Consider the following 72,089-nt stretch of genomic DNA (forward strand, 5'->3'; position numbering starts at 1 on the left):
TGGGATCTTATTTTGTACATGCACCAGCGCTCTCCTGTTTTGAAAAAGCTGACTCCCTCCTCCATGCAATGGACCTCACTGCTCCATCCCCTAAACCCGCGCTATAGCAAAAATGTGCAAAGCAACTCCCGCATGTAGCATGTGGTCCAGTCACAGCCCAAAAAGGCCAAACACGCTCCATTCATGTACTTCGTTTGCCAAAACAAGACCACCAATCCAACCGTGCGTGGCGCCACTTGTCGCCTATCCGAGGGCTGGCTCACCCCTATGGGGTAGCTACCCCCATTCTAGAAATTCCACACTAATATATATATATATATATATATATATATATATATATATATATATATATATATATATATATATATATATATACGCGCGCGCGCGCGCGCGCGCACACATACACGCGCGCGAACGTGCACCGAAATAATGCCCTCTGCGATTGACCTGGTCGTCCGATATTCATCTCATCGTCTGTCCTTTTTCTTTCCATGTGGTATTACTAGTTCTTTTTGTGATATAGATAGATGCGACGAACGAGACCGGAAGTACTATCAGATAGTCGATCGGGACCAATGGTGGTTATCATTCAGCACACGGTACTGTCGTTATTACTAGTTCTTCTTTTTGTGATGCTGATAGTGGTATATGGAGCGAGAGAGGCAAACTTTGACGACGCATGCACACGCGCTCGCTCTGTCCACGTCAACTGGTACAGTGCCCAAAGCCCCTCCTTTTGTTTCTACTCGCGAAAGTACCACGATAGTCACATAGATAATATGACCACTTGGGGATTGTATTACACGGTGCGTACGTACGTTTGACGGAGACTGGATCATAATAAACTTTTACAAATAAATTACAATTGTCGTCAGTTTGGCTATCTAGCTACCCTTAGTCCAACGTTAGGTGTAACACAACTACACAAAGGTGCACTTTTACAGAAGCAGGATGCACAGAAAAAACGATGCATCATACATTCAAGGAAACTACTACTAAATCTTTTTTTCAGAATTATAGGGATTAAACCCCAGTCTTAGAATAAGTACTACTAAATCTGAATATGAAAAAAAGAGAGAGGACCTGTAGACCATCAAAAACCAACCACTAACCACAAAAAAATGACTCCTTTCCTCGATCCAGGGATCAATCGATCGGATCTGCACCAGTCAGCAGTCACCAAGCTTAGCTAGCACCTCACCTCGATCGGATCTGACATGCATGCACTAGAGGCAAAGCAATCCTAGCTAGCATATATAACCTAGCTAGCTTTTCTTGCCGACCGAGATTTCCTGGTTCTCGCCTCGTTGCGTGCGAGGAACATGCATGGCTCCTTTTCCAATTCCATCGATCGCGCGTACGTGACGACGAACTGGGATGGTTGCTCGTTCCACCTTTGAGCCCGGTCCGGTCCTAACCCAAACCTAGTAATACTTTATTTAATGGTAGTTGTTGCACATTGCCTTATACTAAGTATACCAACTAACACACACTACGTCAGACTCTCACACTAGGAATGAGGACATTTTTACTGTAGGGGCGGTTAGTGATTGAGCCGCTCCTACAAATCTAATATAGGGGTGGCGGTCGGTAGTGGAGCCACTCCTATAAAAAAGTTCCATTGCTAAAAATTATTTTTGTAGTAGTGACGTATGCGTACTAACTTATGGTCTTGAACGTATAAAAATTGCTAGATGTTCAAGCTTCAAATCCTACGCACTGTTCGCTTGACTTATAAGCCGTACTTTTTCAGCCAACGAACAATATTTTTTTCTCACAATAAATCAGCAACGGTACTTTCAGCCATGACTTATCAGCCAATCGAACAGAGCATAGAATATCTAATGAACCATACATCTGATTTATTATTTGTTTTCATCATAATATTTCATGTAATTTTTTCTACAAAATAAGATCTCACATGATCATATTTTCTGGAAACAAATAATAACATATAAAATATTACTAAAATTTGGCTTGGCACATTAGCAGTAGCAGCCATCGCTTTCGAGCTGACATATAGCAGCAGACAACGCCTCCCCTCTCATATTTCTATCATCTCTCTCCTGACGTCACTTTCAGCAGTCAATAAAGCACTGCATGCGTACAAAAATTAGTGAGTTAAAATCAACCTACTCTAAATTCAATTCAGGTGCTGATGCACTTTTTTGCATCGACACAACAAGGAGGCCTGTGGGTGTACTTTTCGCATGTGCCAGTACTTCTGTTCCAAAACGCAAGCAGCTGATCGATGTGGTGTCATCAGGCTGTAAGCCTCCGTTTTCCTACGGACCAAATATATTTGCATCAAGATTAGCATTTATAAAAAAAATAAGAAGCCGTACATTTATGCTATACAAATCTCACGTGGCCTTTTTACAACTGGAAGAAAAATATGATAACTTTTTCTCAAGAAAATATGGTCAAGTGGGATCTGAAAGGATCAAGATGCCTAAGAGGGGGTGAATTGGGCTAATTCTAAATTTTCTTGCAATAATTAAATTCTACGGATAGCCCAATTAACCCTTTGTGCCTAGAAAAAGTGTTTCTATCATATCAACGCACAAAAGACTTGCAACCTATGTTCCAAACTTACTCTAGCTTAGCAATTCTATGAATGTAAAGACAAATATTGAATTGCTCAAAGTAAATACTTAAAGTAAATGCTCAAAGTAAATGGAGAGAGGAACGCGGCGAAATTTTGCCGAGGTATCGGAGAGTCGCCACTCTCCACTAGTCCTCGTTGGAGCACCCGCGCAAGGGTGTAGCTCCCCCTTGATCCGCGCAAGGATCAAGTGCTCTCTACGGGTTGATTCTTCGACACTCCGTCATGGCGAATCACCCAAAACCGCTCACAACTTGAGTTGGGTCACCCACAAGCTCCGCCGGGTGATCACCAAGCTCCCAATCACCACCAAGCCGTCTAGGTGATGGCGATCACCAAGAGTAACAAGCACGAACTCTCACTTGACCACGCAAAGCCTAATGAGAAGATGGATACACACTTGTCTACTCTTGATTCACTAATGAGGTTTCACTCTTGGATTCTCAAATCACAAACACCTCACTAGGACCTTGCTCTTCTTGGCACTCACAAACGTGTTTCTCAGCTGTTGGAATGAGCAAAAGTAACTCCACTCACGAGTGGAGCAGCTATTTATAAGGCAGCCTGAAAAACGAACCGTTATGAGCTTCTGCGGGGTGACCGGACGCTCCGATCGTTTTGACCGGACGCTCCGGTCAGTTCAACCTGCGCAACAGTTTTCACGTGATGACCGGACGCTGTCAGGGTCCGGTCAGTACCGACCGGACGCGTCCGGTCGCTCTTGGATGCTTACTGTAAACGACCGGACGCTGGATACTCAGGGTCTGGTCACCACTGACCGGACACGTCCGGTCACACTTTCTCAAGTCTGGACCCTTACTGGAGTCGACCGGACGCTGGCCCTCAGCGTCCAGTCACACGACCTTCCAGCGTCCGGTCACTCCAGACTTGTTCTCCTCAGTCAAATAAACTGACCGGACCCTGCGGCCAGCGTCCGGTCGCACCGGAGCCAGCGTCCGGTCAGTATTTGACCCTCCATTCACTTCCAACTTTCGATCATATGTGAATGAAGTTTGCTTCAAAGGATCTTAGGCATTCATAGGAGCTACCTAGAGCTAGTTTTAACAAGTGTGCACCACACCTAACTCACTAGACTCAACTAGGTCAAGCTACCCGTCCATACCCCCCTTAATAGTACGGCCAAAGGAAAAACAAAGTCCTAAACTACTCTAAGTGTCTCTCCAACTTCAATTGACACTTAGACCTAGTTATCCTTAACCTTGTCGTCCATCCTTTGAAAACCGAAACGATTTCCATCGTAGGGGCATGACAACCTCGATTGCCCAATCGATCTCCATTACCATGACCTAACTTAATTGCCTCTGCAAAACACACGTTAGTCATAGTAATCTTGTATTGACATTAATCACCGAAATCCACTTAGGGGCCTAGATGCTTTCAATCTCCCCCTTTTTGGTGATTGATGACAATACCACCTCGAGTATGTTAAAGAGTGAGGTTTTTGAAGGGCTTGGTTCATATAAGCTTTTGTCGATAAGAACAAAAGTGTTAGGCAAGCTTATATGACCCAAGCCAACACAGTGTACTCAAAGAATATGAATTAAGCATGAGTACGAGTAACAAAGCTCATTTGCTTCGAAGTATAAACACGGAAGCAAAGGCAAATGAGCATAACACAAGTGATATGACATATAGATAATGCAAAGTAGAAATCACACATGTCAAATATCACAATCACGTAGATAGCACTATCACATATATATAATAGTATGCATGAAAGTAAACACACGAATGCATAAGTAATAGTGTATCACACAAATTAAACTCCAAATGTATATAATAAGCTAATACTATATAACTAGCTCCCCCTAAATGTAGCTCCCCCTGAGACTACATACTCGAACACCCTCTCCCCCTTTGGCGTCAAACACCAAAACCTAGGGCGGGGCTGCAGCGGATGAGCCGGGCGCTGAAGAACGTGGGGCAAGCTGGAACTAGGCACCATCATCATCTGACCCTGAGCTCTGAACAGACTGACCCTCTGTGGCAGGAAGTGTCGCTGAAGCGGTCTGGGTCTGAGCTAGGGCTGGGGCTGCCTGTGAAGCTGCAAGTATGTCTATCGTAGGACCGGACAAGGCGACAGACGAGGGGAGCCTCTGAGTAGCCACTGCGACTGGAGCTGCTGTAGATGGACCGGCGGTATGTATATGAGGTGGAGTAGGCATGCCGGTCAACTCGCTGAAGGATGCTCCAAGACTCCTGGAGACTGACGTCTCAGGCACGAATAGCGAGGAAGACTGCTCTGGTGTGAAGCCCGTCTGAAGTGGAGTGAACTGCGGGGCTACCACGGGTGAGGCTAACCACTGGGACACCTGTATAGGCAGTGAAGCAAACTGAGCTGGAGGCTGTCCCTGACTCTAGAGCCCACTGGGCTGTACTGCTGGAGTCGTCGAAGTGGTAGGAGGCTGTGCAAGCTAGGGCGAAGGCTATGGCAGTGGGACCCCAATGGCTGTCACTACATGCTGCATGAATCCCATGAGCTGCTGCTGCATAAGTAACTGCTGGTGCTGAAGGAGCTGCTGCTGCCGCTGGAACTTGTTCTGACGAGCCTGAAACTGTGCGAAGTTGGCAGCTGTCTCCTGTGCCTGTTGTGTCTAATCCTGCTGCATCCGCTCAAGAATAGCAATGAGAGCGGGGTCTGTCTGCGGAGCAGGTGGAGCAGAACTAGAGCTACCGACCTCTGCATCGTGTCTGCATGGAGGCATCTGAGGTATGGGCAGGTAGTCATCGTTAGAACTGTCACTATACTCGCTCACCTCCTGCTGTGCCTCTAGCTCCTCCTCCTCAGTGGCTGCAATCCCTCTGATGATCTCATCCTGCTGAGCTGCAGACTCTGGCATGTCGGGACGATGGCTAGGCTGTCTGGGTGCCTGAGGAGTGGTGTGCCTGATCCTCTATGACAGGTTGTAAGCTGGGAACTCTGTGGTGGCACCTGTATACTCATCCATCATACCAGGGGGCTTATCAAGCACTACTCTGTGGATAAGAAACGTGATCCAGTGAGCATAGGGAAGCTGCCTGCGACCCTTGAATCCCTCAGCTATAGTATCCTCCATCTCTGAAAGAAGGAGGTCCCAGATATCAAATACTGTCTGCTGCATCAGGGCATTAAGAAGCTAGAGCTGTAAGCGAGTTAGGCCCTCTCTATATCCCAACCTAGGAAGCAGTGTCCTCCTGATAATGGCCTCTAGCACTCTCGCTGTAGGAGTTAAGTCACTGGGGTTCCTGCTCGACCCCTCTCCAAAAGGCTCCTTGAAGCAATGTCGTACTAAATCTGTAGGAGGCACCAACCCTCCATGAGGACGCCTGGGAGGCTCCTGCTATCCATAATAGACCTCATGCATCTTGATAGGCTGCTCCTGTAGCCTCAGTATCTCTCTGACCCTGCCACTTGTCACTCTGTAGTCTTTGCCTCTGAAAGCAAAGTGAATAAACCTGTGATGTGGATCGATGAAGAGTGAAGCATAAAACTGACGAACCCAAGATGGTACATATATCCCCGTCCGTCCAATCAAATCTGTCAGTCCTGGCAAATATGACAAGTATGGCCGAATGCTCTCTCCGGCTGCTGCCACAATAGACTCTATCTGACAGACTCTCTGAGATCTGAACACTGCCCCACTGTTGAGATAAGCATTGTAGAAATCCTCCTGCAGTGGCGTGTAGAAACCCTCAGCTGCTCTCTCATCCCTCCTCGGAGGAAACCAAACCTCAAACTCAACAAAACGCGGCTGCTGAACCTGTCTGGCGGTGGTGGCCCTCAAGTCGAGGTGAACCACTGGAGGCGGACCCTGAGGTCTGGGCGGAGGACATGAACCTCTGCGCTGTGTAACTAGCCTCGGTGGAACTGTAGCACTGGTACGACTCGAGCGGCGTAGCTGAGGTGCCGGCTTGGTCTCCTGACCCTCCTAAGTCTCCTGGGCTGGCTGAGGCTCTGCTGGTGGGGGCTGCAGCTGTGCTGATGGACCCTCCTCAATGGCAACCCGTCGTCCTGCAAACATGGCAGTCCCAGCTGGACTACCGTGACGACGCTCAACCTCCTCAATCGCAGCTCTGACTGCTGGTGAAACTGGCTGATCTGCAATGACAACTCCGCTGCGGGCACCACCTCTCTCGGCACGCTCTACAGCCTCTACAACAGCTGCTGCTCTCGCTATCTCTGCATCGGGGTACTTCCGCTTCTTGGATGTCACCTGCTTGGTTGACTTGCCCTTAGATCCGGCTGGCTGGTGAGGCAGGGGCCTCCGATCATCATTACCTGGGCCACCACCAACGTTCTTGGTGCGAGCCATCTGAACTGACAAGATGGTGAACTGCCGCTGATGAAGATCAACTGTCAAACTGCCGCTTTCGAGGCTCGGCCTCGATCCTTACTCGCGAGCTTGGCTCCGAGTTGACTGCCAACTGCCAGAAGAACCATAATGGAACCGACTCGCTGCATGATAGAATAGATGGATGTACAAATAAATACCATATGTCTAATAGATGCGAAACCCTAATAGAGAAAGCAATGTAGATACGAAATTGAATCGAATGGCTTTCTACCTGACGAACAGCGATCCGAGAAAAGATTAGATGTCACGTGGGGGAACCTCGGAACCGGCTAGAGTTAGGTCAAAAGTCCTGAATGTAATGGGGAATCAGTGTACTGCAATTCGATTTAGGTCACAACAGATCACGATTGAAGATGCCAGGCCTTACCAACGATGGAGGAGGTAGGATTAGGGCACAACGACTCTTGATGACCCTGGAAGACCGGAGGCATGCAGTGAGACTTGGCAGCGGGCTTCCGGTGCGAAGGGCACGGTGGCGCGTGGGGAGGCACGGCGGCGCGGCAAGCTGTGGTGTCGCGCGACTGGCGAGGGGGCCGGGCGAGCGCGGGCAAGGGAGGCGCTGGCTGTGCTGGCGCGGTGCGGCGGCGCGCGGCACGGCTGCGGCGGTGAGTTGGCGGCGGCGCAGGCTAGGGCTCAGAGGCAGGTCACGGCTGGATACGAAAAAGGATGTGGTGGTACGGTTAAATAGTCCCCCAAACGCGATATAAAAGGAAACGGAAAAGAGTCCTGAAAACGTGCGAGATCCACTGACTGGACGCTCCGGTGGTAGCGACCGGACGCTACCACCCAGCGTCCGATCGATTCTAGAGAGGTCCAAATCCTCCGGAATCGGGACCGGACGCATCCGGTGGTCCATGACCGGACGCAGGAAGGGTCCGGTCAGTACAACATGGTCTTCCTTCGATCGACCGGACGCTGAACCCTTCCTAACCGGACGCACAGATGCAGCGTCCGGTCACTCCTTCACCAGCAGTTCACCTCCTGTGAACTGACCGGACGCTGGACAGTAGCGTCTGGTGCAGCGTCCGGTGCACCTTTTCTAGCAAATCTTCAAACATCCTTCTCGCTGCCTGTTCCCAATCAAGTCCCAACTTGAATAAGATCCAAATAAACACCAATTGGGACTGATGTGAGTAACCTCTCTCAAACCCTCATAATTTTCAAAATATTTTGCCTTAGGCTATAATTCTTTTTAAGAAAATAGGCAACAAGAGGGCAAATGGAACAAAACGACAAAATAACATTCATGCATATGCACTACTTGTAAGTAAATCTAGTTGCTTGTCAAGTTTGATCCAAGGTTAAGCTTCTTCACACGCTTTTCGGCGGTTATCTTAACCATGTTAGACAAGCCCTATGTGCATTGCCACAAATTAAACATGTTGTATATTACAATGAATGCAAGAGACAACACAAGCTCAATTTTTAGTGAAGTTACTAAAATCAAGTACATTGAGCTCATTCCGCAATCTACAAAATGTAGCCTCATCTAGCGGTTTTGTGAAGATATCCGCTAATTGATCTTCGGATCTTACACCTTCTAGTGATATATCATTTTTAGCCACATGATCTCTTAGAAAGTGATGGCGGATATCTATATGCTTGGTGCGAGAGTGTTGAACCGGATTATTTGTAAGTTTTACCGCACTTTCATTGTCACACAAAAGAGGTACTTTCTCTAGAACTACTCCATAGTCTAGCAAAGTTTGTTTCATGTATAATATTTGTGCACAACAAGCACCCATAGCAATGTATTCCGCTTCGGCGGTGGACAAAGCCACACTATTTTGTTTCTTGGAGGACCAAGACACAAGTGATCTACCAAGCAAATGGCATCCTCCGGATGTGCTCTTTCTATCAACTTTGCATCCGGCGTAATCCGAATCGGAATAGCCAATTAATTCAAATAAAGCTCCTTTGGGATACCAAAGACTAATGCTTGGTGTGTGCTTAAGATACCTAAGGATTCTTTTTACGGCAATTAAATGTGTTTCCTTAGGACTAGCTTGAAATCTAGCACACATACACACACTAAACATGATGTCGGGCCTAGATGCGGTTAAGTATAACAAGCTACCAATCATAGAATGGTAGAGAGTTTGATCAACTGGGTTACCTCCCTCATCTAGGTCGAGATGTCCATTTGTAGGCATTGGTGTCTTGATTGGCTTACATTCATTCATCTTGAATCTCTTGAGAAGATCTTTTGTGTATTTCTCTTGAGAGATGAAGATGCCTTCTTTCATTTGCTTGACTTGAAAACCAAGAAAGAATGTAAGCTCACCAATCATTGACATCTCGAACTCCTTCGACATCAATTTACCAAATTCTTTGCATGAGTCTTCATTTGATGATCCAAAGATGATATCATCAACATATACTTGACAAATGAAGATATGCCCATCAAGCTTCTTGGTGAATAGTGTGGTGTCGACCTTCCCAATGGTGAAGCCCTTCTCAATGAGGAAGTCCCGAAGGCGCTCATACCAAGCTCTTGGGGCTTGCTTAAGCCCATATAATGCCTTGGACAACCTATAAACATGATTAGGATATCTAGGGTCTTCAAACCCAGGAGGTTGATCAACATAGACTAGTTCATTTATAAAGCCATTTAAAAATGCACTTTTCACATCCATTTGATATAGTTTCATTTCATGATGTGATGCATATGCAAGAAGGATACGGATGGCTTCTAATATTGCAACCGATGCAAAGGTCTCTCCAAAATCTAAACCTTCAACTTGAGAGAACCCCTTTGCAACTAGTCTTGCCTTGTTCCTCACAACAACACCTTGATCATCTTGCTTGTTGCGGAACACCCACTTCGTTCCAATGACTCTTGCACCTTTTGGTCGCTCTTCAAGATTCCAAACTTCATTGCGAGTGAAGTTGTTCAACTCTTCATGCATGGCATTGATCCAATCCGGATCTTTAAGAGCTTCTTCTACCTTGGTAGGCTCATAGCAAGAGACAAAAGAGTGATGAGCAATAAATGAAGTAAGTTTTTGAGATCGAGTCATCATACCCTTTGATGGACTTCCTATGATGAGATCTTATAGATGATCTTGTAGGAGAGGTGTGTTTCTTCTATTGACCACTTGAGGAGGAGGTTGTGGAGCATCAATATCTTGTGCTTGTACCACCATTTGCTCATGAGAGATATGAGTATCTTCATTTTCCACTCTCCCATCTTTTTCACCATCTTGTGGTACATTTGATGAAGAAGGTTGGTTAATGACTTGTACATCATCTTCATCATCTTTTGGCTTGATGTCTCCCACCGGAATATTCTTCATAGCCTCCCTCAATGGTTCATCACCTACATCATCAAGATTCTCATGTGCTCCTTGGGAGCCGTTAGATTCATCAAATTCCACATCATATGTTTCTTCAACCAAGCCGGTGGCATGATTAAATACTCTATATGCTTTGGACTTCAATGAGTAACCAACAAGAAAACCTATATCACAACATCTTTGAAACTTCCCTAGGTGTTGCCGCTTCTTGTAGATGTAGCACTTGCAACCAAACACCCTAAAGAAGGAGACGTCCGGCTTCTTCCCATTGAGCAACTCATACGGTGTCTTGACAAGAAACTTTTGAAGAAATAGGAGGTTGGATGCATAACATGCGGTGTTGATTGCTTCCACCCATAGAGCTTCGGGGGTGTTGTACTCATCTAGCATTGTCCTTGCAAGAGTGATCAAAGTCCGATTCTTCCTCTCAACTACACCATTTTGTTGAGGAGTATAGGTTGCGGAGACTTCATGTTTGATTCCAACTTCATCACAATAGGATTCAATATTTGTGTTGTCAAACTCTTTGCCATTGTCACTTCTTATCTTCTTGAGCTTCACTTCAAATTCATTTTGAGCTCTCTTGGCAAACTTCTTAAAACAAGATGCAACTTTGGATTTGTCATGAAGGAAGAACACCCATGTATACCTTGAATAGTCATCCACAATCACAAGACAAATAGAGATTTCCTCCCAAACTCTTATATGTTGTTGGTCCAAATAAATTCATGTGTAGGAGTTCTATCACTCTTGTGGTTGACATGAAAGCTTTGGTTGGATGAGTATTTGCAACTTGCTTGCCGGCTTGACATGCACTACAAAGCTTGTCCTTCTCAAACTTCACATCCTTAAACCCTCTCACCAAATCATTCTTCATAAGCTTCTTGAGTGAGCTCATCCCAACATGAGCAAGTCTTCTATGCCATAGCCACCTAAGTGTTGTTTTGGTGAATAGGCAAGTCTTCAAGTTTGCATCTTCGGAGGTGAAGTCAACTAGATATAAGTTGTTGTATCTAAATCCATTGAATATCACTTGCTTGTCATCTACTTTGGATACAACAACCTCCTTTTTGGTGAATAAGCATTGGAAACCAAGATCACACAATTGCCCAACGGATAGCAAGTTGAAACTCAATGAGGCAACATAGAGCACATTGGAGATGGAATGATCATTTGATATTGCCACTTTGCCCAATCCTTTAACCTTGCCCTTTGAATTATCTCCAAATGTTATTTTCTCTTGTCCATCTACCTCTTCATCTAGTGAGGTGAACATACGAGGATCACCGGTCATATGTTGAGTGCAACCACTATCAATAACCCAATAACTTCCACTGGTCTTGTAGTTCACCTACACACAAGAGATTTAAGCTTTAGGGATCCAAACTTGTTGAGGGCCCTTCACCTTCTCAACAAGTGACTTAGCCACCCAAATCTTCTTAGGCCTACTCTTGTTGGGGGGTCCTAAGAACATGACTTTCATCTTTCCACTAGAATCTTTTCTAAGCATGTAGTGAGCATTGAAAGCAAAGGGTCTAGCATGCTTGGGCAAGGGTTGTGGTGGTGGAGTTTGACACTCATGAGCAAAGTGGCCTTCTTGTCCACACTCAAAACATCTCTTTAGCTTTAGCTTTGGCTTTGATTGTTGGTGTTGAGCTTGAGCCTTCTTCTTCTCTACACTTGCCATATATCCAATGCCACTTCTATCCATCTTCATGACGGTATTCATGAGTAGCTCACTTTGGAGATGCTTGCCTCTAGCAAACTTGCTCAATCCCACCTTGAGATGCTCTTTCTCCATCTTGAGCTTCTTGTTCTCTTCCTTGAGAATATCATTGTTCTTCTCTTCCTTGAGTTTCTTGTTTTCTTCTTTGAGCTTCTCATTTTCAAGGATCAACTCTTTGTCATGATCAAGAGTTTCTAGCACAATGGTGTTGTGACTTTTCATCTCTTCAAGATCTTTCATGAGCTTCTCATGGTCACTCTTGAGCTTGACATACTCATCATAGTCATTGCACTCAACCACTTGCTTGCCTTTGCTACTAGATCCATGCTCAATGCTCTCATCAATTAAATCATCACATGAGGTAGCTATATCAATCTTAACAACATGGTTAGTAGCAACATGTGGCTCATTTGGTAAGAATTCTTGTGCAATAACAAGGGTATCATAATTGATCTTTAGAGTTGTATATTCATCTTTTAGCTTGTTGTGACTAATGATAAGCTCATTGTGTACCCACTCAAGTTTCTCATGTTTATCTTTAAGCTCTTTCTTAGAAGATTTGAGCTCCTTGAGTTTGGATGATATAGAGTCATTTGTTTCTTTGAGCTCATCATTAGCCTTTTCCAATGTATCACACTTAGCTAAGAGTGAATCATTTTTAGCATCAAGTTTTTCATTTGTAGCTCTACTATTTCTAATGATCTTAGTGTATTTTCTTAATATTTTGACAAGATCATCATATGTGGGTGAATCATCATCGCTATCACTATCATCATCACTAGCTTGCTCATCATCACTACTATCGTCACTCTTAGTTACCTTGCGTTCACCCTTGGCCATAAGGCATAGGTGTGTAGAGGATGATGGCGATGGTGGGGGTGAGGATGCAAGATCAATAGCAATAGCGGCCACCTTCTCATTGTCACTCTCATCATCGGATGATCCACTTGATGAATCAATGTCCGTGAGCCAATCACCGACAATATAGGCCTTGCCACTCTTCTTCTTCTTGTAGAAGTCTCTCTTTTTGCCATCTCTCTTCTTGTATGGCTTGTTCTTTTTCTTTTTATCTTCATCACTTGAATCATCTTTCTTGCCCTTGTTCTTGAACTTGTCTTTCTTGGGCTTTGTGCATTGATGAGCTAGGTGGCCAAGTTCGCCACAATTATAGCAATCCATCTCGGAGATTGGCTTTCTTCTTGAGCTAGTGAAGAACTTCTTCTTCTTGCCGTCAAACTTGATGCCACTCTTGTTTAGCTTCTTTAGCATCTTGGCGGTCTTCTTCACCATGAGAGCAAGACTTTCTTCATTATCTTCATCACTTGAGCTCTCATACTCAAGTCTTGCCTTGCCCTTATCTTGGCTAGCTTTGAATGCTAAGTCCTTCTCTTTCTTCTTTGTAGAGGATGAGCCATCTTGTGGCGTGATGTGCATGTACATCTCATGAGCATTGATCTTTCCCAAGATTTATGTCGGTGTAGCAGCGGAAAGATCACCTTGATGTAGCACGGTCACAATGTGCCCATATTTGTCAATGGGGAGAACACTTAAGATCTTTCTCACAACGTCGGATGGTGACATTTGAGTAAGTCCAAGCCCATTGACTTCCTCTATAAGAACATTTAAACGAGAATACATTTTATTAGCATTTTCTTTGGGAAGCATCTCAAAAGAATTTAGCTTTTTAATCACAAGGTGATAGCGTTCCTCACGCTCACTCTTGGTTCCCTCATGGAGCGCACAAACGTCCGACCATAGTGCATGGGCGTCTTTGTGGTTCCTAACATGATTGAACACATCTTTGCAAAGGCCTCTAAAGATGGTGTTGCGAGCCTTTGCATTCCATTTTTCATAGTTTACTTCATCGCCTTGAAGTTGTGCGGGATTCTTAGGTGTTGGGAACCCTTGAGAGGCGGCTCTAAGAATTCCAACATCTAGAGCTTCTAGGTAAGCCTCCATGCGAATTTTTCAATATGGAAAATCATCCCCCTCGAAGATAGGAGGAGGTCCATCCCCGTGAGACATCTTGCTCTAAGCGGTTAGGCTTAAAAACGTGAGCACAAGGCTCTGATACCAATTGAAAGGATCAAGATGCCCAAGAGGGGGGGGGTGAATTGGGCTAATTCTAAATTTTCTTGCAATAATCAAATCCTACGAATAGCCCAATTAACCCTTTGTGCCTAGAAAAAGTGTTTCTATTAAATCAATGCACAAAAGACTTGCAACCTATGTTCCAAACTTACTCTAGCATAGCAATTCTATGAATATAAAGACAAGTATTGAATTGCTCAAAGTAAATACTTAAAGTAAATGCTCAAAGTAAATGGAGAGAGGAACGCGGCGATGTTTTGCCGAGGTATCGGAGAGTCGCCACTCTCCACTAGTCCTCGTTGGAGCACCCGCGCAAGGGTGTAGCTCCCCCTTGATCCGCGCAAGGATCAAGTGCTCTCTACGGGTTGATTCTTCGACACTCTGTCGCGGCGAATCACCCAAAACCGCTCACAACTTGAGTTGGGTCACCCACAAGCTCCGCCGGGTGATCACCAAGCTCCCAATCACCACTAAGCCGTCTAGGTGATGGCGATCACCAAGAGTAACAAGCACGAACTCTCACTTGACCACGCGAAGCCTAATGAGAAGATGGATGCACACTTGTCTACTCTTGATTCACTAATGAGGTTTCACTCTTGGATTCTCAAATCACAAACACCTCACTAGGACCTTGCTCTTCTTGGCACTCACAAACGTGTTTCTCAGCTGTTGGAATGAGCAAAAGTAACTCCACTCACGAGTGGAGCAGCTATTTATAGGGCAGCCTGAAAAACGAACCGTTATGAGCTTCTGCGGGGTGACCGGACGCTCCGATCGTTTTGACCGGACGCTCCGGTCAGTTCAACCTGCGCAACAGTTTTCACGTGATGACCGGACGCTGTCAGGGTCCGGTCAGTACCGACCGGACGCGTCCGGTCGCTCTTGGATGCTTACTGTAAACGACCGGACGCTGGATACTCAGGGTCCGGTCACCACTGACCGGACGCGTCCGGTCACACTTTCTCAAGTCTGGACCCTTACTGGAGTCGACCGGACGCTGGCCCTCAGCGTCCGATCACACGACCTTCCAGCGTCCGGTCACTCCAGACTTGTTCTCCTCAGTCAAATAAACTGACCGGACCCTGCGGCCAGCGTCCGGTCGCACCGGAGCCAGCGTCCGGTCAGTATTTGACCCTCCATTCACTTCCAACTTTCGATCATATGTGAATGAAGTTTGCTCCAAAGGATCTTAGGCATTCATAGGAGCTACCTAGAGCTAGTTTTAACAAGTGTGCACCACACCTAACTCACTAGACTCAACTAGGTCAAGCTACCCGTCCATACCCCCCTTAATAGTACGGCCAAAGGAAAAACAAAGTCCTAAACTACTCTAAGTGTCTCTCCAACTTCAATTGACACTTAGACCTAGTTATCCTTAACCTTGTCATCCATCCTTTGAAAACCGAAACGATTTCTATTGTAGGGGCATGACAACCTCGATTGCCCAATCGATCTCCATTATCATGACCTAACTTAATTGCCTCTGTAAAACACACGTTAGTCATAGTAATCTTGTATTGACATTAATCACCGAAATCCACTTAGGGGCCTAGATGCTTTCAGAATCTTATTTTGTACATCCACCAGCGCACTCCTGCTTTGAAAAAGCTGACGCCCTCCTCCATGCAATGGACCTCACTGCTCCATCCAGGGATAAAAACGGTACCGATATTTTCCGACCGTATTCGAAACAGAATCTGTTTAGAGGAGTTGAGATCTGTCCGTATCCGAGTCCGGATATCCAAAATCCGATACCGTATCCGTATCCGAATACTCAAATCGCATATTTATGATGTCGATATCCAATCGTATCCTATCCGATATAGTTGACACTATCAGTATTCGAATCCGAATCCGAACAGAAATATAAAAACAAATATAATATCGGTGATATCCGTCCGTATCCAATCCGTTTTCATCCCTAGCTCCGTCCCCTAAACCAGCGCTATAGGAAAATTTGGTGACCACGGCTCACACTCTATTTCCTCTGCGTTTCGTCGATCCGGACCAATGGTGGTTATCATTTACCACACGGTACTGTCGTTATTACTAGTTCTTCTTTTTGTGACGCTAATAGTGGTATATGGAGCGAGAGAGGCAAACTTTGACGACGCATGCACACGCGCTCGCTCTGTCCACGTCAACTGGTACGGTGCCCAAAGCCCCTCCTTTTTTTCTACCCTACAACAGGAGTCTACTCGCGAAAGTACCACGATAGTCACATATAGATAATATGACCACTTGGGGATATATTGTATTACACGGTGCGGTGACGGAGACTGGATCATAATAAACTTTTACAAATAAATTACAATTGTCGTCAGTTTGGCTATCTAGCTACCCTTAGTCCAACGTTAGGTGAAACACAACTACACAAGGTGCACTTTTACAGAAGCCGGATGCACAGAAAAAACGATGCATCATACGTTCAAGGAAACTATTACTAAATCTTTCTTCAGAATTATAGGGATTAAGCCCCAGTCTTAGAATAAGTACTACTAAACCTGAATATGAAAAAAAGAGAGAGGACCTGTAGACCATCAAAAACCAACCACTAACCACAAAAAATGACTCCTTTCCTCGATCCAGGGATCAATCGATCGGATCTGCACCAGTCAGCAGTCACCAAGCTTAGCTAGCACCTCACCTCGATCGGATCGGACATGCATGCACTAGAGGCAAAGCAATCCTAGCACCTAGCTAGCTTTTCTTGCCGACCGAGATTTCCTGGTTCTCGCCTCTCGTTGCGTGCGAGGAACATGGTTCCTTTTCCAATTCCATCGACCGCGCGTACGTGACGACGAACTGGGATGGTTGCTCGTTCCACCTTTGAGCCCGGTCCGGTCCGCCTAACCCAAACCTAGTAATACTTTATTTAATTGCACATTGCCTTATACTAAGTATACCAACTAACACATAGTTTGCGACGACCGTTTACTAATGCCATACATGACTAGCTACGGACGACACGGAATTCCTATATAGTACTCCCCGTGCCGCCCAAGACAGGCTATACCTCGTCGTGCTCCTGCAAATTAGCTTCAGTTTGTTCGATCCAGAAGCTTTGCTACATACCTAGCTCCGGTTGGTCGCTCGCGTCGACGACCAGACCAACCAGCAGCAGCCATGGACGGCCGGGACGACTTCTTCAGCGACTTCATGGTGCTGCGGCCGGACAAGGGCGGCGTCCGGAGCCTGCTGCACCTGCTGTGCTCCTGCAAGGTCGCCGACAACGACGCCGTCGACAGCCCCGTCGGCACCGAGGTCGCCGAGCGGCGGCGGAGGTGGGCCATCTTCGTCTCCCTAGTTGTGCAGATGCTGCTGCTGTCGGTCAAGACGCCCCTGGCGGCCTTCGGGAGGGCCGTCACTCATGAGCAAAGTGGCCTTCTTGTCCACACTCAAAACATCTCTTTAGCTTTAGCTTTGGCTTTGATTGTTGGTGTTGAGCTTGAGCCTTCTTCTTCTCTACACTTGCCATATATCCAATGCCACTTCTATCCATCTTCATGACGGTATTCATGAGTAGCTCACTTTGGAGATGCTTGCCTCTAGCAAACTTGCTCAATCCCACCTTGAGATGCTCTTTCTCCATCTTGAGCTTCTTGTTCTCTTCCTTGAGAATATCATTGTTCTTCTCTTCCTTGAGTTTCTTGTTTTCTTCTTTGAGCTTCTCATTTTCAAGGATCAACTCTTTGTCATGATCAAGAGTTTCTAGCACAATGGTGTTGTGACTTTTCATCTCTTCAAGATCTTTCATGAGCTTCTCATGGTCACTCTTGAGCTTGACATACTCATCATAGTCATTGCACTCAACCACTTGCTTGCCTTTGCTACTAGATCCATGCTCAATGCTCTCATCAATTAAATCATCACATGAGGTAGCTATATCAATCTTAACAACATGGTTAGTAGCAACATGTGGCTCATTTGGTAAGAATTCTTGTGCAATAACAAGGGTATCATAATTGATCTTTAGAGTTGTATATTCATCTTTTAGCTTGTTGTGACTAATGATAAGCTCATTGTGTACCCACTCAAGTTTCTCATGTTTATCTTTAAGCTCTTTCTTAGAAGATTTGAGCTCCTTGAGTTTGGATGATATAGAGTCATTTGTTTCTTTGAGCTCATCATTAGCCTTTTCCAATGTATCACACTTAGCTAAGAGTGAATCATTTTTAGCATCAAGTTTTTCATTTGTAGCTCTACTATTTCTAATGATCTTAGTGTATTTTCTTAATATTTTGACAAGATCATCATATGTGGGTGAATCATCATCGCTATCACTATCATCATCACTAGCTTGCTCATCATCACTACTATCGTCACTCTTAGTTACCTTGCGTTCACCCTTGGCCATAAGGCATAGGTGTGTAGAGGATGATGGCGATGGTGGGGGTGAGGATGCAAGATCAATAGCAATAGCGGCCACCTTCTCATTGTCACTCTCATCATCGGATGATCCACTTGATGAATCAATGTCCGTGAGCCAATCACCGACAATATAGGCCTTGCCACTCTTCTTCTTCTTGTAGAAGTCTCTCTTTTTGCCATCTCTCTTCTTGTATGGCTTGTTCTTTTTCTTTTTATCTTCATCACTTGAATCATCTTTCTTGCCCTTGTTCTTGAACTTGTCTTTCTTGGGCTTTGTGCATTGATGAGCTAGGTGGCCAAGTTCGCCACAATTATAGCAATCCATCTCGGAGATTGGCTTTCTTCTTGAGCTAGTGAAGAACTTCTTCTTCTTGCCGTCAAACTTGATGCCACTCTTGTTTAGCTTCTTTAGCATCTTGGCGGTCTTCTTCACCATGAGAGCAAGACTTTCTTCATTATCTTCATCACTTGAGCTCTCATACTCAAGTCTTGCCTTGCCCTTATCTTGGCTAGCTTTGAATGCTAAGTCCTTCTCTTTCTTCTTTGTAGAGGATGAGCCATCTTGTGGCGTGATGTGCATGTACATCTCATGAGCATTGATCTTTCCCAAGATTTATGTCGGTGTAGCAGCGGAAAGATCACCTTGATGTAGCACGGTCACAATGTGCCCATATTTGTCAATGGGGAGAACACTTAAGATCTTTCTCACAACGTCGGATGGTGACATTTGAGTAAGTCCAAGCCCATTGACTTCCTCTATAAGAACATTTAAACGAGAATACATTTTATTAGCATTTTCTTTGGGAAGCATCTCAAAAGAATTTAGCTTTTTAATCACAAGGTGATAGCGTTCCTCACGCTCACTCTTGGTTCCCTCATGGAGCGCACAAACGTCCGACCATAGTGCATGGGCGTCTTTGTGGTTCCTAACATGATTGAACACATCTTTGCAAAGGCCTCTAAAGATGGTGTTGCGAGCCTTTGCATTCCATTTTTCATAGTTTACTTCATCGCCTTGAAGTTGTGCGGGATTCTTAGGTGTTGGGAACCCTTGAGAGGCGGCTCTAAGAATTCCAACATCTAGAGCTTCTAGGTAAGCCTCCATGCGAATTTTTCAATATGGAAAATCATCCCCCTCGAAGATAGGAGGAGGTCCATCCCCGTGAGACATCTTGCTCTAAGCGGTTAGGCTTAAAAACGTGAGCACAAGGCTCTGATACCAATTGAAAGGATCAAGATGCCCAAGAGGGGGGGGGTGAATTGGGCTAATTCTAAATTTTCTTGCAATAATCAAATCCTACGAATAGCCCAATTAACCCTTTGTGCCTAGAAAAAGTGTTTCTATTAAATCAATGCACAAAAGACTTGCAACCTATGTTCCAAACTTACTCTAGCATAGCAATTCTATGAATATAAAGACAAGTATTGAATTGCTCAAAGTAAATACTTAAAGTAAATGCTCAAAGTAAATGGAGAGAGGAACGCGGCGATGTTTTGCCGAGGTATCGGAGAGTCGCCACTCTCCACTAGTCCTCGTTGGAGCACCCGCGCAAGGGTGTAGCTCCCCCTTGATCCGCGCAAGGATCAAGTGCTCTCTACGGGTTGATTCTTCGACACTCTGTCGCGGCGAATCACCCAAAACCGCTCACAACTTGAGTTGGGTCACCCACAAGCTCCGCCGGGTGATCACCAAGCTCCCAATCACCACTAAGCCGTCTAGGTGATGGCGATCACCAAGAGTAACAAGCACGAACTCTCACTTGACCACGCGAAGCCTAATGAGAAGATGGATGCACACTTGTCTACTCTTGATTCACTAATGAGGTTTCACTCTTGGATTCTCAAATCACAAACACCTCACTAGGACCTTGCTCTTCTTGGCACTCACAAACGTGTTTCTCAGCTGTTGGAATGAGCAAAAGTAACTCCACTCACGAGTGGAGCAGCTATTTATAGGGCAGCCTGAAAAACGAACCGTTATGAGCTTCTGCGGGGTGACCGGACGCTCCGATCGTTTTGACCGGACGCTCCGGTCAGTTCAACCTGCGCAACAGTTTTCACGTGATGACCGGACGCTGTCAGGGTCCGGTCAGTACCGACCGGACGCGTCCGGTCGCTCTTGGATGCTTACTGTAAACGACCGGACGCTGGATACTCAGGGTCCGGTCACCACTGACCGGACGCGTCCGGTCACACTTTCTCAAGTCTGGACCCTTACTGGAGTCGACCGGACGCTGGCCCTCAGCGTCCGATCACACGACCTTCCAGCGTCCGGTCACTCCAGACTTGTTCTCCTCAGTCAAATAAACTGACCGGACCCTGCGGCCAGCGTCCGGTCGCACCGGAGCCAGCGTCCGGTCAGTATTTGACCCTCCATTCACTTCCAACTTTCGATCATATGTGAATGAAGTTTGCTCCAAAGGATCTTAGGCATTCATAGGAGCTACCTAGAGCTAGTTTTAACAAGTGTGCACCACACCTAACTCACTAGACTCAACTAGGTCAAGCTACCCGTCCATACCCCCCTTAATAGTACGGCCAAAGGAAAAACAAAGTCCTAAACTACTCTAAGTGTCTCTCCAACTTCAATTGACACTTAGACCTAGTTATCCTTAACCTTGTCATCCATCCTTTGAAAACCGAAACGATTTCTATTGTAGGGGCATGACAACCTCGATTGCCCAATCGATCTCCATTATCATGACCTAACTTAATTGCCTCTGTAAAACACACGTTAGTCATAGTAATCTTGTATTGACATTAATCACCGAAATCCACTTAGGGGCCTAGATGCTTTCAGAATCTTATTTTGTACATCCACCAGCGCACTCCTGCTTTGAAAAAGCTGACGCCCTCCTCCATGCAATGGACCTCACTGCTCCATCCAGGGATAAAAACGGTACCGATATTTTCCGACCGTATTCGAAACAGAATCTGTTTAGAGGAGTTGAGATCTGTCCGTATCCGAGTCCGGATATCCAAAATCCGATACCGTATCCGTATCCGAATACTCAAATCGCATATTTATGATGTCGATATCCAATCGTATCCTATCCGATATAGTTGACACTATCAGTATTCGAATCCGAATCCGAACAGAAATATAAAAACAAATATAATATCGGTGATATCCGTCCGTATCCAATCCGTTTTCATCCCTAGCTCCGTCCCCTAAACCAGCGCTATAGGAAAATTTGGTGACCACGGCTCACACTCTATTTCCTCTGCGTTTCGTCGATCCGGACCAATGGTGGTTATCATTTACCACACGGTACTGTCGTTATTACTAGTTCTTCTTTTTGTGACGCTAATAGTGGTATATGGAGCGAGAGAGGCAAACTTTGACGACGCATGCACACGCGCTCGCTCTGTCCACGTCAACTGGTACGGTGCCCAAAGCCCCTCCTTTTTTTCTACCCTACAACAGGAGTCTACTCGCGAAAGTACCACGATAGTCACATATAGATAATATGACCACTTGGGGATATATTGTATTACACGGTGCGGTGACGGAGACTGGATCATAATAAACTTTACAAATAAATTACAATTGTCGTCAGTTTGGCTATCTAGCTACCCTTAGTCCAACGTTAGGTGAAACACAACTACACAAGGTGCACTTTTACAGAAGCCGGATGCACAGAAAAAACGATGCATCATACGTTCAAGGAAACTATTACTAAATCTTTCTTCAGAATTATAGGGATTAAGCCCCAGTCTTAGAATAAGTACTACTAAACCTGAATATGAAAAAAAGAGAGAGGACCTGTAGACCATCAAAAACCAACCACTAACCACAAAAAATGACTCCTTTCCTCGATCCAGGGATCAATCGATCGGATCTGCACCAGTCAGCAGTCACCAAGCTTAGCTAGCACCTCACCTCGATCGGATCGGACATGCATGCACTAGAGGCAAAGCAATCCTAGCACCTAGCTAGCTTTTCTTGCCGACCGAGATTTCCTGGTTCTCGCCTCTCGTTGCGTGCGAGGAACATGGTTCCTTTTCCAATTCCATCGACCGCGCGTACGTGACGACGAACTGGGTCGTTCCACCTTTGAGCCCGGTCCGGTCCCTAACCCAAACCTAGTAATACTTTATTTAATGGTAGTTGTTGCACATTGCCTTATACTAAGTATATCAACTAACACATAGTTTGCGACGACTAATATAATGACCGTTTACTAATGCCATACATGACTAGCTACGGACGACACGGCATTCCTATATAGTACTCCCCGTGCCGCCCAAGACAGGCTATACCTCGTCGTGCTCCTGCAAATTAGCTTCAGTTTGTTCGATCCAGAAGCTTTGCTACATACCTAGCTCCGGTTGGTCGCTCGCGTCGACGACCAGACCAACCAGCAGCAGCCATGGACCGGCCGGGACGACTTCTTCAGCGACTTCATGGTGCTGCGGCCGGACAAGGGCGGCGTCCGGAGCCTGCTGCACCTGCTGTGCTCCTGCAAGGTCGCCGACAACGACGCCGTCGACAGCCCCGTCGGCACCGAGGTCGCCGAGCGGCGGCGGAGGTGGGCCATCTTCGTCTCCCTAGTTGTGCAGATGCTGCTGCTGTCGGTCAAGACGCCCCTGGCGGCCTTCGGGAGGGCCGTCGAGTACTGGATGAACCTGCTCACGTACAATGGCGGCGGCGTCATTGGGCTTGTCAGGAACGCTGTGCAAGGTACATATGAACATGATCAGTTCTTTCTTTCCTTAATTAACATGATGAGCATAAGAATAAAATATAATGGGTGCGCGTATCCAACTACTCCAGCACATAAAAATGGGTATATACAGAGATATACTTAAGATGATGCGCCTTCTGTTCTCTCTCTCTCTCTCTCTCTCTCTCTCTCTCTCTCTCTCTCTCTCTCTCTCTCTCTATATATATATATATATATATATATATATATATATATATATATATATATATATATATATATCACGATCGTTGCCTTTTAAATTTCTTGATTGGCGTGTACTAACTAATCTTTTGAAAGGTGAAAAAAAAAATTCGTGCATTTTTTTTGCGTTTGGTTTCCAAATTTTCCAGCCTATATTTCCTTGAAATATCTTTCTTCATTTTCATATTTGTGTATTCGCTAAAAGAACAAGACACAAGGTTTAGACCTTGTTTAGAACATAGGAATTCTTTTCTATTCCTACCTTTTCCATGTGCAACTGAGTTTATTTCTATGAAATTCCTATACGATTCTTTTGATGCGTTCCAAACGGACACTTATCTTTTTCTTCTAAATCATGTCTGGTCTAAACCTTGTGTCTTGTTCTTTTAGCGAATACACAAATATGCAAATGAAGAAACATATTTCAAGGAAATATAGGCTGGAAAATTCCTATACGATTCTTTTGATGCGTTCCAAACGGACACTTATCTTTTTCTTCTAAATCATGTCTGTCTCTTCTTTTGTTTGTGCACGCACACAGATAAACATATAGATATGAGATATTTTACGGTGCTTGGGAGGAACCACCCGTTCCTCTCCATGATAATTATATTTTATAAGGGCAGCTTAGTAATTGTATCCCTCCCGGAGCACCCATCCGCCCAGTGCTCGGCTCCCAGGGGACCTCGTCGGTGATTGGCCCGCCTCGCGCTTCTATCCTACCTGATCCACCGCCGCAGCCCTCATCGATCGAATACTGAACACCGGTTAATGCTTGGGCTGTCGAACTAGCCTATTACCCAGACCCACTATGTCCGCAATGTCCCATGCCGTCAGATCGTGTCCAGGAACTCCATGTTTCTCTGAGGCATCTCCTTCAACAACAGCTCAGCTTCGTTCGTCGATGAGGTGGGTGACGGAGCGCTTAACTAATAACTTCTGGACGAGAGCTCAGTAGAATATAATAGCTTGCAGATCGGGTATGTTTGCGTACGTGCATAAGCTCCTAGGTGGCGAGCGCTGCAGCCCGACATGGCCGGCGGGTGCCGCCGAGAAGAGCTTTTCCGATCATGGCCAGCGAGTCCACCGCAGCTTAATATCGTTGCTACGCGGAAGTACTATTTTACCCTCCATAATTTAATTAGAACTGGTTCCGCATCCATTAAATTTTGGTTCCGGCCCACATCTTAAGTTCCTCTTAATGGCCGCGTTCGCTTCGCTGAAAAAATAAGTCGAAACATTGTTCCGGCTGATTTGTTGTGAGAGAAAAACACTGTTCTGGCTAAAAAAACAAGCTGAAAAAGACGGGTTATAAGAGAAGCGAACATGCCAATAGGTTCTTCCTATTTCTTAGCTATCCAATTTAACCAAACGGATGGCTCTAATTATTTCCGAGCACCGTAAAATTTCTCTATGGATATTTGCATAAATTGTTCTACATGTGCACAATTTGGCACCCCGTACATGTACAACTTTTTTTTTTATATATTTTCTTCGAAGTCTCGAAGTTCATCTACCCGTAATATAATGGTTGTAGAAACAGTTTAGTTGATAAAGTATGAATGAATTTCCCAAAAGAATGAACATGATCCTAATAAACAAACACCCGTTTGGGAACGCAGAAGTTATCTTCTCGATCCAATCTAACTATTAACAAATGAATGCTGTTGTACCACGAATTAGATGGAGGGTATTATATATTCTTTGTTTTAAAAAAATATCTTATTTATGAATACGTAGCTAAGAATGCAAAGTCAAATGATGCCATCATTCTATGAATTGATCAATCTGATAAGATGGAATGAAAGCAAACACAACTGCTTAAATATATCATTCGAATGCAGACATATAGTAAGTGATATATAGTACATGCCTAGTTTATCGCTTATTCGCTTTGTGATATTTAACAATGCTGCAAGGATCAGCATGCCTAGTTTCCGTGTCCCGCGAGAATTTAAAAAGAGTTGCTTTCTATAAAAACAGGATTTTCCTCCGTAAAAAAGAAGAATTTAAAAAGAGTTATCACCGGTTTAAGAGTTAATTAGCAACACGTCATTAGAATTACATGACTATTGAAGTATTGATGGATGTCACACAACTGTCGCAGTCATAAAAAATATATAATTTGTAGATTATACATTCTGGTGCAGGGATATCTCAAATCGTTCTAGTGGAGTTAAGTACTTTCAGACATTCCTACTTTATGAACATGTGAAGAAGTCAATTCAATCATTCTTAGCTTCCTCCTGAAGATAAGGATGTTGTCAGTTCCTTATACTTAACAATAAGTTGAGTTGGGTGTCTTAATGGTTTAAGCAACTAGTTGAATAATGTCTTTTGCTTTCTGTTGTGGGCACTAACTGTGGCAATCATTTCCTTGATAGAAGGGAATTATTTCAATGTAGTATGCTTTAGTTGTCACCTTAGGACTTACAATAAAGTACTGTAAGGTTGCTGGTGCAAGTATGCATTCTAGGATGACAAATATTTTGGTTTGATGATGTAGCTGGCTTTTTAGTTTGAAATTAGAAATCAAGCATGAGTTCAGAAAACTGGCAAGTTCGTTCCTTTGCAGATCTGCATTACACCAAATGTTTGATAATCCTCATTCTCATTTCAGTTCACTTTCTAGACATTGGATGGATCAGCCATACTTAAGTGTGGAAAACGCACAACTGATCATGTGGTTTTTGAAAGTCACACAGAAACCCACATGTTCCACAAGAAGACAAACATTGTTAATTGGCTTTGTTTTTCAAACAAGTACGCAGACAGCTCTAGGTTTTCAACCGAGTATATGACCTTCCTAACAGTACTATGTACATACATCCATGTTCCGTAATTTTCACCTCAAATTACAAACAACAATCACGCTGATTTTCAAACTAGTACGATAACAATGACATTGGTTTCCAAGGAAGAACAACAAGAACTAAATTCATCCGTTGTTTCCACCGAACCATAAATTGCAGGGAAAGTACGAACTCCGGACAGGACATCTCCAAATTACCGGTCCTTCATCGGATTAGTTGACACGAGAATTGAACTGGACAAGAAGATCAAGGCAGCGGATAGCAGCTATAACGCAGCTCTTGGTATCATGGCTGCAAAGCTAGCCTACGAGAACAAACTCGTCATCAAAAACGTCGTCGAAAGCAATTGGCAGGTGCAGATATGCAGAGTTCTGCAGTAAATTTTTTTGTTACTTTCTCAAAAGAGAACATGATTTTCATGCTATCAGTGTCTTACATATCTCCACTGTTCGTGGTTCTGCAGATGACGTTCTTGGAGTTCTTCAACTGTTGGAATGGTACGTATACGTACGATCCGTTGTTCAGTACCACGTTCGGTCGTTGCATGCCATGCGTATTAGATGAAGTGATTAACACGCGTGCGTACGCGCTGTGTGCTTTCTTTGCAGAATTCAGGGGCGACTACACCACCCAGGCGTTCATGCTGGCGGACAAGCCCGCGGACGCGGAGCTCGCCGTGATCGCGTTCCGCGGCACGCAGCCGTTCGACGCGGAGCAGTGGTGCACGGACGTGGACTTCTCGTGGTACGAGATCCCCGGCGTGGGCAAGGTCCACGGCGGCTTCATGAAGGCGCTCGGCCTGCAGAAGAACACCGGGTGGCCGGTGCAGCCCTCCGAGGCCGAGACGAAGCGCCAGTACGCGTACTACGCCATCCGCGAGAAGCTGCGCGCGTTCCTGGCGGCGAACCCGCGCGCGCGCTTCGTGGTAACGGGGCACAGCCTGGGCGGCGCCCTGGCTGTGCTGTTCCCGGCCGTGCTGGCGCTGCACAAGGAGGACGTCCTGCTGGAGCGCCTGGCCGGCGTGTACACGTACGGGCAGCCCCGCGTCGGGGACGCGCAGCTGGGGCGGTTCATGGCGGCGCACCTGGACCGCCCGCGGCGGCGCTACTTCCGGTTCGTGTACTGCAATGACGTCGTGCCGCGGGTGCCCTACGACGACGCGGCGCTCCTGTTCAAGCACTTCGGGCTCTGCCTCTACTTCGACAGCCTCTACAGGGCGGCGGCGGTGGCAGAGGAGCCCAACAAGAACTACTTCTCGCCGCTGTTCGTGGTGCCCAAGTACGCGAACGCGGCGTGGGAGCTGCTCCGGGGGTTCCTCATCGGCCACGTGTGCGGCGCCGTGTACGCGGAGGGGTGGGTCATGCGGGCCGCCAGGGCCGTCGGGCTCGTGGTTCCCGGCCTGCCGCCGCACTCGCCGCAGGACTACGTCAATGCCACCAGGCTCGGCGCCGCCTCGCTGGACCTGCTGCTCCGTGATTAGAGCTTGTGGAAGAATTCGTGGAAAATAGAGGACAGAATTCACATGTATGCCCAAGGATAAACTTCGGCTTAATTTGTCACAAGTACATACATCATCAAAGCAATTGTTCACGATACCGTACGTATAGTGCCTTGCGTCCTTGGATCGCTAGTTGACGCCTATGTTAGCAGTAGTAGCACGCATGCTGACGATCGGTACAGAATGTTGTAGAGATAGAACAGCGCTGGAAATAGAAGCGAAGCAACCAATGCCCGGCAGGTACGGCAAGCTAGGCTGGACAGTGACAGTCGGGAGCACAGCCTTCGTCGCTTACTCCACGGTTTAATCATGGGTTGGATACTCTTGCAAGGCTCGTTAGAGTAGCCTACTAACAGCAGGAAAGGCATGTATGGTCGCCTGGCCAGGTCATCCTAATCTATATCTATGTGACTATTATATCTTTCCACTCAATTTTATACTCCCTTCGTCCTTTAATATAATGTATTCAAGCATTCAAAAATTATGGCCAAATATAAGATATTTTAGGGGACAAGAGATAGTTTTGCATTAAATAGTAGCACAAATTTGGTAGATGGTATATTGTTACTTGTTATTTATCATTCAATCTCCACTAATCACATTCACAATAGTGTTTGATTGAGAAATGAAGGGTATATGCGTCTTTTGTACCCCCTTAATTTGTCCTTAAAATCTCTAAATTACACTATATTATAGGACAACAAGAGTAGTAGCATAGCATCATAGAGGCAGAGCTTCGACCCATGGATCATTGTCACCCTTTCACCGCTAAAGAGCACGTTCATGTTGGGCGAGCTCCGTGCGCTCGGGACTGATGTTTCAATAGCTAGGCCCCTGGGTAGACTAAAGCCAGAGAGGGCCAAAGGGAGGAGGACCTCAGGCAGACAAGAACAAGGGAGGGCGGCCAAGGGGATCCACTGGCTGGACCTATGGTTCTACTTGTGCACCTCAATCCACCTAGAAAGTGGAGGGGTGCGGGGAGGTTCGTATGTAGGGTGGGGCAGTCAAGCTTGGGCAACAGAGACGATGGAGGTAGCGTCCGAATTTGAGAGTGATAGCAGTGGAGGTGGCACATAGGCAAGAGGGAAACAAGCGTTTATGTGGGCATATGTGGGGAAGGAAGGAGCTGAAGGGCACAAATAGGAAGTAGGAGGTGTGAGAATACCACCCAGGATGAGAGGTGGAGGAGGAAAAAGTAGGGGAGGCTCCTACTTGGTACCTAAGTAAGTAGGGGAGCTGCTGGAGTGAGGCTCTTGCACTTTGGTACCTAAAAGTAGCTAGGGTAGTAGTCTACTAGAGTTGCTTTGAGATAGCTGAGGTGATGATGCTCTTGCTTGTTAGCATTGAATTGGCAGTCGACTTTCTTGATTCAAGGGGTTACTTCTCGTCCACGGGGCCGTTGAGCCAGATCAGCTCGGACACTAGCAAATCACGCTTCACATCAGCACACCTAGCATTGCCTTTCAGATCTTATCTCCTAACAAAATCCGCTCTTCCTCGGCCTCCTCTGCCGCCCTATTGCTGAAGCACTAGGTTGCTTCCGCGCCGGTCCACGTCCCCCTCAAACGTGGAGCACCCGCGTTGTGAGGATGTAGGCAAAAGGAAGAAGACATGCATGTGCTTCCGTGGAGCCGTGGAAAGAGAAATTTGATTGTTTTTTCTTCTTCTATTGTTTATTTCTTTCATGGGTCTGCATACTACTCTCCCCCCCCCCCCCCCCCACACACACACACACAAAAACCCTGCAATTCTAGAACTAAAGGGAGAGACAAAGGTAGTTGACAAAATTACAAAAAATACCCATACATCTAAGATTGCAGTTCTTTTTTTAATCGGAAAGCACGCGAAGAAATGAGCCCTCTAGCCGCCACATCGCCTTTCTTCTACGGGAGATGCGCATGGCGGTGATTTGAGTGGGTCCTACATAGCCCTGCATCCTATGCTGGTACCTATATGAGCATTTTTAGGACAAAATTTGAATTGTAGAAGTGCAGTTTTTTGGGACGTGGGAGTAGGTGCAATAAACTAGATATAGCAAAAAAATGCTATCAAAACCTATTTGACGTGGCCTACTCTTAGCACCTTAGGTACTGTCATACACTATGTATGCTCTAAGATGTCTATGACACTAAATTGCGATTTGCGAGGGGTTTATAATCTTTATAGGCAACTAAATTATGTTGTTTCATAAGCATTTACTATTTCTTATAAGTAGTTAAATATAAATTTTATCAGCAATTAACTGTGACCCACGATACTTGATACATCTTATTAAATGAGATTAAAACTATATGTGTGTGTTTTTTAGACGAGATTAAAACTATGTCAGGGCTGATAGACCTAACTACCCTAAAATTTTCAATGTTCCACGTCTGGACCTGAAAAAACACTCATAATTCGAAGAAATATTTCACGGGGCAACAGAACTGCACAAGTGTACACACGTCACACGCGGCAGCCGTTGTAGTGTTTACCATCCAGGATTCAGCCTACCGGATTCAACCGGCCCAGCAACCCAATACGCCTTCCTGAACCCACCCCTCTCGGCCTCTTGCCTCAATCGGCCCAAAACCCCCAATCCAAGCGTCCATTCCTGAATTCCTCCCCGGCCGGCAGCCGCCCCCCGCCGCCGCCATGAACTCCGTTCACAGCGAGGCGGCCGCTGCTGAGAAAGCGCGGCGCAAGAAGGACAAGAGGGAGAAGAGGAAGAAGCGCAAGGACGCCAAGGAGGACGACTGCGGCGCCGCGACGGCCGAGGAAGAAGCACCCAAAGAGAAGAAGCAGAAGCAGAGGAAGGACGAAGACGAGCGGGAGGGGGAGGAGAAGAAGAAGCCGAAGCCGACGGTGAGCATCGCCGTTGCCGGCTCCATCATCGACAACGCCCAGTCCCTCGAGCTCGCCACCCTCGTCCGTACCCACCTTTCCTCCTTGTCGCACTAGTCCTTGCTATATCTTGCAGCACGAATCCTTACAAGAGCATCTCTTCTGTTTCAGCTGGCCGGCCAGATCGCTCGCGCCTCCACCGTATTCCGTATAGACGAGGTCGTCGTCTTTGACAGTACTCCCGCGGCGGAGAATGGCGGCGCGGGTGATGGTGAAGAGAGTGGCGCGCGGTTCCTTGTTCGGATTCTGGAGTATCTGGAAACTCCACAGTACCTCCGCCGCCGCCTCTTCCCGATGCACAAGAACCTGAAGTTTGTGGTGAGATGCCAAGCAATGTGGTTGCCCTCGACATTTGATGATTTGTCTAGGTACTAATGGTGCTGTGCTGTTTCTGGTATGCAGGGATTGCTTCCACCGCTCGATGCGCCACACCATGTGCGCAAGCATGAATGGTCTGAGTTTCGTGAAGGTGACATCCCTTCTGGTGCCCTTGCTATTGATTTTAAATTCTGAGCTCACAATTTGAAGTAGGGTTTCATGTCCGTCAAAAAGAGTGCTGATAACTAGTTAAAATAACTTTTACCATTTCTTGTGGAGCTAATCTAGGAATATTGTGTCTTCTTATAATTCAAGCGCAACACATGCTGAACATCTGGAATGGAACACAAATGTGCACTTATAAATTAGAATATGGCCATTTAAGGCTCTTTTGCTAATCAAGCTTGCACATCTTCCTTTTAAATTTCAATTGTTACTCATTGCCTTTGCTCTCACATTTGGAAGGTCTCTCAAACTCTAAAAAAGGTCTGGCCGAACTTGGTTAGTGTAGTACAATATGGTGATGACAAAGGGGTGTTCCCCTCTGTAGGTTTTGGATTGGATTGCTACTGCTCGTTCAGAGGGGACATTTGAAGGTTGACATCCTTTCGACACTACTGAACTAGTGATTAGTGAAAGTAAACGAATACCAATATATGGTGAGGAGATATTTAGTTCAAACACACAGTTAGGTGGAAAAGTGCATAACGATTTGGTTAGTACACCAATTAACACTCAAAGTTTCTGGGAATACTTGGGATGTAATTCTGATACTCTACCTATGTGGCCTTTGAAGTTCACCCTGTACTGGGAATAAGAAACTGAGAAATTTCTTATACATGTTAAATCAAATGAAGTTTTGTTGCTATCCACACCAAGCACAGCTTGCTTTTTCCTGTATCTTGTTTGGAGGTTGCATTTCAAATGGTCTTACAACATATAGTGCATCATGCATATTTTTAAGTATTTTCTCATGTCGATTTGATGCCCAAACTGGAAGTCTTTGCACCTAATTCTGTTTTTACATTGCAATATGCATCTCTGCTGGCATGGTGGATTTCTACTACTTGTTCAAATCATGTTCGGCTCGCTCATGTTGAATAATTGTCTGTTTCCACATATTTTGATATTCCTGACCCAACAAATGCTTACATGTTACTGAATTTAGACAGGTGTAACATTGGAAAGTGATCCCTCAAAGGGGACTCTTGTTGATGTCGGATTAAGTAAGGTATTATGGATCTTCTAGTGTCCTTTTCTTTGTTCTGTGCCACTTGTCTGGGGAAAGGCGTTTACTGAGTTTGAAGATATGTTGAAAGACTGGGGAAAGCCTATCATATCTTACAATCTATGGGAGTATATAAATGGACACAGCCTTATGAAAATCTTAAATATAATTTTGCTTACGTTAATTGACTTATTTTCTGTAAATAAGGCTTTTTAAGGCAGACAATGAGGTTAGGAAAAACAAATCCCAAGATTTGACAGACCTTAATCTATCATTTACAGATAAAAAAAACATTTCACAATGTGTATTATCTGATTTGCACTTAATGGTTTCATATATAGAACAGATCACCACTTCCATGCAAAAAATGTGGCATTGATTCTAGTTTATCATGATTCTGCAGAATGTTCTGGTTGAACAAACACTAGAACCAGGCAAAAGAGTAACTGTAGCCATGGGAACAAACCGTGACCTAACAACAGGTAAACCAGTCATTTATGGATTGCAAAATATGATTGTATTGATACTTCTTTATCTATACCTTTTCCAATGTATGAAGAATTTGTACATGTCTTAAGTAATCTAGATAATCCACATAAAGGCTATTCCTATTTCCTAGCATTTACATTTGGCAGTAATTCAACACTTCTATCATTAGAACAAATTTAGTTCATGATATTTGTTGGCTTGTTGCTTCCTCTTCAACTTTTGGTCTTTCTCATTTCAAGTTTTCAACTCATAAGTGTTGTTCTCAATGTATTCTTCTGATGTATTTTTGTTTTTCAAATCAATTTTGAAACCAAGTTATGTTGCCTATTCTTGTGCAGTATGTCTCTCTATGTCCTCATACTAGAGCAGTATTAACTTTAACTGTGTACTGTTTTATTTTGCCATTTTACTGTAACTTAACTTGTACCTGCATCTAGCTTGCATAAGGAAAGTTGTCCCCCTTCCACACCCAGGGAACAGATGGGATCTTATTGGGGCTACAAAGCGCGTTATACTTCAAATTTAAGTAGTGTTTTAAAAAATTCTCCATTCAAGGTACTGTTTTCACATCTTGCTGTTCAGAAAAAAAGTTGTGTTATGATTACTCACTTCCACCTTCCTTCGTTTTGTTATTTACTATCCCTAGGAAGAATATGACCATATCATTGGCACCTCAGAGCATGGACAAATAGTTAATTCTTCTGAGCTTACCTTGCCTACTTTTAGGTATGCCATCTGCTGTTCTCATGGACCACCTTGAGAAACCAATTTAGATTTGTTACCATTTCTTTTATTACTTGAATGTGTAAATTCCTCCGAATTTGCTTAGGATGCTCCAGCTTTATTTGAGTATGCTAAACTGTACATTTCAACAAATAGTCAAATAGTTGTGGACACATGTTTTATGTGCTAACCTGTGCTAATAATTCTTGCTAAGCAGTAAGCAAGTAGCTGCTACCTTACCTTTGTGTTAAATTATCATGAGTGGATAAACATTTAACCAAGGAATGTGTACCTTCACTTAAGTATTGAAATGATACGTTTTAGTAAAATTCTTTCTATAGTAACTATTGGCTAGTATTGTGCTATTGCCATATTCCAAGGCTGAGCATTGTAACCATCTGTGTATGCTTTATGAATGACCCTTGCCATGTATATTAGCGACCATTGTGAGTCTATCCGGTCACTTATGAGGCTTTACTGAACAGGCACCTGCTCATTGCATTCGGTGGACTTGCTGGTTTGGAAGAAAGCATTGAAGAAGATACAAATTTGAAGGTATATATGTTATTTCTGTTATGATACTTCATATTTCTAATGAAACCTGATCTCATGCATGGAAATTAGGAGTTATGAAAGCATTTCTGGTCTATGGTCAAATTGAGAGTACTTGAAATGTCAACATTGCATGAGAACCTGAGCTAATTTGGTAGCTGAAACATTCAGCTTGTGTTTGCAGGGACTCTTTCACTTAATTAATGATTGTAATATTACTACTGTTGGTGTTGAAGTCACTTATTTCTGTGACAGGGTAAACGTGCAGATGATGTATTCACATCTTATTTGAATACATGCCCCAACCAAGGGAGCAGAACAATAAGAACAGAGGTACCTGCCTCTTGTAAGCTTTTAAAATTTCAGTTGTTATGACATCTGTTGGTATGCTAACAGCAGTAGAGAATTCTTTTTCCAGGAGGCACTTCTCATTTCCCTCCAATACTTCCAAGATCCCATTAGGCGAGCGGAACAGAAAATGTAGAAGGTAATACAGACATGCAAATCTAGCGATGCCCCACAAGTTGACCCTGTCAGCTACAGAGCTTCACTTGTAATGGTGGAGTTTTCTCACTGAGAATTTTACCTATGTGGCGATGACAGTGGAGCCAAGAGGTTGTGAGCCATAGAGGACATTTTGACACAACTATTTCGGTTTAGAAAAATTGATGTGGAGCTGACTTAAGTGAAAGTGAGTGTTAGCCTTGCCATTTCGATGTATCCAGTGGTTGTCCACGGTAGTCTATCGCTGTTTCATACTTTCATGCCTTTGACAATGTACTAAAAACGGAGGATCGCTTTTAGCACCATAAAGGCCATGCCTGACGCAGTGCTATTCTTTGTTAGGCTACATTGTGCTTGATTTGGAGTGAATACTGCATAATGCAATTGATGATCACCATTAGTAGCAGTGATGGTTCATGTTGTATTGGTGTCAGTGTCATGGTTTAGTTCTCCTTCAGTTCCATAATGAAGTATGTGCATCAGAGAGTAGTGCTGCCCTTGTGATTGATGGGTGTGTATTTATGTGCCCTCGAGCCTAATCCCAGATGGATTTTGATCCACTAGGGTTTTTGGGTTACAATTGCCCATAAGAGGAGGCGGTTGAGTGTATTGGAGAATTGTTCGTATGCCGGCGTTATCACCCCGTGGTGATTCGTGTCTGTGTCGGAGTCGGACACAAATCACGATCAATACCGCTTTCTTATAAGGCCCGATCCAGAGGGGCGACTCCAGCCCACGTACGTCTCACGCCAGCCACCGCCATCCTCCCTCCCCATCCGTCGACACGCGCGACGCCGGCCGCCGCCATTTCCGCGTAGCGCGAGCGAGAGGACGCAGGCGACCGCAACCGCCGCCATTTCGCGTAGCGCGAGCGAGAGGACGCAGGCGACCGCACCCACCGCCAAGAAGATGCCTGGCTATGGCCGAGTCGCAGCGCGCGACGAACTCCGCTCGAAGACGATGGACTTGGCTCCGTCCGAACTCTCCGCCCCTGATCCGCGCCAGGTGCTGAGGAAGAGGCTCGGCGAGGAGATGGAGGCGCTCCGCGGCATCCTCAGGAAGGCCGAGCTCGTGGTGCGCAAGAATATCGACAAGGGCCGCGCGGCACCTCGCCGCGGCAAGGACGGGCGTTTCTTGGCCGCAGAAGCCCGATCAGAGGCCATGGAGGCCGACCGTACTCCATGTGCCAAGAGAAGAAAGGCGATGCCACCCCTGGAGATCATCGAGCCTCCGCCCCGGATATCGAAGTCCGATCAGGCTGCATGTGCCAAGAAAAGGAGGACGACGCCAACCGTGGAGATAATCGAGCCCCGGATATCTCAGGACGAGATCTTCAGCTTGGTTACCCGACTGTCGTCGCTCTCGTCGAACATGCCGACGCGCATCCTCGAGTTCCTGAACAAGGAGTGCACCGGTCACACAAACGAAAAGGCTGGGGAGATAGAGATCGATCTGGGATCCATGACGCGCTCCGCCATGTTAGAGCTGCAGAAGTTGCTGGACGAGTTTTCTGAAGAAGAGAAGCGTCGGCAGCAGAAAGAGGAGTCGATGAACGTCTGCAGATCCATTAGTCGCTCATCTTCCCGTGAACTAGAGGAAGGTGAGTTCATCGAAGAGGATTGTAGTGCCACCACGGATTGCGGCGATGCTTCTCCTGTTGTGGCATGTAAGGGCCTTTCTTCACCGCCACGAATACTTGAAGACGGAAAGATGACAGAGGAAGAGGGCGCCATATGCGGCGACACTGGCCCTGTTGCAACCGCTGAGACCGCAAAAAGCCCAAGCAACAGCAGTTCGTCTGGATCCTCCAGCAGCAGTGATGGTTCATCTGGATCTTCTTGCAGCGATTCATCAAATTCAGACCACAGCGACTTAGACTCTGACAATGAATGCATGACAAGCAATGTGGCTCCTGCCGTTCTTCCCATTCCCAAGGCCGACGCCTCTGCCATAGCAATGCCAACCAAGGGCCTTTGCTCACCGCCACGAATCTCGAAGACGGAGAGATGACAGAGGAGGAGGAGGTCGACATATGCGGCGACACAGGCCCTGTTGCAACCGAGAAGTTTGTTGAAACAGCAAAAAGCCCCAGCAGCAACCGCAGCTCTAGCAGTTCGTCTGGATCCTCCACCAGCGGCGGCAGTTCATCTGGATCTTCATGCAGCGATTCATCAGATTCCGACAGCAGCGACTCTGGCTCCGACGACTGAGTGTGTGACAATCAATCCGGCTCCTGAAGTTCTTCCCAAGACCGACGCCTCTCCCATGGCAATGCCACACAAGGTTCTCAGTCCCTATCGCTGAAGAGGAGTTTGCTGAAACCTAGGAACAGCCGAAGAAGCAACAGTTCATTACTTGAAGATGGCGAGATAGAAGAAGAGCACGGCACCTCCCCTGTGGCTGCAGAGAAGTTTGCTGAAACCGTCAACAGTACAGGATCTGCCAATGGCCAATGCGTCAGAAGCAGCCTGCCTCCTACCGTCCAGTCCCGAGCCATCGAAGCCACAGCCAGCTGCACAAGGCACTGTTCGTCAGTTTCTATGCCAAGGGTTATGAGAAGAAGCGCGAGAGGGCTGTGGCTGCACAAGGCACCGTTGGTCATTTCTATGCCAAGGCTTTTGAGAAGAAGCGCGAGAGGCAGAGAGCCTACGAAAAGCTAGAAGAGATGGAGAGGAACGCGAAGGCGAAGCCCATCTTCGACTGGATACACCCGGGACACTTGAGGCAGCTAGGGATCACCACCCCGGTGGAGTACGCTGTCACCTCGGAGCGGCTTTTTCCTGCTCGTCATGGCTGCCCGGTGCAGAGTCTACTTGGGCTCTTCTTGAAATCATAGTAGCAGACCACGGAGATGGCAAAGGATCCACTAGATACTCCAAGACCTATTGGAAACTTATTACAGTAGGTTCAAATCATACATGATGTATTAGTGTTTATGTAATCCGGCTGTACTTTCTGTCGCACAGTATGATGTACTTGTGATGTTGTAATCTGTATGCTGTCGAGTGTTGAGCCCTACAAAAGCTTATCGAGCATTGATCAGTCTAGTGAACCTGATGTATATTGCCTTGAAACCAGTTAACATTGCGCCATTGTGTTGTACTTCTAGACAAGTATACATCAGGTTAATATATGCTGAAGAAGTTGTATATGGCTAGCTATGTTTGCAGTCTAAGAATGAAAATATTCATATATTCTGGGGGAAAAACTGTCCGCAGCATTGCAATACAAAATATATGTTCCTAACCCAGATTTACCCACGTATAATTGGACTGCATCTGGAGCAAAGCCAATTTCGTAGACAGATGCAATCTAAAGATATACGACGTGCGACTGCATTTGGAGCAAAGCCAATTTCGTAGACAGATGCAAGATATACGATCTACTCCTAGACAATTGGTCCAAGTCGGGCACACTGGATGCAGCAGCCAGCAGGTTAGCCATCATCCCGTTTATCCAATGTGGCCCAGTCAATGTTTACCCAAACCCGCCGTGGAATATTTAATTTGCTTTGCTTTTATTATTTTGAATGCAATATGCATTTTCTCACGAGTAAATAGAAGCAACAGCGCAAGTCATGATAAACTTACACAAAGACAATGAAACTTGCTGAAGTTGGGGTTTTTTTTTGGTTAGTTACTTACACAGCAAATCTCTTGGCAAACTCACGAATATAAGCATCTTATATTGATTTCATCACGTTTTCATACAAAGACTATTTAGTTGATAGCCAAAATTTCGTTTCTGTGATCTGAAGTACACATTGCTTTTGTCCATTGCTGGAGCTATTGGTATGCCCAAATATTGTGACTGGGTAAGAGGCGCTTCACTGTTTTTTATGAACAAAAGCACTTCTTAACCACGAAAAGGTGTTTTCCTTATTGCGTCCAACTTCGAAGCCATCAATTGTGCCAAACTTATTTTCCCTCCTTCAACAAGAGCTTCCTTCAAATTACTGAAAAGCTGACCAGGTGGCCTAATTCCTCTGTCCAGCATCTCCTGGAAATATACGCAAGCTTCTTCGAGCCTGTTCTCAAAGCATAACCCATTGATCAATGCCGAAAACATATGCATACATGGGAGGACACCTCTCTCCCCCATTTGCTTCCACACCTTCAATGCCATATCAACTCTTCCGTTACTACAGAACATGCCAACCATCATTGTATAAGTATTGAGCTGAGGCTCACAGCCGTCCATTCGCATTCTCTGGAATATATTATAAGCCTCCTCAAATTTCTGTGATTTTATCAGATAATGAAGAATTACATCGTAAGTACGGGAATTTGGACCAATTTTACACTTCCTCATCTCGTCAACCATCTTGAAAGCATGCTGAAACTTTGAGGCTCTGCAGTAAGCTCCAACTACTGCGTTGCACGTAGGCACCTCCATGGGGAACCCACTTTTCTTATAATGCTCAAAGTACTTCAAAGCTTCATCAAGCCTCTCCTCTGAGCCAAGGCCATTGATAAGCATGCAGTACACATGAGGACTTGGCATGCAACCACTTGCTTCCATCTCGTTGAACACCTTGATGGCCTCATCACATTTGCCAGACTTGCAGAAGGCGCTAATCAGCATCCCGTAGGCAACAACATCAGGCCTAATGCCAGCATCAATCATTTCTTGGTACATCGTTTTCACCATCAACAGATCTTTCTCATGGCCCCAACCTTCCATGAGGACAGTGTAGGTTTTCAAATCAGGTACAAACTTACCCTTCCTCTTCATCTCCTTATAGATGGCTTGCGCCTTCTTCACTTGTTTGGATTTGCTTAGCGTGTCAATCAGCCAGTTGTAATCCGACAACTTAGTTTTAAGCCCAAAAATGCTCATCTTCTCGAATGTCTCTACAGCCTCTTTGACCTTTCTAGCCCGAGCATACCTTCGGACGATGAGCTTGAATGTGTCCTTAGACAGCAACCCCCGGCACCGCATGGTCTCCACCAAGCTCCACACCAACCTGAACTGCTTGATCTTGCCGAGCGCCTCAATCAGGTTGTGGAGGCCCTCAGTCGTGTAACTGAAGCACTCCTGCCTCTCTGCCCAGCGGAAGAAGGCAAGTGCTAGCATCCCAGCATTGCTCAAGTTCTCGAGCACTTCAGCTACCAGCTCTGGAGACATGGCCACCCCAAGCGCATCAAGCGTCGACGCAATCCTTGGTTCTGGTTGTGTGGACACAATACGACACACCACCTTAGCAGCCTCTGACATGCCCACAAGGGGGCCATCCCCAAAGGCGTCGCCCGGCGCGACTGTGAATCGCAGTGGCTCTGCACTGGCGTGCTCATCCGTGGACCGCCGAGCCACAGTACAAAACCCTGAAGCGTGCGTTCGGCCGAGCACCTGGCAGGCATGGCCAAACAGTGTGTGGCATGGCAGTTTTGGTGGAGCAGGTGGAGGCATTTCGTCGAACAATCCTTGCGCATCTGTAGTGAGCGCGCAGGGGCCACTCCTCACGGAGCTACCGAGCAGGGTGGATGCTGGGCGGGCGAGGTGATGCATCAAATCGTGGTTCTGAGAGGAGGGTTTGAGGGACAAATGATTTTGCAGTGGCGGTGAGCGGTGGGAGGACAATCAGGACGGGAGGGCGTGGCAGCGCCTGCACTAGTGCTAGATGCCTAGATGCAAAAGTTCTTTGTCCTTCTACTATCCAAATAACTGCACAAACAAAATGAGTAACATGCCAGTTCACTAATTATATGCACAAAGTGCAGAGTAACATGTCAGTTACCAAAGTGTGCAACTCTAAATTAGTGTAAACTTGTGGTTCAAACAGTAGTCTGCAAGACTGCAAATGATTAATTTCATAAGTATTCTTATGGTCATATTTTACAAACTGTGACCAGTACCTAGTGAACTGGTTCCAAGCCCTCATGTGCTATATATGTCTGCCGGTGCTAGGGATTTACCTGTGGTTCGGCCAACCACATGTAACACCTTAGCACGTGGAAGTATTAAATACAGCATTATCTATCCAAAAAATCATCAGTAGGATCCTACATTTTTAGAATATTGCTTATTTCACCCATGCATAGTTATTTTCATCTAAAACATTTCAAACAGGTAGCAATACTAACCAATTTTCTTCCCAGCTCATGTAACAGATCCTTGTTAAACTTCAATGTGTACCCATAGCTCAGTTGTTATCTTGTAGCTCCACTTTTTGGGAAACAGAACCTAGTTTGAACCTGAAAACTCATCAGTAGAAGCAAGGTGATCAGGGAAGTAAACTGAAAGGAGTTAGAAATACATTTCCACCAAGTGTATCATTGTAGCTATGCACAAATTTCCATTCAGATTGTAGTTCACAAAGAAGACGATAAGAGGCAACGAACATGTTTGATAGCTGAAAGTGAAGATTACCATTTTCTATTGTTCACAAATCAGCATCTAAGCTGAACCATTTGTGCCTAGGATGGCTAGCGGCCATTCAGCTACCATAATTCTTTCTACAAAAATCATGCAAAGTACTTCTGATGCTGTGGAGAAAACACATATAAATATAGCTTGTACTAACAAAGATCAAACATAGGGGAAAAAAAAGATAAACATCTTAAGAGGAGAAAGAAATATATCCCCTCTTAGTTTGAAAATAGATTTGAAAAGGTTGATTCAGAGTGTCCACTTAAGAATGTTTATATCCCCCTCTTAGTTAGGACTTAGGCGTGCACAACCTCTGTTAGGTTCCTGGGCATGTCTGATTATACAAAAATACATGTGAGATGGAAACTTTTCTAATTAATTCACCCACTCAAAATAGATACCATTCATCCACTAATTATGTGCAGGAAACAAACATTCTATCTATTGCATGGAAAGCCTGCAAGTTACAGTAGGACAAAGGGTATCAAGCAATTCAGCCCCCAAAAAAATTCAACATTTGCAACCTCGTCAAATGCTTAGCTGTTAGATAGAATACTGGTCGGTTACTTACGATCTAGAAGACCCCTTTTGTTAATAACTTCTTTATGGACCAGAAGACGCAAGTAGAAGCACTGAGATGGATGAAGCTAAGACTTGGATGAAGGTTCAGCTCGTATTTTGTGAAACTTTCTTCAATATAAACACGTATCTGAAGTCGGATGAAGGTTCAGGTCTAGTAGATATGTTTGATTTATTCCTTGAATGATGGTCTGTATCGTCTCTTTCGTACCAATGATCTCACAACAATGGAGCAGGTTTCCAATGAATTATTTTCTATATTACCTCTTTTGCGACCGAATTGATGAATAAGGATAATGAACCTATAAATGCAGTAGCTAAGGTAAACCTTTAAAATGCAGCAGCTAAGGCAAACCTTTAAATGCAGTAACCAAGGCAAAGCATCTTGCACGTGCAGTCAGTAGCTAACAAAGGTGAAACTACAACTGGAGATATTGCAACTAATATTTTGCCAATGGACTTGAAATAGACAACAAGGACAGTTTAACACAATTGCTGATTTATGGTACAGTTCATTGAAGTTATTTACATATGAAACAGCTCAAGAAACTGAGCCCAATGCTCAATTCTCTGTTTGTCCCAGACAATGGTTAAAGAGAAGGAATAAAGCATCAGTGTACAGTTGTCGCTGTAAATCCCTTTTCTGAACATGTTTTCCTCAACTGATTTAATTCATTTGAATCACTTGTACTTAGATCTTAAATCATATATACAGACTCTACTTATTTTTAGGGTTATTTGGATTCATGTTATTATAATTTTCGATGTTTGGAGAAACGCCGTTACTATTCGCCTATTTTGATGCATGCCATTAGAATTCTTCATTTCCCACAAAAATGTCACTGAATACGTATGGACACAGCCTGGGCCCAGCTGCAGGCGTATACGAAGACGTATACTTCATCACCCCTGTCACTGACACGCGGGCCCTACATGTAATCTTCTTCTTCCTCCTCTCCTCCTCTCTCTCTCCATCCCGACGCGCCCACGGCCACGGCGAGCAGCAGCAGCAGCACGCCGGCAGCCCACGAGCAGTAGCAGCACGCCCGGTGGCCCCCTCCCCCTCCGCCTCCTTCCTCCCTAAGAGGCACATGGCCAAACTAAGATGAAACTCGGAGACGAGGACGAGCGGCCTCGAGGCCATGCTTCTGCCCTGCGCCGGCCATGCCATGGCAGGGACCCACCTGCACTAAGGCACATCGGGAGAGGGGAGAGAGGGAGAGGTGCGCACGGCGCGCGGGGGAGCGGAGGGGATGGCCGTGGCCGCGGCCACCGCCGGCTGGTGCACCACCACATCGGGAGAGGAGAGGGAGAGAGAGAGGGAGGGCTAGCCGATGCGTCGCCGCACGGGGAGAGGGGGAAAGAGAGACGGCGGCGCGAGGAGGGCCGGCGAGCGGAGAGGGAGCGCACGAGATCGAGACGCTGGATCAGGGCCAGCCGCGGCGGCGCAGTGCACGCCGGGGTACACTGCCGCCAGATCCGAGCCCACCGTGGGGTGCTGACTGTGGCCGGGGCCGCGCCAGTGCGCCGTCGTGGTAGGGGGCGGCCATCGACCGCGCGCCACTAGCCGGCCGATGCGCCGCCGCCTCGTCCTATCTGCCTAGTTGCGCCGCCACGTGGGGAGAGAGAGGCAAAGAGAGAGGAGGTCAAGAGCAGAGAGAGGAAGGAGGCGGAGGGGGAGGGGGCCACCGGCGCGCCACCGGGGCCGCCATTGCCATGCTCAGCAGCGCCCACCGTGGCCGCGTCGGGATGGAGAGAGAGAGCCGAAGAGAGAGAGAGGAGGAGGAAGATGACATGTGGGCTCCGCGTGTCAGTGACACGGGTGATGAAGTATACGTCTTCGTATACGCCTGCAGCTGGGCCCAGGCTGTGTCCATACGTATTCAGTGGCATTTTATGGGAAACGAAGAATTATAATGACATGCTTCAAAATAGACGAATAGTAATGGCGTTTCTCCGAACATCGAAATTATAATGGCATGAATCCAAATAATCCTTATTTTTATGCTGTAGTTCATTTGACTTATTTGCATCTGAAACAGCTCCAGAAACTGAGCTCAATGCTCAATCCTGGTCGGTAGTCCAAGACCGTTAGGATTTAGGAGTTTCTTTTATCCACTGCTTCAAAGGATTCAAAGGAATATAGACACAAAATAATATACTAATAGTTAACTGTATAAAGACGCAAAGCTAAAAGCAGGGAAAAAGAGGCGATGGTGGTAGCGGCTTAAGATAGGGCATCTCCAAAATTACAGGAATCACTCAGTCACTCCACCAGATTGACCATCAATTGAAAAAAGACAAGTATTCCAACATATTGTAAAGTTGGAAAAGCAGTATAAATATATATATAAAAAACAGCAGGCAGATATGAGGATTTCGTCGTGCAAATGACTGAACGTGTACTGAGCGGATGGTCTTCAATATTGGTGAGGCAAGAGCTAGGCGTCCAGTTAACCCATAAGGTAAACGGACACATGTATAATCAAAATAGTTAACTGATCACTGTGCAATTTTTATTCCGTCGAACTGTAAGCTAAGGGGTGTTTGGTTTCTGCTGGTACTCCTAAAATTTCTGTCACATCGAATGTTTAGACAAATGTATGGAGTATTAAATATAGATTAATTATAAAACTAATTACATAACTTATGACTAATTTGCGGGACGAATCTTTTAAGCCTAATTGGTCCATGATTTGACAACATAGTGCTATAATAAACATGTGCTAATAACAGATTAATTATACTTAAAAAATCGTCTAGCCTCTATCTATGTAATTGGTTTTATAATTAATCTATATTTAATGCTCTTTATTATTATCTAAATGTTTGATATGATATAAATTTTAGGAGCAACTAAAGAACTAAACACTCTCTAAATTAACTGAATCCAAATAGATAACTGATCAAGGGGGCCTTGGTGTTCACCTTTCACTGCAGCCGCTTGGTGTCCGGACCAGATGGAGAGTGCCTTGGCAAGTTGGCATTCACCTTTCACTGTAGCCACTCGTGGTCCGGACGACGCATTGGTGAGGCGAGTACGGGGCTGTCAGTGCCGCAGCCGGTGAGGCGAGTACGGGGCTTTGTACTGGCCTGATCGAGGCTTCTTCCTGCTGGTGGATAAGTAAGGGCGAGTTTAGTTGGCAAATTTTTTTGGTTTTGGCTGCTGTAGCACTTTTGTTTGTATTTAGCAATTAGTATTTAATTATGAACTAATTAGGTTTGAAAGTTTCGTCTCACGATTTCTCACCCAACTGTGCAATTAGTTTTGTTTTTCGTCTACATTTAGTACTCCATGCATGTGCCGCAAGATTCGATGTGACACTTTGAGATGATAATTTTTAGAATCTAAACAGGGCCTAATACGACGGTGGAGGTGTGGCTCCAGTGGTAGACCTAGGATTTGAACCCAGGGTAAGCCTAGCAAGAAATATAAAATGCAATACATATACGTAATTCAATAGATAGTTGGATATACAACTACAAGATTATTTAAATCGTTCGATATACAAGTAGAAAATAACAAATGATAATAATAATATGTTTAAAAGTCTTATATAATACTTTAAATTCAAAACTTGCAAAAACAAAAATATATATTGTTCTTCATGCTTCAACTTCCTGACAACAAACAGAGAAGCAGAAAATGGCACATCAGACCCACTTAACTGCAATGTTAAATCACAAATTAGGATTTGATTTCATCCTAAGCTATGCAAATGAGCAAACCACTGGCCATTAAAATATAGAAACACACACCTATTTCACAAATGCACAATCCCTAAGCACAATTTCACAATCCCTAATCCTAAAGGGAAGGAGACTCTTAGTGACTCACCAGGGGGCGGGGGCAGGGGCAGGGGCTAGCGGCCAGCCGGCCAGGGGGCGCTTCTGTGGAGGCGCGTCAGAGTCGTGGGGCGCCGTGCGGGGGCAGCTCAATTGTTGTGGGCCGGCTGGAGCCTGGACGGCTGGAGCTGAGGGCGGTTGCAGGGCGCATGGTGAGGACTGTCTAGTGCAGATGTTCACCGATGGAATAGATGGAGGTCGTCATTTCTTCAAATGCTCGCGAGTATGGGTAATTGCTATTACTAATTCTTTCTTCAATATGTTCCTCTTCTATACAACTTACATGACATACTTATTGCAGTCTTCCTTGGCCGAAGAAAACTATGGATTCACTAGGTGGGTCGATCCTCGACCTATTTATCCACATGCGGAGTACATCTACTACATGCAGGACCGTATCTTCGATCTAGAAAGGGAAGTTAGCAGCGGTTACAAGGACGACGAACATGACAACAACAAACAATGGTGCCAGTTCATAGGAGGCACTCTGCAATGATCCATATTGCACCTGCCATAATCACATGAACAAGGGTCCTCCACCGCCACCCCCACCGCCGCCACCACCAACAATGGGAGGATACTATAGAGAAGGTGCAACACAATTTGCTATGTGGCCACACTACTAGGAAATATGTACCCTTGTTTGGCACATGTTCTCACATGCCATTTCATATGCTTGTTGTTTGCTTCAATTACCTAAGGCATGTTAGGTTTAGTCCAGGACCTCTGTACTCTAGTTTGGTACATGTTATCACATGTCATTTCATGTCTTGTGTGTGTTGAATTAGGTAATACACTACTTCGTTATGATTTATTTGCACTACGTGAACTCGTTTCACTACCTATGCAATATTAAACTTAATATTATGACAACAAATAATGAAACCAACAACACTATGAAATGTTCTATAATAGAGCACATTAATCAACATAACAACATTTGAAGTACATGACGATAAACTAAAAGTGCATTACATGATAACACAAATGCATAATCCAAGATTAGACAACATTGTTCAAACCGGCTTGATCCGCTTCTTTTTTTTATCCGGAACAGTGTTTTTCTCTCACAGATTCCTCCAGATTCCTCCAAGCAAACGGGGCCTAAACCATAGAACTAGTAAGTCATGAAGACTACTGAGTGCAACGAGGCCACTTTCTTTTCCTTTGGGCATCGGGATTCTCCTCCATCGTTGCCTTCGCTCAGAGCACACGCTCAAGCTTCCTCTCCCTCTCCTCCCTGTGCGAAGCGACACGCCTCCTTTCCTCCTCTTCCTTGTGCTCCTTTTCTAGAGCCTCCTCTTTGCGTCTCTTCTCTATCATCTCCTTGTCCTCTGCCTCCTATCATAACAGTTTATGCATCCACTCCTTGTCTTCCGACTTGATCTCAGTGTCTATCCACTGCTCAAAATCACAGAGCGGTGGAGGGGTCTGCAACAAATGCAATTGTTACAAAACAAATAAATCATGCAAGACTTCATTTGACACAAAATAAATATTAAACAACATCAATTTCTCACCATCTTGTAAATGCGGCGCTGACGAAGTGTAGGCTCAAACGCAAAATTGGCACACATCCAATACCTCTGCCTATATGTGTCCTCTTCATCGGACTTGGCTACCTTGCAGGGATCGCCGCAAACGCACATCGGCACTGGAACACCACTAGGCAGAGGCAACGGGTCGAAGGCGTTTCTGGTCATCCGGCCATAACTACAATTGAACCAAATTTGTTCTAAGAACCGAAAGCAATGAACATTAAACCCTAACCCTAGGGTTTTCTATTTGTTGCATATAAATGAAAACATAATATAACACGATGATAAGAGATTACCTTGGCTTACTAGCTTTACCACGCCTTGACATCCTACCATTACATAATACAAAAAATAAAAAAATCATTTCAAACATTAGGTAATAATGTATCTAGGGTTGCAAAATAGACATAATATATACCAAATCAATGCGTAAAAATGATAAGGGGAGAGAGGATACCTTGCTCGCGAAGATGTATGGATCAAATCCAAGTATCCAAGGTCAAATTCATCGATTCAAGAGATTGGGCGGGTTAGGGATAGGAAGAAACCGAGAGGGGCCAAAGGGCGCCTAGCTCAAACGGTTAGGTGACCCAGCGGCACTCCTTAGGTCCTAGATTCGACTCCCTATGGGAGCGAATTTCAGGCTAAGGTTAAAAAAATCCCCTCGTCTGTCCCCATAACCAAAGCACTGGGGGGGTGTCGATGTGGGATCCACGGGATACACCACAAGGAAGAGAGGAGATCTAGTTTGATTAGGATTCCTCCTATGTAATCCTAGTAGTAATACTACCATGTAATCCTACTAGGACTCTACATTATAAACCGACTAGGACTCTGGCCTCCTGACTATATAAAGGGGGGCAGGGCTCCTTAGATGGGGAGAGCAGAAGATAAGGTAACACAACACTTTACAATCAATCCAACGCAAAGGCTAACACCGACTGGACATAGGGCTTGAAAGGATCAAGATGCCCAAGAGGGGGGTGAATTTGGCTAATTCTAAATTTTCTTGCAATAATTAAATCCTACGGTTAGCCCAATTAACCCCTTATGCCTAGAAAAGTGTTTCTATTAATCTAACGCACAACGGACTTGCAACCTATGTTCCAAACTTACTCTAGCATGGCAATTCTATGAATGTAAAGACAAGTATTGAATTGCTCAAAGTAAATGCTCAAAGTAAATGCTCAAAGTAAATAGAGAGAGGAACGCGGCGATGTTTTGCCGAGGTATCAGAGAGTCGCCACTCCCCACTAGTCCTTGTTGGAGCACCCACGCAAGGGTGTAGCTCCTCCTTGATCCGCGCAAGGATCAAGTGCTTTCTATGGGTTCATTCTTCGACACTCCGTCACAGCGAATCACCCAAAACCGCTCACAACTTGAATTGGGTCACCCACAAGCTCCGCTGGGTGATCACCAAGCTCCCAATCACCACCAAGCCGTCTAGGTGACGGTGATCACTAAGAGTAACAAGCACGAACTCTCGCTTGACCACTCGAAGCCTAATGAGAACGGTGGATGCACACTTTGCTACTCTTGATTCACTAATGAGGCTACTCTCTTGGATTCACGAATCTCAATCATCTCACTAGGACCTTGCTCTTCTTGGCACTCACAAACGTGTTTCTCAGCTGTTGGAATAAGCAAAAGTGACTCCACACATGAGTGGAGCTTCTATTTATAAGGCAGCCTGAAAAATGAACCGTTATGTGCCTCTGTGGGGTGACCGGACGCTCTGGTCATGTTAACCGGACGCTTCGGTCAGTTCAACCCACACACCAGTGATTAAGTGTTGACCGGACGCTGGCAGGGTCCGATCACCACTGACCGGACGCGTCCGGTCGCATTAAACCCTCACTGGATGCTTACTGTACTCGACCAGACGCTGGATCCTCAGGGTCCGGTCAATATTGACCGGTCACGTTCGGTCGTGGAATTCCTTCTCTGGAACCTTATTGGAGTCGATCGGACGCTGCCTCTCAGCGTCCGGTCACTTGACCACTCAACATCCGGTCGCACCGAACGCAATCTCCTTGATCAAATGAACTGACCAGACCCTGCGGCCAGCGTTCGGTCGCACCGGAGCCAGCGTACGGTCAGTATTTGACCCTCCATTCACTTCCAACTCTCGAACATATGTGAATGAAGTTTGCTCCATAGGATCATAGAGCTGTTGTGGAGCTACCTAGTGCTAGTTTCAACAAGTGTGCACCATACCTAACTCACTAGACTCATCTAGGTCAAGCTACCCATCCATACCCCCCCTTAATAGTATGGCCAAAGGAAAAACAAAGTCCTAAACTACTCTAAGTGTCACTCTAACTCCAATCGACACTTAGAACTAGTCATCCTTAACCTTGTCGTCCATCCTTTAAAAACTGAAATGATTTCCATCGTAGGGGCATGACCACCTTGATTGCCTAATTGATCTCCATTGCCATGACCTAACTTAATCGCCTCTGCAAAACACATGTTAGTCATAGTAATCTTGTATTGTCATTAATCATCGAAACCCAACTAGGGGCCTAGATGCTTTCAATCTCCCCCTTTTTGGTGATTGATGACAATACCACCTCGAGTATGTGAAAGAGTGAGGTTTTTGATATGCTTGGTTCATATAAGCTTTTGTCAATAAGAACAAAGTAGATAGGCAAGCTTATATGACCCAAACCAACACGATGTACTCAAAAGATATGAAATAAGCATGAGTACAAGAAATAAAACTCATTTGCATCAGAGTATAAACGCGGAAGCAAAAGCAAATGAGCATAGCACAAGTGATATGACATATAAAGGAATTCAAAGTAGAGAGCACACATGTCATATATCACAATCACATAGATATCACTATCACATAGATATAATAGTATGCATGAAAGTAAACACACAAATGCATAATAGTAATAGTGTATCACACAAATAAAACTCCAAATGGATAAAATATACTAAAAGCAAACTAGACTCCCCCTAAAACTCGCTCCCCCTGAGTCTACATACTCAAACCCTCTCCACCTTTGGCGTCAAACACCAAAACCTAAGGGTCGATAGGCGGGGCTGCAGCGGACGAGCCGGGCGCTAAGGTATGAGGGGCAAGCTAGAACTGGGTGCCATCATCATCTGACCCTGAGCTCTGTACTGACTGACCCTTTGTGGCTAGAAGTGTCTCTAAAGCGGGCTGGGTCTGAGCTGGGGTAGGTGCTACCTGTGATGCTGCTGGTATATCTATCGTAGGATCTAAAGATGCGACAGAAGAAGGGAGCCTCTGAGTGGTCACGGCAACAGGAGCTGCTGTAGAAGGACCTGGGGCATACATATGTGGTGGTGTAGGCATCCCTGTCAACTCACTGAAAGATGCTCCAAGACTCCTGGAGACTAACGTGTCAAACACAAATAGCAAGGGTGACTGGTCTGGTGTGAAGCCCATATGATATGGTGTGAACTGCGGGGCTACCACTGGCGAGGATAACCACTGGGACACTTGTACTATGGGAGAGGCAAACGAAGCTGGAGGCTGTCCCTGACTCTGAAGCCCACTGGGCTATACTACTGGAGTCGTCGTAGTGGTGGCAGGCTAAGCAAGCTAGGGTGAAGGCAGTGACTGTGGAGCCCCAAGTGCTATTACTACATGCTGCATAAATCCCATAAGCTGCTGCTGCATGAGTAACTGCTGCTGATGCATCTACTGCTGATGCTGGAGGACCTGCTACTGTAGCTAGAACTCGTCCTGACGAGCCTAAAACTGTGCAAAGTTGGCAGCGGTCTCCTAAGCCTGTCGTGCCTGATCCTGCTGCATCCGCTCAAGAATAGCAATCAAAGCAGGGTCCGTCTGCGGTGTAGGTGGAGCTGAGCTAGAACTGCAGGCCTCTACATCGTGTCTGCGTGGAGGCATCTGAGGGATAGGCAGGTAGTCGTCATTCGAACTATCACTAGACTCGCTCCTCTCCTCCTGAGCCTCAAGCTGCTCCTCCTCAGTAGCGGCTATGCCTCTGATAATCTCGTCCTGCTGAGCTGCTGACTCTGGTACATCTAGACGATGGTGAGGCTGAGTGGGTGCCTATGATGTGCTATGCCTGATCCTCTATGCCATGTTATAAGCTAGAAACTCTGTGGTGGCACCTTTGTACTCTGCAACCATCTCAGGAGTCCTAACATGCACAACCTTGAGCATAAGAAATGTGATCCAGTGTGCATATGGAAGCTACCTGTGACCCTTGAAACCCTCAGCTATCATGTCCTCCATCTCAGATAGAAGAAGATCCCAAATATCAAACACTGTCTACTGCATCAGGGCATTGAGGAGCTAAAGCTATAGGTGAGTCAGACCCTCTCTATATCCTAACCTAGGAAGTAGTGTCCTCCTAATGATAGCCTCTAGAACTCTAGCTGTAGGAGTAAGGTCACTGGGGTTCCTCCTCGACCCCTCACCAAAGGGCTCCTTGAAGCAATGACGTACAAGATCTGTAGGAGGCACCAAACCACCATGAGGGTGCCTAGGAGGCTGTTGCTGTCCATAACATACCTCATGTAACCTGACAGGCTACTCCTGTAGCCTCAATATCTCCCTAGCCCTATGACTCATCATCCTGTAGTCTCTGTCTCTAAATGCAAAGTGAATAAATCTGTGCCGAGGGTCAATGTAGAGCGAAGCATAGAACTGTCGAACCCAAGATGGTACATACAATCCTGTCTGGCCAATCAGATCTGTTAGCCCTGGCAAATATGATAAGTAGGGGCGGATATGCTCTCCAGCTGCTGTGACAATAGCCTTAATGCTGCAAACCCACTGAGATCTTAAAACTGACCCACTGTTCAGATATGCATTGTAGAAGTCTTCCTGGAGCGGTGTGTAGAAACCCTCTGCAGCTCTCTCATCACTCCTGGGTGGAAACCACACATCAAACTCCACAAAGCGAAGCTGTTGAACCTGCTTGGCCATGGTGGCCCTCAAGTCAAGGTGAATCACTAGAGGCAGACCCTGTGGATGAGGTGGTGGACATGATCCCCTCCGCTGTGTCGGTGGTCTCGGTGACACTAGAACCTGGGTACGACTAGAGTGGCATAGCTGTGGCTGGGGTGCCTGCTTGGTCTCCTTGACCTACTGGCCCTCCTCACCCTCCTGAGGCTGCTATGACTGTTGTCCCTCCTGTGTCTCCTGAGCTGGCTGAGGCTCTGCTGGTGGGAGCTACTATTGTGACTCCTGCTGTTACCCCCCCTGAGGCTGAGGATCCACAATAGGAAGACGTTGTCCTGCCATCATGATAGTCCCAGATAGACTACCATGATGATGCTCAATCTCCTTAAGTCTGCCCTGCGCGTCTGGTGCTAGATGATCTACAATGACAACTCCACTACGGGCACCTCCTCTCTCGGCACGCTCTGTAGCCTCAGCTACTGTTGCTGCTCTCGCTGTCTCTGCATTAGGGTACTTGCGCTTCTTTGATACAACCTGCTTCATCGCCTTGCCTTTGGTTCCTACAGGCAAGCGAGGCGGAGGCCTCCGATCATCATCTCCTAGACCACCACCAACATTCTTGGTGCGAGCCATCTGATCTGATAAGAGAAAACTATCGCTGACAAGATCAACTGTCCACTGACACTTTTAAGGCTTAGCCTCGATCCGTACTCGCGAGCTTGGCTCTGAGTTGACTGTCAACTACCACTGACACCTCAACAATGCCGACTCGTTGCACGATGGAATAGATGGATATACGAGTAAATACGATATATCTAATAGATGCAAAACCCTATTAGAGCAAGCAATTTAGATGTGAAATAGAAACGACTGGCTTCCTACCTGACGAACCGACAATCCGAGAAGAAGGGAAGCGACCCATGGGGAATCACCGACTCGGCTAGGGTTAGGGTTGGTGGTGAGCAGTTAATCGATGGACCTAGATGCAATGGAGAACAATGCTTTGAAAATGATTTAGGTTACGAGTGAGGCAATGGCATTAGGTCAAACCCTTACCAACCCTAGAAGTGGACTGCAGAGAGGTAGCTCTAGATCACGGCGGCGCAGACCATGATGCAGGACTCGACGGCGCTGGAAACGGAGGTGCTGGCGGTGCGAGAAAAGTCAGCGGTGTGCGCACGGGCGGGCTGCGGTGTGCGCGCGGGCTAGCGATGGCGCTGGCGCGGCGAGCTGGCGTGGGGAAGAGCTATGCGGGCGCGGTGGCGGTGGAGGCACGGTGGCGTGGGCAGAGGCGAGCGGGGCTCGGCAGCATGTGTGCGGGCAGCGGCGGCATTCAGCTTGGGACACGGGCGTACGGTGATGACAGCGGTTAGGTCAAGAGTACGCGACATTATATAGTGGCCCCCAGCGGATCAAAAACAGAAAACAAGAAAGAGGCCGGAAGTCGCACGATATCTACTGACCGAACGCTCCGGTGGTAGCGACCGGACGCTACCACCCAGTGTCCGGTCAATTCCAGAGAGGTCCAATTCCTCTAGAATCGTGACTGGACACGTTCGGTGGTCCATGACCGGACGCAGCCAGAGTCTGGTTAGTTGGCTTAAACGCCATGTAGATCGACCGGACGCTGGAACCCTTCCTGACCGGACGCCCAAACACAGAGTCCGGTCACTCCTTCAGCTTCTGTTCACCTCCTGTGAACTGACCGAACGCTGGACTGCAGAGTCCAGTGCAGCGTCCGGTCACTCTTTTCCAGCAAATCTTCAATGTTCCTTCGCGCTGCCTGTTCCCAATCAAGTCCCAACTTGAATAAGATCCAAATAAACACCAATTGGGACTGATATGAGTGACCTCTCTCAAACCCTCATATTTTTCAAAATATTTTTTTGCCTTAGGCTATAATTCTTTTTAAGAAAATAGGCAATAAGTGGGCAAATGGAACAAAACGACAAAGCAACATCCATGCATATGCAATACTTGTAAGTAAATCTAGTTGCTTGTCAAGTTTGATCCAAGGTTAAGCTTCTTCACACGCTTTTCGGCGGTTATCTTAACCATGTTAGACAAGCCCTATATGCATTACCAAAAGTTAAACATTTTGTATATTACAATGAATGCAAGGGACAACACAAGCTTAATTTTTAGTGAAGTTACTAAAATCAAGTACATTGAGCTCATTCCGCAATCTACAAAATGTAGCCTCATCTAGTGGTTTAGTGAAGATATCCACTAATTGATCTTCAGTTCTTACACCTTCTAGTGATATATCATTTTTAGCAACATGATCTCTTAGAAAGTGATGGCGGATATCTATGTGCTTGGTGCGAGAGTGTTGAACCGGATTATTTGCAAGTTTTACCGTACTTTCATTGTTGCACAAAAGAGATACCTTTTCTAGAACTACACCATAGTCTAGCAAAGTTTGTTTCATGTATAATATTTGTGCACAACAAGCACCCACGGCAATGTATTCTGCTTCGACGATGGACAAAGCCACACTATTTTGTTTCTTGGAGGACCAAGACACAAGTGATCTACCAAGCAAATGGCACCGTCCGGATGTGCTCTTTCTATCAACTTTGCAACCAGCATAATCCGAATCGGAATAGCCAACTAATTCAAATATAGCTCCTTTGGGATACCAAAGGCCAATGCTTGGTGCATGCTTAAGATACCTAATGATTCTTTTTACGGCAATTAAATGTGTTTTCTTAGGATTAGCTTGAAATCTAGCATACATACACACACTAAACATGATGTCGAGCCTAGATATGGTCAAATATAACAAGCTACCAATCATGGAACGGTAGAGAGTTTGATCAACTGGGTTACCTCCCTCATCTAGGTCGAGATGTCCATTGGTAGACATTGGTGTCTTGATTGGCTTACATTCATCCATCTTGAATCCCTTGAGAAGATCTTTTGTGTATTTCTCTTGAGAGATGAAGATGCCTTCTTTCATTTGCTTGACTTGAAAACCAAGGAAGAATGTAAGGTCACCAATCATGGACATCTCGAACTCCTTCGACATCAATTCACCAAATTCTTTGCATGAGTCTTCATTTGTTGATCCAAAGATAATATCATCAACATATATTTGACAAATGAAGATATGCCCATCAAGCTTCTTGGTGAATAGTGTGGTGTCGACCTTCCCAATGGTGAAGCCCTTCTCAATGAGGAAGTCCCGAAGGCGCTCATACCAAGCTCTTAGGGCTTGCTTAAGCCCATATAGTGCCTTGGACAACCTATAAACATGATTAGGATATCTAGGGTCTTCAAATCTAGGAGGTTGATCAACATAGACTAGTTCATTAATAAAGCCATTTAAAAATGCATTTTTCACATCCATTGATATAGTTTCATTTTATGATGTGATGCATATGCAAGTAGGATACGGATGGCTTCTAATCTTGCAACCAGTGCAAAGGTCTCTCCAAAATCCAAACCTTCAACTTGGGAGAACCCCTTTGCAACTAGTCTTGCCTTGTTCCTCACAACGACACCTTGATTATCTTGCTTGTTACGGAACACCCACTTTGTTCCAATGACTCTTGCACCTTTTGGTCGCTCTTCAAGAGTCCAAACTTCATTGCGAGTGAAGTTGTTCAACTCTTCATGCATGGCATTGATCCAATCTAGATCTTTAAGAGCTTCTTCTACCTTGGTAGGCTCATAGCAAGAGACAAAAGAGTGATGAGCAATAAATGAAGTGAGTTTTTGAGATCGAGTCATTACACCCTTTGATGGACTCCCTATGATGAGATCTTGTGGATGATCTTGTAGGAGAGGTGTATTTCTTCTATTGACCACTTGAGGAGGAGGTTGTGGAGCATCAACATCTTGTGCTTGTACCACCATTTGCTCATGGGAGATATGAGTATATTCATTTTCTACTCTCCCATCTTTTTCACCATCTTATGGCACACTTGATGAAGAAGGTTGATTAATGACTTGTACATCATCTTTATTATCTTTTGGCTTGATGTCTCCCACTAGAATATTCTTCATAGCCTCCCTCAATGGTTCATCACCTATATCATCAAGATTCTCATGTGCTCCTTGGGAGCCGTTAGATTCATCAAATTCCACATCATATGTTTCTTCAACCAAGCCAGTGGTATGGTTAAATACTCTATATGCTTTGGACTTTGATGAGTAACCAACAAGAAAACCAATATCACAACATCTTTGGAACTTCCCTAGGTGTTGCCGCTTCCTGTAGATGTAGCATTTGCAACCAAACACCCTAAAGGAGACGTCCGACTTCTTCCCATTGAGCAACTCATAAGGTGTCTTGCTAAGGAACTTTTGAAGGAATAGGTGGTTTGATACATAGCATGCGGTGTTGATTACTTCCGCCCATAGAGCTTCGGGGGTGTTGTACTCATCTAGCATTGTCCTTCTAAGAGTGATCAAAGTCTAGTTCTTCCTCTCAACTACACCATTTTGTTGAGGAGTATAAGTTACGGAGACTTCATGCTTGATCCCAACTTCATTACAATAAGCTTCAATGTTTGTGTTGTTAAATTCTTTTCTATTGTCACTTCTTATTTTCTTGAGCTTCACTTCAAATTCATTTTGAGCTCTCTTGGCAAACTTCTTGAAGCTAGATGCAACTTTGGATTTGTCATGAAGGAAGAATACCCATGTATACCTTGAATAGTCATCAACAATCACAAGACAATAGAGATTTCCTTCCAAACTCTTGTATGTTGTTGGTCTAAATAAATCCATGTGTAGGAGTTATAGCACTCTTATGGTTGACATAAAAGCTTTTGTTGGATGGGTATTTGCAACTTGCTTGCTGGCTTGACATGCACTACAAAGCTTGTCCTTCTCAAACTTCACATCCTTCAACCCTCTCACCAAATCATTCTTCATTAACTTCTTGAGTGAACTCATATCAACATGAGCGAGTCTTCTATGCCATAGCCACCCAAGTGTTGTTTTGGTGAATAGGCAAGTCTTCAAATTTGCATCTTCAGAGGTGAAGTCCACTAGATATAAGTTGTTGTATCTAAATCCATTGAATATCACTTGATTATCATCTACCTTGGATACAACAACCTCCTTCGCAGTGAACAAGCATTGGAAGCCAATATCACACAATTGTCCAACAAATAGCAAGTTGAAGCTTAATGAAGCAACATAAAGCACATTGGAGATGGAATGATCATTTGATATTACCACTTTGCCCAATCCTTTAACCTTGCCCTTTGAGTTATCTCCAAATGTTATTTTCTCTTATCCATCTACCTCTTCATCTAGTGAGGTGAACATATGAGGATCACCGATCATATGTTGAGTGCAACCACTATCAATAACCTAATGACTTCCACCGATTTTGTAGTTCACCTACACACAAGAGATTCAAGCTTTAGGAACCCAAACTTGTTGAGGGCCCTTCACCTTCTCAACAAGTGACTTAGCCACCCAAATCTTCTTAGGTCTATTCTTGTTAGGGGGTCCTAAGAACATGACTTTTATCTTTCCACTAGAATCCTTTCTAAGCATGTAGTGCGCATTGAAGGCAAAGGGTCTAGCATGCTTGGGCAAGGGTTGTGGCGGTGGAGTTTGGCACTCATGAGCAAAGTGGCCTTCTTGTCCACACTCAAAACATCTCTTTGGCTTTGGCTTTGGCTTTGATTATTGTTGTTGAACTTGAGCCTTCTTCTTCTCTATACTTGCCACATATCCAATGCCACTTCTATCCATCTTCATGATGGTGTTCATGAGTAGCTCACTTTGGAGGTGCTTGCCTCTAGCAAACTTGCTCAATCCCACCTTGAGATGCTCTTTCTCCATCTTGAGCTTCTTGTTCTCTTCCTTAAGAACATCATTGTTCTTCTCTTCCTTAAGCTTCTTGTTCTCTTCTTTGAGCTTCTCATTCTCAAGGATCAACTCTTCATCAAGATCAAGAGTTTCTAGCACAATGGTGTTGTGGCTTTTCATCTCTTCAAGTTCTTTCATGAGCTTTTCATTTGCATTCTTGAGGTTGACATATTCATCATAGTTATTACACTCAACCACTTTCTTGCCTTTGCCACTAGATCCTTGCTCAATGCTCTCATCAATTAAATCATCACATGATGTAGCTATATCAATCTTAACAACATGGTTAGTAGCATCATGTGGCTTATTTGGTAAAAATTCTTAAGAAATAACAAGAGTGTCATAATTGATCTTTGAAGTTGCATATTCATCTTTTAGCTTGTTGCGGCTAGTGATGAGCTCATTGTGCACCCACTCAAGTTTATCATGTTTATCTTTAAGCTCTTTCTTAGAAGATTTGAGCTCCTTAAGTTTGAATGATATAGCATCATTTGTTTCTTTAAGCTCAACATTTGCCTTTTCTAATGTATCGCATTTTGCTAAGAGTGAATCATTTTTAGCATTAAGTTTTTCATTTTTAGCTCTACTCTTTCTAATGATCTTAGTGTATTGTCTTAGTATTTTGATAAGATCATCATATGAAGGTGAATCATCATCATCGCTATCGCTATCATCATCACTAGTTTGCTTATCATCACTACTATCATCATTATTAGTTATCTTGCGTTCACCCTTGCCCATAAGGCATAGGTGTGTAGAGGATGATGGCGATGGTGGCGGTGAAGATGGAAGATCAATAGCAATGGCGGCCACCTTCTCATTATCACTATCATCATCGGATGATCCACTAGATGAATCAATGTCCATGAGCCAATCACCGACGATGTATGCCTTTCCACTCTTCTTCTTGTGGAAGTCCCTCTTTTTGCCATCTCTCTTCTTGTATGGCTTGTTCTTCTTCTTCTCATCTTCATCTTCATTACTTGAGTCATCTTTCTTGCCCTTGTTCTTGTTCTTAAACTTGTCTTTCTTGGGCTTGGGGCATTGATGTGCTAGATGACCAAGTTCACCACAATTGAAGCAATCCATTTCGGAGATTGGCTTTCTTCTAGAGCTTGTGAAGAACTTCTTCTTGCCATCAAACTTGATGCCACTCTTGTTTAGCTTCTTTAGCATCTTGGTGGCTTTCTTTACCATGAGAGCAAGATTTTCATCTTCATCTTCTTCATCACTTGAGCTCTCATACTCAAGTCTTGCTTTGCCCTTATCTTGACTAGCTTTGAATGCTAAGTCCTTCTCTTTCTTCTTGGTAGAGGATGAGCCATCTTGTGGCATGATGTGCATGTACATCTCATGAGCAATGATCTTTCCCAAGATTTGTGCCGGTGTAGCGGTGGAAAGATCACCTTGGTGTAGCACGGTCACAATATGCCTATATTTGTCAATGGGGAGGACACTCAAGATCTTTCTCACAACGTCGGATGATGACATTTGAGTAAGTCCAAGCCCATTGACTTCCTCTACAAGAACATTTAAACGTGAATACATTTCATTTGCATATTCTTTGGGAAGCATCTCAAAAGAATTTAGATTTTTAATTACAAGATGATAGCGTTCCTCATGCTCACTCTTGGTTCCCTCATGGAGCGCACAAACGTCCGACCATAGTGCATGGGCGTCTTTGTGGTTCCTTATGGTTGAACACATCTTTGCAAAGGCCTCTAAAGATGGTGTTTTGAGCCTTTGCATTCCACTTTTCATAATTAACCACATCACCTTGTAAGTTAGTAGCATCCCGAGGTTTTGGAAAGCCATGTGAGGCGGCTCTAAGAATACCAACATCTAGAGCTTCTAAGTACGCCTCCATGCGGATTTTCCAATATAGAAAGTCATCTCCCTCAAAGATAGGAGGAGGTCCATCCCCGTGAGACATCTTGCTTTAAGCAATTAAGCTTAAAAACATGAGCACGAGGCTCTAATACCAATTGAAAGGATCAAGATACCCAAGAGGGGGGGGTGAATTGGGCTAATTCTAATTTTTTTGCAATAATTAAATTCTACGGTTAGCCCAATTAACCCCTTGTGCCTAGAAAAGTGTTTCTATTAATCTAACACACAACAGACTTGTAACCTATGTTCTAAACTTACTCTAGCATGACAATTCTATGAATGTAAAGACAAGTATTGAATTGCTCAAAGTAAATGCTCAAAGTAAATAGAGAGAGAGGAACGCGGCGATGTTTTGTCGAGGTATCGGAGAGTCACCACTCCCCACTAGTCCTCGTTGGAGCACCCGCGCAAGGGTGTAGCTCCCCCATGATCCACGCAAGGATCAAGTGCTCTCTACGGGTTAATTCTTCGACACTCCGTCATGGCGAATCACCCAAAACCGCCCACAACTTGAGTTGGGTCACCCATAAGCTCTGCCGGGTGATCACCAAGCTCCCAATCACCACCAAGCTATCTAAGTGATGGCGATCACCAAGAGTAACAAGCACAAACTCTTACTTGACCACTCAATGCCTAATGAGAACGGTGGATGCACACTTTGCTACTCTTGATTCACTAATGAGGCTACTCTCTTGGATTCATGAATCTCAATTACCTCACTAGGACCTTGCTCTTCTTGGCACTCACAAACGTGTTTCTCAGCTGTTGGAATAAGCAAAAGTGACTCCACACACGAGTGGAGCTTCTATTTATAAGGCAGCCTAAAAAATGAACCGTTATGTGCCTCTATAGGGTGATCGGATGCTTCGGTCAGTTCAACCCGCACACCAGTGATTAAGTGTTGACCGGACGCTGGCAGGGTCCGATCACCACTGACCGGACGTGTCCAGTCGCATTAAACCCTCACTAGATGCTTACTGTACTCGACCGGACGCTGGATCCTCAGGGTTCGATCAGTATTGACCGGTCACGTCCGGTCGCAGAATTCCTTCTCTAGAACCTTACTGGAGTCGATCGGACGCTGCCTCTCAGCGTTCGATCACTTGACCACTCAGTGTCCAGTTGCACCGAACGCAATCTCCTTGATCAAATAAACTGACCAAACCCTGCGGCCAGCGTCCGGTCGCACCGGAGCCAGCATCCGGTCAGCATTTGACCCTCCATTCACTTCTAACTCTCGAACATATGTGAATGAAGTTTGCTCCATAGGATCATAGGGCTATTGTGGAGCTACCTAGTGCTAGTTTCAACAAGTGTGCACCACACCTAACTCACTAGACTCATCTAGGTCAAGCTACCTATCCATACCCCCCCTTAATAGTACGGCCAAAGGAAAAACAAAGTCCTAAACTACTCTAAGTGTCACTCCAACTCCAATCAACACTTAGAACTAGTCATCCTTAACCTTGTCATCCATCCTTTGAAAACCGAAATGATTTCCATCGTAGGAGCATGACCACCTTGATTGCCTAATTGATCTCCATTACCATGACCTAACTTAATCGCCTCTGCAAAACACACGTTAGTCATAGTAATCTTGTATTGTCATTAATCACCAAAACCCAACTAGGGGCCTAGATGCTTTTAGGGCTATTACTCGATCACGGTCGAGGGTCCGAACCAGGATAAATCGACTGTCTCTTGCATTCACCGTTGAGTTCTGCATACACTAAAGCCCGAATAAACTGCCCTAGGTACACCCGTGGCAGGCTATCGGTGGTGAAACATCGATAGCTGGCGCGCCAGGTAGGGGCTTTCAGCGAATTTGCATCCGAGAGCTCGACGGACCTCGACAACATGATCTTCTCGATGGGATCAACCTTCATCTTCGGTTCATGGATCTACGAGGCAGGCAACGATGGCAAGCTCCAAAGCCATCTCCTCGAAGATTTAGATCACCATAAAGACCTTTCTATTTCGGCAACTACGACAGATCATCTCACCGGAAGATTCGCGCAGCTCGTGATGTTCGATCCAACTCAGATTTCGCGACTTTGCGCATCCAACTCAAACTCAGGCTCCGCATCCGAGATGGAATCTTACCCAAGTTCTTTCGAGAAACCAAGTTCTTTTCTGGTAGGGTTCCAGAACGCAGCTTCGGCCTATCAAGAATACAACTCGGAGTACACTCAGAATCCATTCAAGAAGTCAGGTCCTTTTCTGTTCGGACTCCACAACATGGCAAAATGTTATCAGGCATGGCCCGAAGGATCCCTTGATCCGGTGCTTAGAATGCCACTGAAAGGAGCTCACGAAGGTCTCGTACTAACTATAACATCTCAAGACTGCATCGTCCACTGACCAGGTTTTGTTCCTGAGGATAGCAGTACTCAACTAGTCGGCATGACGACAACAGTAATTCTACCCTACCAAGAAGGAGACTCGATCTGTGACCTTAAAGCCTCTACTAAAGTTATCAATGACCATGACAGTGTGGAAACCGACACCGATAACAGAACAATTCACGCATAAGAAGTATTCATGGCTCGACGTCCTCGATCACCATTGGTCTCTCTAGAAGCACCCAACATCAGGTTATCGGATGAATCTGAGTCCAACATATCACCCTTTATCTAGGGGCACAATGGTGAGACTAAGAATCAGAAGTAAGCCAGAGAAAGAAGAAATAAATTGAAACAAGGATGCCAACGTCGTGCTAGGCAGCGCAAGGAAGCTTGGATCAGATATGAGTCAGATCTAGCCGAGTACAATAGAAGAAAATCAGAACAAGAAGTCGAAGAAAAACGTGCGGTGAATACACCCTACAATAGGATCCGAGAAGCACTAGAAGAACTCGGAGCGACATCACTTCCTAGTGAAAAATAGGAACAGCTCTGGGACCTTCTTCGGTCAGTAGCCCTAAGGACGCATGACGAAAGGACCCGCTCAAGACTACCTACCAGGTCAACATCTCATAGGAAGGAAGATCAAAATCAAAGGAGGTCCGCTTTCGAGAGACTTGGACCAAGTGGGAGTCACAATAGAGAAAGTAGAAGGGACCATAGTCAAAACTACCAAGTCGAACAACCAAGGAAGATTAGAAGCAAAGCACCCATTCAGACATCCCCGTAGAACTACTCTCACCAAAACGACAGTTGGTAGGAAGGAGGTGCTGAATCATAATACAAAGAAGCCAGAACGCACGATAGATTCCCCAGTTTTGTGAACAAACTTGCTTCAATATGACTACCTCACAAGTTCAAGCCGTCCAACCACTCTAAATATGATGGCAAGACCGAACCAAGGCAGTGGCTCAGGATTTACTCGTAGTCGATTGAACTAGCCAGAGGAGACAATGACATCAAGACCTTGTTCTTTCCCATGGCCCTAGAAACCATGCCCCTCCAATGGTTTGACAAATTAAATCCAGGGTCAATCAGAAATTGAGAGGACTTGCAAAGAGTTTTCTGTGAAAATTTCACGGGTATCATTACGCACCCCATCACCCACGTAGAATTAAAAGGACTCAAGCAGAAAAGGGGTGAAAGTCTCAGAGATTACTATTGATGATTTGGTGAGCTACGTGCTCAAGTACATGACATCATCGAACGAGAAGTAATCAAAGCTTTCTCTCATCAAATTATGGCTAGGTGGCAATTTCAAGACTTCTACAAAGAAAATCCAAGAAACAATAAAGAATTCAGACGCACAGTAGAAAAGATGATTACTGCAGAGGAAAAGACACGAGAGAGGGTCCCAGATAGAAACAACTGAGACAACCCAGAGAAGCAAAATCATCGAAACATCGACAGCTGGCGCGTACAAGTTGATAACTGAAGATGAAAAAGAAGTCAACAATACATGGCACATCAGCCAACTAAGAAGATTCTATGCATGAAAACAACTCAAGGAAGAATATATATATACAAGCCATAAGAGATCAACGTTCATGATCAATAAAGATGGTGTTCCTCGACAACATATGTCTTATTATGGCTTTCCCCCAGTTGTTTTCACTGAGCATATCGGATGAGAGCAAAAGAGCTAAAAAGATGCCTGAGCCCGCCGATGAGGGTAGCTAATAAGCTAACACCCGAACCAAAAAGCAAAATGGCTAAAATTATGCATGAGCATACCAGCTGAGAGCAAAAGAGCTGAAAAGATGCTTGAGCCCGCCGATGAGGGTAGCTAATAAGCTAACACCTAAACCAAAAAGCAAAATGGCTAAAATTATGTCTAAGCATACCGACCGAGAGCAAAAGAGCTAAAAAGATGCTTGAGCCCGCCGATGAGGGTAGCTAATAAGCTAACACCCAAACCAAAAAGCAAAATGGCTGAAACAAGCCAGTTGTCTGACTACTCATCACAATTTCCGACTACTTTGGCTGCGGTGACCAACTACTCGACAGCTCATGTCCAAGTACTCGTAAGCTGATGCTCGAGGACTACAACCACTAGGGTCTCCTGAGCGCAAAATGTCAGGATCGCGCGCTGATTCTACCACACGGCCGTTAATCAAGCTAAGTCATGGTTTAATAATTTTTTCAAATATTCTTTAATCATCATATATCTCTGGATATTATCCATATGCCTCCGCAGCTCTACTACAGTTGATTTACCTGGGTCACTGAGGCCTTAATCCGTGAAGCCTACTCGCCGGAAAGGGAACCATTTTTGAGACCACGTCATCAAATAAGGAACTCACCCACTGCTGGCTGCCTTACTTGGCCACTATTTTGTTGGGTGAGACACACGCCCCACACTGTCTTACTCGGTTGCTGCTCTAGAAGTCGCCAGGACGTCCGACTACTCGGCCGCGGTGATCGACTACTCGGTTGGGGTGATCAACTACTCGACAGCTAAGGTCGACCTTGTTGTGGTGATTTGGAAATTCTAAGGTGGGGGTGATACGAGGTCTCCAGTGAGGGGACTACCCACCTAAAGCCTTTTGACGGATTATCTAGGTTGCCTTACTTGGATCGGATCATGGTCGAACGAGAAGATTTTGCGTCAACAAGATGAGCACGAATATGAGGATGCACGTGCATATTTATATGTACTTTCATTACTCAAGCGAAACAAAGGAAGAGGCATGACATATAGCTACATGCAAGAAGACATCAAGCACGCAAGATAATTATGGAAAGTATTCGGTGGCGCAACTGTGTTGACTTGTAATGGTATATGGATAGCCTACTGTAGTTCGCGGGTTACTTGGATACACCCTTGAGAATGTCTACAAGATCCTACATATCCTCAGAAGAGGTTTTTAGTTCTTTGAACAACTCAGATTCAAGACCCTCCAACTTTTTGTTCCAAATAGCAAGAGGCTCGGGGGTAACACTCAGTGAGTGCACTTTTTCTTCTGAAAAGCGCACATCACTCAGAAGATTTCTTCAAGACAGGAGTTTTCAAACAACATAAGATCAAGAGCCTCCAACTTTTTGTTCCAAATAGCAAGAGGCTCGGGGGCTACACTCATTAAGTGCACTTTTTTCTTTGAAAAAAGCGCACGTCACCAAGAAGACTTATTCAAGACAGACCACTTCAAGACCTCAAGACAAAAAGAACCCGGACCAAGCTATATCCGAGTTCTTTTTTGATAAAGAACCTGGGTATGTGCTTGAGAACCCTTCGACGAAGAATCAGAGCAATTTCAAGACAAGACCCTCCAGCTCCTTGTTCCAAATAGCAAGAGGCTCGGGGGCTACACCCAAATGGATGTACTTTTTCTTCCAAAAAGCGCACATCACTCAGAAGACTTCTTCAAGACAGGAGTTTTCAAAAACATAAGATTCAAGACCCTCCAGCTCCTTGTTCTAAATAGCAAGAGGCTCAGGGGCTACACCCACTTTTTCTTCAAAAAAAGCACACACCACTCGAAGATCCCAAGAAGCGCTACATGGTTTCACTCAAGAAAGCACTCGGACGATGCTTGTTCCTGCTCGGCAAGACCTGAAGGAACAAGACGAAGCTTCCAGAGCTCAACCATGAAGTGCTCAGGGGCTTGTCGATGCGGGACCCACAGAATACACCGCAAGGAAGAGAGGAGATCTAGTTTGATTAGGAGTCCTCCCATATAATCCTAGTAGTAATACTACCCTGTAATCCTACTAGGACTCTACATTATAAACCGACTAGGACTCTAGCCTCCTAACTATATAAAGGAGGGCAGGGCTCCTTAGATGGGGAGAGCAGAAGATAAGGTAACACAACACTTTACAATCAATCCAACGCAAAGGCTAACGCCGACTGAACATAGGGCTATTACTCGATCACGGTCAAGGGTCTGAACCAGGATAAATCGACTGTCTCTTGCGTTCACCGTTGAGTTCTGCATACGCTGAAGCCTAAACAAACTGCCCCGAGTACCCCTGTGGTAGGCTATCGGTGGTGAAACATCGACAAGGGGCACCGGCCCAATTCTCACTTGGGCGACGAAAAGCCACCGTGTAAGGGTGGGGGTAGGGGTTCGGAGGTTTTCTCGGCCGGGTGAGAAGGCCCTTCTTCTTATTTGTAATGCTGCAGGGGCAGTCTTAACCCCCCCCCCGGTCGAGTTTTTTTAAGAAACCAAGAGGGAGGAGGAAGAAATGAGAGTAGCCTCGGTAAGGGAAACTTGGCCGTGGGTTTTGAATCCATGCTCGGCGCCAGAATACATGGCTCTGAGGTCGGCGCCATAATCTGTGGCGCCGAGCTCGACGCCATGTATTCTGGCGCTGAGGTACCGACCACGTCAACGCCACCTAGGATGCCCTGCTGTGCATGGCCAGGCACCTCAGAGCCAAGATCCGTGGCACCGAGATGTGTTACCTTGGCGCTATGAGTCCTGGCGCTGACCCTCAGGGTCCAAAGATGAGTTTACGTCTCCCAGGGGGCCAAACATAAATTTTCTTCAAAAAAGGACCAAATTGTAAAAAATTGGGCTCCCCTGCCCCTGCCCCCAAGCCCATCGTCGTCAAGGACATGTGAACTTGTTCCGCTGCTACCCGCCACGGCTTCCTCGGTGGCCATGGCGATGATGCGGATCCAATGAGGGAGACGGTCTGACCACGGATCCAGCGACCACAAATTCGCTTGACATATAGCAATACTGTTTTTAAGTCAAGTGGGTGGTACATTCAACAGAAACTGTCATGATATATTGATATCTATCATGATTTTTAGAAATATTTGTACATGGCTTGATAGCAAATAATTAAGTTAAAAAATTATAGGCAAGGATGATTATAGGAATATCACTTATAGTTATGCAAAAATTATAGATTTTCCTTTTTGAGCCTATTTGGTTGACATTGACCTAGCTAGTAAACTATGCGCACTACACTTGAGCGCATGTGAGTCATTTTAGTGTGTAAATGAGAGCTAGCGACCCATACAAAGACACGACCACATGCATTGCGACTTCTAGGTTAACCTCTTCATGATTACAACTTAATTAACTCATAACACATTACCTTAACAATGTCTGCTATAAGAGAATGTTGAACAAAATGCATCCCACAAACAACCATGTATTAAACACTTAAACGGAATGAGAGAAATGGGAAAAATATTCCGGTAAAGTGTGAATATAATGAGCCATGTAAGAGAACCTACCACCAACCTTTTTCGGAATATGCCATAGCATGTGTTTCCATTAAGGCCTTGTTTGGATGCACATGTATTCATCTCAATCCATATGTGTTGAAGTGGATTAGAGTAGAATTAAACTAAGTTCCATTCCTATCCACTCCAACACATGTGGATTGAAAATGGATACACATGCTTACAAATAAGGCCTAAGAGAAAAAACCTACCACCAATCTGAGAGAAAACCCTTCAAGTGATGTTTTCTTCCTTTTTTCTAGTCAAGTTATTTATGCGGATATCTAGAATTTAACAATCTTAGTTGCGAGTTAGTTTAGAACAAGCGACACCATTCATGATTCAATATCTTTGACCTTGCAATTGCCAAGTGTTGTATTTCTTAAGTCATTAGTAATAGGTAGCCAGCCAGGCAAACAAACATCAGCACAAAATAAAGAAGTCAATGATAGTGTACCCAGCTGTTACTATTGACTTTGGAGACACAAATCGCTTGGCAAGTTGGTGTTGGCATACCCTTTCGACAACCATTTTAGATCACCCATCTATAGCTAGTAAATTTCTTGGTAATGACTTATATACGGACCAGTCCATTTTTAAGGGCCAATGAACTGGCCAGCCCGCGTGTGACTCCGCTCGTCGCGCACGACTCTCCACTCCCCACTCACACACCCAGCTCTCTCTCTCATCTCTGGCAACTTCCTCCCCAACTCTGGCGAGCAGATCCGGTAGCGGCATGGACTCTTCTCTCCCCCTCTATCTCTTTTTCCCTGGCAACCTCCTCCCCAACTCTGACGAGCGGATCTGGTGATGGCATGGAGTCTTCACGTGGATCCAGCGGCGGACATGGCGGATCCAGGTGGTGGTCATGGCGGATCCGACGAGGTATGTCGTCCTCCTCCTCCTGGATCTCCAAGCTAGGGTTTTGGTGACCTCCTCGCCAACTTCGACGAGCGGATGTGGCGACGGCATAAAATCTTTGGGAGGATCTGACGGCAGCCATGGAGCATCCGATGAGGTATGTCCTCCTCCTTCTCTTGGATCTTTGAGCTAGGGTTCCGGCGACCTCCTCCCCAACTCCGACGGGCGGATCCGGCGACGGCCATGGTGGATCCGACGAGGTATGTCCTCCTCCTCCTGGATCTCCGAGCTAGGGTTTCGATGACCTCCTTCCCAACTCCGGCAAGCGGATCTGACGAGGGCATGGAGTCTTCAGGCGGATCTGGCGGCAGACATGGCAGATCCGCGCGAGGTATGTCCTCCTCCTAGATCTCCGAGCTAGGGTTCCGGTGAGCTCTCCTTCTCATCTTTCCCAACTCCGGCGGGCTTAGAAAGGGAAGTTTTAGGGAGGAAGGCAGGTGGTGGGGATGGCTGGAGGACGGTTAGGGGCCTTGACGGCAGTGGAGGAGGTCGGACCATGTCGGGGCGGGGGTGTCGCGGCTAGGGCAAACTCCAGCAAGGGGAAAGACAGTCCCACGTCCGCGGAGCTCTAGCCAAGCCCTACGCACTGCGCGTGGGGCGGGGGCGATGGTGAGGAGGAGCGCGGCCGCCGGCAAGGAGGAAGAAGGGGGAGGGGTGGAGCACGCGAGGTTGAAGACGGACGCGGTTGTGCGTAGCGGCCGGCCGTATTTAAGAAGTGTCCAAATTTCTTCCTAATGTAAATACTTCCAATTGCTTTTCCAAATTATATAGAGGTCAATTGCTAGTTCATCCCAATTACTGATTTTATTAAGAGATTATTTTAATCTTTTTTTTGGTTCACCAATTCTTAGTAGGTTCAATCCTTTCCTAAATTTCGTGATGTTAACCAGACTCCCATGCCAGTTATCAAGGGAATGGCCATTAGGCAACTTAAGATGCTTTTTGTTTTGTTTCTCCCTCACGCTCATCTTCCAAATCTTGCTGAAGGGAAGGATTATAGTAAAGTACTCGGCAGAGCTCGTTGGGCACCAGGGCCCTAGAGCATGAGATGCATGCATTTAAGTGGCCCATCAAACGGCCTGGTATGATGATCGCACGTGTATCCAACAATTTGGCACATTTGTAGGCCCCAAAACTTATACCAAGCCAGAAGTCCACATGAACGGCCCAAAACAAATTGCAGTCACACCTACAAGACTGGCACTGCAAGAAAACACGCACTGCCTTTGTTCACACACACACACAAAAAAGCTAACAGCGTCCAATGATCTATCGTGGTGTGGTCAAAAGACGACGAGCCTTAAGTACTCACCAGGACTAAACAAATGTAACTAGCGAGCGGCCATTAGGCACCCTAAGTAGGATGTTTTTTAAGCCTAATTAGGATGCTTTTTTAAGCCTAACACTGTTTTCAACAACCGTGACCCAAAATACAAGACTCATTCGTCCTTTAGGTAGCGTTACATGTAAAAAGTTCAATACTCATTTTTTTTTGTCTTCTTCAACAACACGACCTAAAAGACAACTCTTTCTACAAATGGATCTTCAGGAGAGAGAATACTCAGATTTAGGTTATGCCTCTCCTGGTACCCAAAATGAGTCTTTTACATAGATACTCTGTTAGAGGCTATAGATATCCTTCTGGAAACCCATTTTGGGTTTAGGTATCCCAGCAGGTCTATAGGTAGGATGCTTTTGGTCTTGTTTCTCCCTCGTCTTCCAAACCTGCTGAAGGGCACCTGGGCCAGAGAGAATGATATGCATGCACTTCGGGGCCCTGCAAACGGCCTGCTATGATGATAGCACGTATGTATCAAACAATTTGGAACATTTGAAAGCCCAAAAACTTGTACCAAGCCAGAAGTCCATAGGAACGGCCCAAAACAAAATGCAGTGACACATACAACACTGGAACCGCAAGGTAACACACACGGGGACCCAAAACCTAACAGCGGCCAATCATCTACCTGTGCTGTGGTACTGTGGTCAAAAGATGACGAGCCTCAAGTACTCACCTGGACTAAACAATGTAACAAGCGAGCGGCCGGTACATGCCCAGCTGGGCAGCTGGTACGTACTCTGTAGAAGCTTTGCATCGTTACATGTGCCGGGGGTACTATTCTACTATCGGGCTTCCAGAAATTTCCTATAGTTTTTACCTACCTACCAGGTGCAAAACAACACTCCTCTTTCGGTGTCCCCCCGCGTGTAAAGCCGAGCAGAGAAACTCGTTCGCCAGCGACGCCGACGCTCTCCGTATTTTTCTGTTTGGTCTCCCAATCGCAGTGACGCCACCACGTACGTTAGGTACCGATGGCGACCGGAACGACAAAACCTATCGAACCCAGCCCAACAATCCAATCCGCAACGGGGTCTCGCCTCGCTTGTTGGAGTTGTGGTCGCATGTGTACGGCATCCGTTTCGCAGGCAGGGAGCTCGTGATGTGCGGCGGAGGGCGCTTCCGCGTGCAGAATAGAGTAATGTCTTGGGGCCGGTCGCGAGGACTAGAACCGGGGCGACGTGGAGGGCGTCTCGCGCTACCCTCCGTCCGTGGCTGTCGCGGGCGGGCCGCGCTGGCGTAGCCTCACAGGCGGAGGTGGGGCGCCGTAGAAAATTGCCGAGGTGGAGGGCCGGCTTTGATGGATCGTCTGCAGCTGTTGCAGGTGGGTGAGAGCCCCATGCAGGACGGATGAGATGCGTCTGACTGACAGGATAAGCTGCCCGATCCTGTGCGGGGAACAGTGTAGCACATTGGCGGCCAGCCGGGCGCAGTGGCATGATTGGCCTCCGGCCTCCGTGACTAGCTTCGTCCATAGCACACACACACAAGCGGTCAAAACGTGGACATGGCCATGGCGCCAGCGAATTTATGCGGCACGACGCGAGGATATCAGCTACTATTGCGGGACCTATTCTTGCAGACGTGGCCAGGAGTGCAATTTCTTGAAATCCTTTCCGCTAGCTTCACCTCTTTAAATCGATAGCGCAGATAAAATTGGCTCAGACTAGATTCATTAAGATAGCCAGACGAAAGAAGCCTTAATGATCCTCAACCCTTCCAAGACACGAAGTCACAGATGACAACGTATCAGCCGTACACGCGCAAACCATTTCACTCTCACCGCTCCAGTCAAATTGGCCCCAAGCACCGCAGCCCACAAAGACTTTCTGAGCCATTTTAGGCGAAAAGTTGGCTGGAACCCCGGGCGCCCGCCAAGAAAAGACGACGCGAGCAGCAGCGGCATGCCATCCATCGCGGGACCCGTTTCACACGACGACAACGTACGAGGCCAGCCACACACACACCCGCCTCGCAGCTAAAACGACGGGTGCGATCGCGTCTCTCCGTTCGCGGTTCGCGCTCGAGCGGGTGGACAGGATGCGAGCCACTCGTTGGGCGCAGATAGGCGTCCTGCAGGCACCGATACTGCGACAGGTTGCGGTGCCTAGCTATCCCGTGGTCCTCTCCTCTCTAACCGGAGCCACTACTATCCTAGTCAGGAAAAGGAAAGGGCCCCGAAAGGAAAAAGGTTAGCGCCAGCTCACGAGTCATGAGTGGAAGTCACACACGGGGGCGGCGTATGCGGACGCTTGTGACTCGCGAGTGCATGAGCAACAAAATCAAAGATCGGCAATACGGCCATATCGAATCAGAAATGTTTTTTTTCTCTCTCCTGAAAGCGAATCAGAAAATGTTATTGAGTCCTGATTGCAACATAGTAAATAGTAGGTAAAATTTGCCATCGGACACCGAGAGTTGTGGTCGTCTGCTGACGGACACTTAAAATAGAGTTATTTGCTAGAAAGACGCTACAGCTTGTGCCAATTTTGCCACAGAATACCGCACCCCTTATTTTATTCATTTCCACCGGTTGGAGAGAGAGAACATTTCACTATTAACATCCGGTGCCCCTGAACCACATTTGGAATGGACCTGACCTGGACCGGCCCGGACCCGACAGTTAGGGTTTATAGCGGGCGTCACTTTTTCCAATCCCACTCCTACCACAGGCGTCCACTCCACTCCTGTGCCCGTCGCGCCGCCATCCACTTCCAGTTCCCGCCGCACCGCCGTCCACTCAAGTGCCCACTGCCGCTGACACCTCCAGCCTCTGCCGCCGTCCTCCATGGGGGGCTAAGGATCTGCAGCAACCCCACGACCAGAAGATGAAGTCCCCCCACCAGGAAGAACGCGCAGTGCCCGGGTTCTTTGCCAAGGGTGCTTCAATTCAAATGGATTCCAAAAGGGTTAGTTT

At 45.7% G+C, this 72,089-nt stretch overlaps 3 protein-coding genes and 1 pseudogene across 3 annotated transcripts; 3 read left to right on the forward strand and 1 right to left on the reverse strand.

Annotated features, from left to right (window-relative positions):
* The first annotated feature begins 22,725 nt into the window (after positions 1–22,725).
* On the forward strand, positions 22,726–27,798 carry LOC136529357 (triacylglycerol lipase OBL1-like). The gene is made up of 4 exons (XM_066522430.1): positions 22,726–23,128; positions 26,324–26,517; positions 26,628–26,661; positions 26,773–27,798. Exons 1-4 carry the CDS (start codon positions 22,852–22,854, stop codon positions 27,642–27,644), a joined length of 1,377 nt encoding a protein of 458 aa, XP_066378527.1. The 5' UTR covers positions 22,726–22,851; the 3' UTR covers positions 27,645–27,798.
* Positions 27,799–30,240: 2,442 nt separating this feature from the next.
* LOC136528967 (uncharacterized) lies at positions 30,241–34,738 on the forward strand. Its single transcript, XM_066521981.1, is given in 11 exon segments — positions 30,241–30,569; positions 30,657–30,863; positions 30,948–31,014; positions 32,036–32,094; positions 32,495–32,573; positions 33,018–33,035; positions 33,038–33,135; positions 33,227–33,306; positions 33,789–33,858; positions 34,111–34,188; positions 34,274–34,738. Coding segments are annotated over 11 exon segments (1,095 nt in total). The 5' UTR covers positions 30,241–30,296; the 3' UTR covers positions 34,340–34,738.
* Positions 34,739–35,058: 320 nt separating this feature from the next.
* LOC136525308 (suppressor protein SRP40-like) lies at positions 35,059–37,368 on the forward strand (annotated as a pseudogene).
* A 678-nt stretch (positions 37,369–38,046) lies between these two features.
* On the reverse strand, positions 38,047–39,867 carry LOC136525161 (pentatricopeptide repeat-containing protein At1g71060, mitochondrial-like). Its single transcript, XM_066518159.1, has one exon. It carries the CDS (start codon positions 39,865–39,867, stop codon positions 38,215–38,217), a length of 1,653 nt encoding a protein of 550 aa, XP_066374256.1. The 3' UTR covers positions 38,047–38,214.
* Between the last annotated feature and the right edge of the window lie 32,222 nt (positions 39,868–72,089).

Source organism: Miscanthus floridulus, chromosome 19 (assembly GCF_019320115.1).
Source record: "Miscanthus floridulus cultivar M001 chromosome 19, ASM1932011v1, whole genome shotgun sequence".
Taxonomy (NCBI): Eukaryota; Viridiplantae; Streptophyta; class Magnoliopsida; order Poales; family Poaceae; genus Miscanthus; species Miscanthus floridulus.

Excerpts from the sequence above, each read along its gene's own strand:
- LOC136525161 (XM_066518159.1), bottom strand. The coding sequence starts at position 39,867 with ATGCATCACCTCGCCCGCCCAGCATCCACCCTGCTCGGTAGCTCCGTG.
- LOC136529357 (XM_066522430.1), top strand. The coding sequence starts at position 22,852 with ATGGTGCTGCGGCCGGACAAGGGCGGCGTCCGGAGCCTGCTGCACCTG. Across the intron at positions 26,518-26,627 it reads TCGTCGAAAGCAATTGGCAG|ATGACGTTCTTGGAGTTCTT; the intron begins GTGCAGATATGC and ends GTGGTTCTGCAG. Across the intron at positions 26,662-26,772 it reads GTTCTTCAACTGTTGGAATG|AATTCAGGGGCGACTACACC; the intron begins GTACGTATACGT and ends CTTTCTTTGCAG.